At 41.9% G+C, this 71,533-nt stretch overlaps 4 protein-coding genes across 4 annotated transcripts; 3 read left to right on the forward strand and 1 right to left on the reverse strand.

Annotated features, from left to right (window-relative positions):
• Positions 1 to 31,214: 31,214 nt before the first annotated feature.
• LOC133447662 (protein Wnt-8a-like) lies at positions 31,215 to 33,072 on the forward strand. Its single transcript, XM_061726387.1, has 6 exons — positions 31,215 to 31,273; positions 31,380 to 31,413; positions 31,564 to 31,702; positions 31,902 to 32,027; positions 32,138 to 32,280; positions 32,374 to 33,072. The coding sequence occupies exons 1-6, from the start codon at positions 31,215 to 31,217 to the stop codon at positions 32,926 to 32,928; spliced, it is 1,056 nt and encodes a 351-aa protein (XP_061582371.1). The 3' UTR covers positions 32,929 to 33,072.
• Positions 33,073 to 33,626: 554 nt separating this feature from the next.
• On the forward strand, positions 33,627 to 35,183 carry LOC133447663 (protein Wnt-8-like). Its single transcript, XM_061726388.1, has 5 exons — positions 33,627 to 33,653; positions 33,737 to 33,866; positions 34,120 to 34,248; positions 34,392 to 34,534; positions 34,626 to 35,183. The coding sequence occupies exons 1-5, from the start codon at positions 33,639 to 33,641 to the stop codon at positions 35,181 to 35,183; spliced, it is 975 nt and encodes a 324-aa protein (XP_061582372.1). The 5' UTR covers positions 33,627 to 33,638.
• Positions 35,184 to 47,273: 12,090 nt separating this feature from the next.
• Positions 47,274 to 49,026, reverse strand: syce3 (synaptonemal complex central element protein 3). The gene is made up of 3 exons (XM_061726065.1): positions 48,894 to 49,026; positions 48,044 to 48,195; positions 47,274 to 47,348 (listed from the first exon to the last, which is right to left on the reverse strand). The coding sequence occupies exons 1-3, from the start codon at positions 49,000 to 49,002 to the stop codon at positions 47,274 to 47,276; spliced, it is 336 nt and encodes a 111-aa protein (XP_061582049.1). The 5' UTR covers positions 49,003 to 49,026.
• Positions 49,027 to 50,436: 1,410 nt separating this feature from the next.
• On the forward strand, positions 50,437 to 52,574 carry foxi3b (forkhead box I3b). The gene is made up of 2 exons (XM_061726389.1): positions 50,437 to 51,239; positions 51,354 to 52,574. Exons 1-2 carry the CDS (start codon positions 50,639 to 50,641, stop codon positions 51,920 to 51,922), a joined length of 1,170 nt encoding a protein of 389 aa, XP_061582373.1. The 5' UTR covers positions 50,437 to 50,638; the 3' UTR covers positions 51,923 to 52,574.
• Positions 52,575 to 71,533: the final 18,959 nt, after the last annotated feature.

Genomic DNA, 71,533 nt, shown 5'->3' on the forward strand with positions numbered 1-71,533 from the left:
CTAGAAAACTTTGTGCCTCAAGCCCCACAATACGGTTTGACGTACATGCACGAAAATCGGTACACACCTGTATCATGTTGCAACTTAAAGAAAAGTCTCTTGGCGCCATGGCCGAAACCGAACAGGAAGTCGGCCATTTTGAATTAATCGTGTAATTTTGGCACAATTTATGTCATTTCTTCAGCCGTTAATGCGGCCCGAACTGTAACGTGCACCCAGGTGTGTTATACATCAAAATGTGCATCTCCATCCTGCGACGATGCGCATTACTTTTTTCAGTTAAAAGTGTTACCGTGGCAACAATAGACGCCAAAAAGCGTGCCCCCCTTTCATCTGATTGGTCCATATTTGATAGTTCCTACTTTCTCTCATAACTTTTGAATGGTTTGACATAAAGAGTCGTGGGTGGTGTCATCGGACTCGGTTTTCAGTCCTTGAACATAATTGGTGCAAATTAGCCCTGCCCCTTCTGATTGGTTGATATTTGATGGTCCCTATTTTCTGCTATAACTTTTGAATGGTTTGACATAAAGAGTCGTGGGTGGTGTCATCGGACTTAGTTTTGAGTCCTTGACTTTATTGGTGAAAATTGCACGCACGAGGGCCCGTTCATCGCTGCTTGCAGCTTTAATGAAATGTTTAAAGTGTCACCGCTACATAACCATGTAGCGGATGCATAAACTTCTTATGTGTTTACAATGGAAAACTGTTAAATAGTGGGGGGCAAACAAGGTGTTCTATCAAAGCCACAGAAAGATTTCAGATTTTTCCTCAGCTCTCCCCTACCATAGTTAGAATCACAGATCAGGATTCAGTTTTGGTCTTTTGTTTTGTTTCTTTTGTACGAAAAAGGACCAGAAGACCATAATCCGTGCAAGTCTAAAACTGCAAAGCACAGTTCAGTAATGTCAGCCACAATAAGATTATCGTGAAGATCCTGTATGAGGGCACGTCTGTGCTGTAATTATAACACATTAACTGAAACCTGTAATTACCGTCATATGCAAATGGAGAACTAATGATGGTTATTCATATATGACTCATTTGGGTATTTCATTAATTAATTCACAATGATTCAACTATCGACTTAACATGATTCACTGATTAAGATTTATGATATTGGGACTTTATTGTTTCATAAACGTGTCTTCACTGGTGTCTCTCCTTCTCTAGCAGCATCACATCCCACTCTTTACCCTCCTGAGAATTGCTGCTAGGGGAGAAAGCTCTGGGACTCGTAATCTGTGTTCAACTGCCAGAGATTATTCACCCAGCCAGCTAAAAAATAAAACACGTGTGCATTTGTGCGCTTGTGAAGTTCACGGTATGTCAGCGCAAAAGAGGTCAAGGCCAATGTCTCCGCTCATCCAAAATATTTTCCCTTCACATGAGCACAATTGTAATTTCAAGGCTCTCAGGGATTGGTCGTCATGAGCGTTGACCGGGTCGAGATAACCGGTCGAGGCAAGCGTGCCCTTCCCCGGTTCCCTTCTATCTCCCCCCACAGCCCGCCGCTTCCCATGTGTGTGTGTGGTGCGTTTTTGTGTTGGATGACACCGAAACAGAGGCAAACATAAAAAGAGGAGCTTATGTCTGTGAATGTTTTATGCTTCGCACATAATGACGCCGTCGTATCTCTCCCCACTAGTGGATACCTGCTGTCACATCTTCAGCGAGTGTGCACACAGATATCCTCCGTACCTGCAGCAAAGCCAGCTAAGCCAGGTGCTCTTGCTCCCAAAGATAAACCCCTAAAGCTTGAATGACAGGTTGAGCACTTTGAGGTCACACACACACACACACACACACACACACACACACACACACACACACACACACACACACACACACACACACACACACACACACAAGCACACACCTTCCCTTTCTCAGTCTTCATTTCCTTACTTTTTCTTTTTATGTATCCCTATTCCATTGTTGTCTCCTTGGGCTCACACTGCTCACTTTTGCCCCCTTTAGCCACAGCAGGGGTCGGCAACCCGTGGCTCTAGAGCCGCATGCGGCTCTTTAGCGCCGCTCTAGTGGCTCCTGGAGCTTTTTCAAAAATGTTTGACCTTTTTTTTGCTTTATTCTTTTTTTTTTTTTTTTTTTTTTTCTCTTTTTTTTCTTCTTTTTTCCTTTTTTTCTTTTTTCTTCTTTTTTCCTTTTTTTCTCTCTTTTCTTCCTTTTTCTTTTCCTTTTTAATTTCTAGAATTTTTTTTCTCAAGATTGTACTTCAACATTAATCTTGACATTTCGACTTTTTTCTTGAAATTTCGACTTTTTTCTCGACATTTCAACTTTTTTCCCGAAATTTCAACTTTTTTCCCCAAATTTTGACTTTTTTCTATACATTTTGACTTTTTTCCTCAACATTTTGACTTTTTTCTCGACATTTCGACTTTTTTCTCAAGATTGTACTTCAATATTAATCTTGACATTTCGACTTCTTTCTCGACATTTCAACTTTTTTCCCGAAATTTTGACTTTTTTCCCAAAATTTTGACTTTTTTCCTCAACATTTTGACTTTTTTCCTCAACATTTTGACTTTTTTCCTCAACATTTTGACTTTTTTCTCGAGATTGTACCTCAACATTAATCTCGACATTTCTAATGTTTTTCTCGACATTTTAACTTTTTTCTCAACATTTCGACTTTTTTCTCAACCTTTTTGCCTTTTGCCATTTGTCTTCATTCTAAGGCTGATACAAGGCTTTTCATTTTTTGTGGTTCCAGACATATTTGTTTTTTGTGTTTTTGGTCCAATACAGCTCTTTCAACATTTTGGGTTGCCGACCCCTGAGCCACAGAAACACCCATGTCATTTTGTCGCATGTGGAAATGTTTTATTTTTTTTCTGATTCTCCTAACCAGGGAAGAAGAGAAAAAAATGCTAATAGGTGCATCAGACTCCTCAAACCTCTTATGCAAACCACAAAGGATTAAAGACTGATGGAAAAAGTGAAATAAGAGGAAGCAGGGCTCAGAACGGCGAAAACTCACAGCTGACAGACTGCTGGGAAAGATAGCTGGGAAATAGCAGAGAAGAGGCCGCCGGGCCTTATGTGTTATCAAGAGGGAATCCACTCGGAGCTAAAAGGATTTGAGCCGTCAGATGAATTAAAAAAACACTTACTACAACGGCCGTATTGGCCATGAAACATATGTAACTGTCCTTCTTACTTTACTGAGTTGCTTAATATAATGAAAAATGATTTTGAGTGGTATATGCAGTATTCCAGTACTGGTAATCTAATTTATTTTCTTTTACTTTTTTTTTTTTTTTTACATTCCCTTGTAATAACGCGGCACAAGGCAATCATCATTTTCTGTCTGGGAAGTCGCAGGATGAAAATGTGAAAATCTAATTACAGGTGTTTCATTTCGTATGCAGCGAGGTCGATACATTTGCTGATATTTTCAGGTCTGGCCCAGTCTCACTCCAGGACGTGCAAAAGCTCATGACTAAAAAGGAGAACCTGTGTGTAAAGCAGGTGGATGCAGTGTGATGTCGTGGGCACGCACAGGTTTGAGCAGAGCTGGGGGGAATATAGTCTGTTCAGATTCAGCCGAGCACAGCAACCTTGACTGGACGGCTCTCCTAAATACAGAGAGACAGCGTCTAGGTTTTATACCCTTACTTTGACTTATTTCTTCTTAGATGTTTTGTCTCTCTGGTCCGCCTCATCCCATTTGTTAGTATATACACCTATTTGCTTTTTATGACACTCTATGTAACCGAAAAGCATGCATCCATCCAGAGCTTTCTCTGAAAACTTGGAGCACTGCTACCTCACCCTAAAAGTACTTTTGTTCTCAAATAACTGAGGGAGCATAAGGTTTGTGTTGTGAAGAGACAGTGTGTTTCACAAAATACTGCAAGAACATCATCTCAGCTCATGTCTATACTTTTCTGCTTAAAGGAGCATGAGGCAGGATTGAGGCAGGATTTATGAAAAAAATGTGTATACGTTTTAAGTTTTCTAGTAATAATGTCAGATGAAGCGTTCCAAACCAAAAAGAATGAGCCCTCTAGTGTATCTCTCCGTTGCCTTGAACAGGCTGTGTGCTGCAAAATGTGCTGCAATTCGGGGGCCGAATTTCCCGCGCTGTCCTGCGGATGTGACGTCACATGACGCTGCATGCACGTTCTCCCCGTTCTCCCGTGCCGGCTTCGCTGTTGGCTGCAGTACCCCCGATGGCCGTCGTGACGAAGGGTGGCGCTAGAGAGTCTCATTTCTTAAAAGGAGCCTCATGCTCCTTTAAAGCAACTAAGATCAGCAGCAAATCATATAAACGGATTAGTGGTTACTCTGAATATGACCATATTTGGGTTGGTGGTAACCAGAAATGCTGTTTACATCGCTGTTCATGTAAACTTACCAAATTACAGTAATTCAAAAGCTCCCAAGGAGGTTTAAAGGTAAATAAACTGAATACAGATGCACTATAGATGAAGATGATGTTGATCCAGATTTCACTAACTGACTGTAATATAAGCTGTACCACATAAACTGTTTAAAAAATGAACATATTTCATCTATTTATTTTATTTTTGAGTCCTGGAAATTATTGCCAGCATGTTAAGCCAACTTCAGTTAATTTACTATAACTAAAAAAGCTACAAATCAAAACATTTTTGTCACTGTTCAAATATTTCTGGATGTTCTTGCAAGGCTGCGAGTGGCTAAATGTTGCTCATGCCTCGCTGGAGAAACAGAACATGTTTGATTTACTCTAATTTAGGTAGAATATTTGGAACATAGACGACTGATGCAGAGTGCAGCAGTTGGTTAATGAGATAAGGACCAAACTCCACAGGCGTCCAACAGAAGGTTTTGAGACGGAAACAAAGATCTCTTCATGTTCACAAAAAAGAAAGAAAGAACACAGCGTTCAGATCTTGACTCTGGTTACTCTATAACCCTCAGTCAGTGCATCCTGCTGTGATTGTGAGTGCACACAAACGAGCCTGAACGGTTGGAGAAGAAAAGCAATGCCCCTCTAAAACCCCCCACTCTGGTGGTTTCACTAAATCTGATACCGGCTAGCAAATCTGTTGACACAATGAACAGTTGCTAATCTGAAAATGCTATTTCTTGCGATATCATTGCAGATTGTTTAGGTCAGGGGTCGGCAACCTGTGGCTCTAGAGCCACGTGCAGCTCTTTAGTGCCACCCTAGTGGCTTCCTGGAGCTTTATTAAAAATGTGTTGCCCTTTTTTTCATTTTTTTCTTCCTTTTTCTTTCCTTTTTAATCTCTATATTTCAACTTTTTTCTCGAAATTTTGACTTTTTTCTCGACATTTTAACTTTTTTCTTGACATTTCGACTTTTTTCTGAAAATTTAGACTTTTTTCTCAACATTTCGACTTTTTTCTCAACATTTCGACTTTTTTCTCGACATTTCGACTTTTGTCTCAAGATTGTACTTCAACATTAATCTTGACATTTCAACTTTTCTCTCGAAATTTCGACTTTTTTCTCGACATTTTGACTTTTTTCTCGACATTTCGACTTTTTTCTCGAAGTGCATAATGAAAAAAAAAAATCTTCCCCCAGTTATAACTAATATAGATACAGTACATGCAGCATGTGTTGCCTTCATTCTAAGGCTTATACAAGACTTTTCGTTTTTTGCGGCTCCAGACATGTTTTTTGTATTTTTGGTCCAATATGGCTCTTTCAACATTTTGGGTTGCCGCCCCATGGTTTAGATCATTAGATCACACTCATCCAGATACCATCTTTGAGCTGGTACCGGTGCAATTATATGAACGTTAAAAGGCTTTCGGGATGCTAAATATAACCACTGGTCAAGAAGTATTCTTCTCCTGTTAAAAGAGTTGGAAGATGTTCCCTGGGATTTTTCTTCTTTTCACATCAGTGCTTGGTCAAAAACATCTGGAAAATAGAAACACGTGCTTGACAAATCAAACATATTTGTTTGAACCAATAATTGTGAGAAACACGGTTGATGTCGAGGGTGAAAACAGGAGTGGTTCATGACTACGATGCAGTCAAGATTTCTAGTAAGAGAAGAAAGCAGCCTTAGTCGCATTAACACTTTCAAGAATAAAGAAAAATTGGCATTGGCAATATCGGAAAAAAGGATTGAGCAGATGCTTTTCCAAAACCCAAACTCAAATCCAGTCACAATGGAGCTTTCAACCATGAAACACAAGTGCTAATGTTACACCAACTTAGACAGCTAATTGTGTTTTAATAACTGCCTCTAAGTAGTTCTAAATATCCTCTGTTTGTGTCGAGATGTCTAGTAAATGTATCTCTTTCAGTGCACTGGACTCTGACTGCATCTAACTACTACTGTAACTGACGAGCAAATTTTAAAAACAAAAAACATTTCCTGCGTAAAACATATATCAGATGAGTTGTTATTAGTTGGTATTCTGTTAATTCCAGCAACACAGAAAGCAAATATTAGAAATGAGTCAAAACTGTGAACTGTGAAGTGAAAGTATACACCCTGTTATCACTTATCAAAGCTTCATTAAGAAAATAGTTGTTCTGTTTTTTTTATTATCATTACTTATGTTCCTTGTTTGGAATAAACCATCTTACCTCTCCTCATGAAATGATTGTAAATATTTAAAAAAAAGTATTCCAACTTATCGCTAATGTCTAAATGTCAAAAAAGGGAGTACATGGCATGATTGCTCTCCTTACTTGCCTTTGGGCAAGAGAAAAACAAGTCAGACAATCTTTGGAAAAAGGGGAAAAATTTTAATGGAAAACAACCTCTACAAAAGTAGGCCTGATATCATAGTACGCTGTGCTCATCACTTAGTTTATATTCCTTTCTGTTCATACGATATGTTACCATGTATATTCTATTTACTGTGTTAAACCTGTATTTTTGCATGTGACCAGGATCTATGGTTGTCCTTTTATGTTTTATTGGAGTTGGTCCTATTCCTAAGGACCAAAGGGGGACTGTTGAGAAGGAAAAGATAACCATAGACAGCGGAAAATAGCTCCGCCATGTGTGAGTTTAAAATCAAATCTGTATAAAGCAGTCCGGCCATCTATGGGTGTAATCAGATAGGTTTCACATATGCTCCTGAGCTATTCAAGCATGTAACCCTATCATGGCATACAGAGAGCAGTAAATCTTATAGTAAACAAGGTGTGCTAAAAAAGGCAGATGCAAAAGGATGTAATAAAGACCATAATCAAACAATTACATGTCAATTCCAGGATATACGGTAACTTAAAAAAAGAGGAACCAAATGGACAAGACACAGTTAGATTTAGCATCAATGATCTAATGGGAGATAGAGATATGGAGGAGCCTGGTGGTGCTGGTTGAGTAATACAGGAAGCAGGATGATCCCAGTATAGTCAGTCTTCCCTGTGATGACTCACTGCTGTCTCCTCATCATCGCTCTCATGTGGACCCCGTCCTTCTTGGATTCCACTGACAACATCTGAAAAACTAGTGAAAGTACTCCTAAATGGGCATGACCTGTGGACCATTTCCATCCACCGGTCATATTTTGTCCATTGTGTAACATTTTCTTTTATGATTGTAGAAGTAAATAGGCCTGTGTTGAAAAAATCGATTTCCCAATTCTAAATCGATTCTCATATTAATTCCTAAAAATCGATTCATAAGTCAAAAGATCGATTTTTTTTTCTTTTCTTTTATTTATTTTTTTTTTCATCATTACATTACAACTTTTGGTTATTTTTTTGTTTAGAATAACTGGTGCCATGTTTTTGCCTTTAAATATGTTTAAAGGTATGAAAACATTAAAGTGTTAGGTTATAATTGCATAAATTGTCTATATTTCATTACTTTACCGTATTTTCGCGACCATTCGGCGCACCGTGTGGAAAGGCGCACCCTCATTTTTGTGTGTCATTTTTAGATTTAAAACATACATATGGCGCACCGACCCAAAAGGCGCAGTCTACAGAGCAGAGCTGCACACACGCGTGCCGCAAAACACGCCGGCCGGAAAACACACACACCCGCTGCAGAACGCACACACATGCAGAACGCACACACAAGCACACAAGCGCTTATTTAAAAAATAGAGCGGGAGCAAAACCTCTGTTTCTGCATTAAAGAGCTCCGCTAATTCAGCTGCGCCAGTCCGAATTTCCTCGGTGTCAGTCACTTTCTGCACAACAGTAAATAAACTTTTCATACCCCGTTGTGCGGATCCTCCACCGCGCAGAGCCCGTCTCTCCCCAGCGGGGTGGAGCAGCGCGCGTCACAGCGGCTTTAACCGGGAATGTGACCTGTTCGGATCGGCTGGGACCGAAGCCATCCACCTGTATGGGAGCAGGGGCTCCCGGGGAAAGACCAGCGGCATTTCGGCCGGATCTGCCCCGGGGATGGTGCGCCCTGGCCCGGCAAACCCGCGGCGGGAGCCTGGCGGCTCCTGAGCGCATCCTCTGCATCTTGGTTACCGGAGATCAAACCGACAGATTTGCCTGAAAATCTTGCAGGTTGAAGTTGATCCGACCTGGGACAGACCCCTGAAATCCCTGCTCCTAAAGCGGGTGGGAACCAGGAGAATTTGATCTGATCCAGCTTCGGGAACCTGGAAGTCGGGTTGCAGCAGCGCGCATCACAGCGGCTTTAACCGGGAATGTGACCTGTTCGGACCGGCCGACACCGAAGCCATCCACCTGTATGGGAGCAGGGGCTCCCGGGGAAAGACCAGCGGCATTTCGGCCGGATCTGCCCCGGGGATGGTGCGCCCTGGCCCGGCAAACCCGCGGCGGGAGCCTGGCGGCTCCTGAGCGCATCCTCTGCATCTTGGTTACTGGAGATCAAACCGACAGATTTGCCTGAAAATCTCGCAGGTTGAAGTTGATCCGACCTGGGACAGACCCCTGAAATCTCTGCTCGCAAAGCGGCCGGGAACCAGGTCATCGGACCCCGCTTGGGGAACCAGGAAGTCGGCTGCAGCAGCGCCGATCACCGCGCTGCTCCAGCCGCTGCTTTAACCGGGGAACGTGGACGGTTCCGACCAGCCGGGACCGGAGGAGCCCGCATGCACTGTTGTAGGGGCTCCCGGGGAAAGAGCACTGGAATTTCAGCCGGATCTGCCCCGGGGAACCGGCGATCGGACCCGCAAACCCACGGCAGGTGCTTCCTCGGTTCCCGACATGCAAAACACACGCGCGATGCAGAACAAGTGTGCTTATTTAAATAGAGCGGAAGCAAAACTTAGTTTGATTGTATTTTATTTCACTTTACACATCAAGCAAATCCTTAAACGTTTTCATCATCTGTTTCGCATTAATCAGCTCAGTGGAGTCTCATTCACGTCGCAACTCACCGGGGCTTCCCCCGCCCCCTTCTCTTTTTACCATTCACATGGTGGCCGGCCTTACATTACCGTAATTCAGGTAATAGACACGGCGCACCGTTTCTTAAGGCGCCCGGCACATTTAAAAAAAAAAAAAAAAAAAAAAAGTTGCGCCTTATGGTCGTGAAAATACGGTATATACTTTCTTGGGGTTACATTTGCAAAAAATGATAAAAATCAAATGCTCAAAAATTAAAAACCAAAATAGACAGAAAATGGAACAAATAAAAACGGAATGTGGGAAAAAATAAAACCGATTTCCTCCATCTCTGTTTGCTGCCCTGGATCTGTTTGGTAATTCTGACCCACATGATGTTTCTGAAAGCAGTTCTGTCAGCATTCTGGGAGCTGATTGGTCCTTACAGCATCATTAGCTGCCAATACTTGCTGTTTAATCTCAATATAATACTAGTAGTAATATTTTGCATAACTACAGTCATATAATTCATGCAACAGCTGAAAAAACAGTTTTAATAACACTAACCCAAATCAATATCGGAATCGAATCGAATCGAATCAAATCTTGATAATCGATTTATGAATCTTAAGAATCGGAATTGAATCGATTCTTGACATTTTAATCGATCACCAGCCCTAGAAGTAAAAGTGAAAACTCAAGAGAGAGAATGTAATGTGCTGTAACACCTTACTTCACATATCTGAGAGCCTGTGAGTGAGCTGGTGTTGCCGGGGAAACGAGGTGAGATGGAATACCTGTGAGGAAGGAGTGATGACCCACTCTGTGGGTCAAACATGGATTCACACCCCGGTAACATTTCCCTGAGAAGACACCACTAATCTGACCAGAGTAGGTCAAGTCAAATATATGCGCTCACTCCCAGGCAAGTACGACGCAAACACACAGACATGCTGCACAAGCCCACGCGCAGCTTACTCATAGCTTTGGCAAAGCTGCACAGGCTGCTCAAAGCATCGGCAAAATGGCATATTCAGTCGTGAAAGCTTGGGGGTGGGGGTTGCAAAGGGGGAGGGGAATTTGGGAATTTCTCAAAGGATCATTTAGAAACATCTGGGCCCAAAAATTAACCCAGCCCCCCACCAATTAACTTCCCCCGCATCCTCAATTTTGCCTTCCATCCTGTCCTCTCCATCTCATGTCTCCCTTTCCAAAAACAAATCTCTTCTCTGCTATCCATTTCATCACCATCCTCCTACCCTTGCTCTTTCTCCTTTAGTGCACCAAGAGGCACATTTTCCCCGGTTTGACTTTAATGGATGCAAATGCAGAAGTACTCACACACGCAAAAAAGAAACGTGATTATATATGTATGTATATATACACATTCACACACACAGATATACACACGGTTTGATGTAAGGTTAGTTTCTAATGCCATTGTCATGGTAACACTCCCTCGCTTCTTTGTTTGCACAACTGAACAGTGCACATCCTAACTGTGAAACTGTGTGGATTCTTATGTAACGACACAACCCCACGCACAAATACAGAGACGCACTGAAGGACAGACCGATAGATGGGAATGAGTCAGTGCTAGACCACATAGTGAGAGCATCTGTCGTCAGCGTTATACCTTTTTATTCTGACAAGAACAGTATTTACTGCTGTATTAGTTGCAGCTCATTACAAGACACATCGTAGCAAACACACACCAACACACACACACACACACACACACACCCATCACAGGTTTGCCCAGTGTTTCACCACAGAGTGAGGAGCGGGAATAGCTGTTCAACTAGTTACAGCAACACCACTGGTGCATGCATCAGCATGCTAATTACTACATTTCCTCCCTGAGGGTGCTTAACATGGATATGGCATTGGGTGAGAGGAGATAAATAGGAATGGGAATGGTAGCAGCATCACTATAGATATAATGAAGTGACCGATAATTGGCAATGGCAGAGCAACACGAGAGGAAGTCATGTTGGAAACGGAAGATAACGCCCGGGGCTATAGCCTATTTCTAAGCAGTGGATTCATTGAAGAGTGAAGGAGTGAGCTAAGGGCAAGTGTGAAAGTACATATGTACAAGGTATCTTGTATCTGAACAGGAAGGTGAAGATGCTGTACTCCAATAACAGGAAATATTAAATCTTTTTTTTTTACTACTGACCTACGTAGCTGCAACGATGTTTCATTTGTGTGTACTTGACCTGACACAATTTCTTTATGTCTATGACATACAGTAGGTCGGTCAAATGGCACGAAGGTACCAATGACTAAGCTTCATCTTCAACCATGTTTTTTACTGCTGCATTTCAGTCATCTCCCACAATGCATTGTAACTTGTCTATCTTGCATTTCATCTGTTTTAATCTTTTTTAAATTTAGCTCGAGCTTTTTGTATTTTATTACTCAGCCTTTAAACGCTTTTGTTTTTTATATTTTTCTGTAACGCAGATTCATTTGTCTTGTCTTTGGTATTGTTGTTGTAAATAAAGCTTGGTAGAGGAGAAAATAAAAACACAAAAAAGGTTCAATTCTACTCATTCATTCACTCACTCATCTTCTCCCACTTGTCCGTTCCCGGGTCGCGGGGGCAGCAGCCTCAGCAGGGATGCCCAGACTTCCCTCACCCCAGACACCTCCTCCAGCTCTTCCGGGGGGAGTCCGAGGCGTTCCCAGGCCAGCCGAGAGACATAGTCTCTCCAGCGTGTCCTGGGTCTTCCCCGGGGTCTCCTCCCGGTGGGAAATGCCTGGAACACCTCCCTAGGGAGGAGGGACATGCCTGGAACACCTCCCTAGGGAGGCGTCCAGGAGGATCCGGTACAGATGCCCAAGCCACCTCAGCTGACTCCTCTCAATGTGAAGGAGCAGCGGCTCGACTCCGAGCTCCTCCCGGGTGACCGAACTCCTCACCCTATCTCTAAGGGAGCGTCCAGCCACCCTGCGGAGGAAACTCATCTCGGCCGCTTGTATCCACGATCTTGTCCTTTCGGTCACTACCCAAAGTTCATGACCATAGGTGAGGGTAGGGGCGTAGACTGACCGGTAAATCGAGAGCTTTGCCTTTCGACTCAGCTCCTTCTTCACCACGACGGTCCAGTACATCGACCGCTCAATTTCAATTCAATTCTACAGCGTGCTAAATCCTAAGTAGATTTTCGGAGCCAGCCCCCAGTGGTCAGTTGATGAAACCCAATGTAGTCTCTTGGTTTCTTTGAAGATGATCCAAAGGGTCAGATTAGGTTTTATTTGTTCTGAACCGTTTTATGCATGCTGACATCTGATTACTGCAGGATTTATACTAGCTCTGGCCCCGATTGTTATTTATTTCAATTTTATTTATATAGCGGTTATTACAATACAAATTGTTTTAAAGTGCTTTCCAGAACGTGCTTCACCAGAACATGACCCCTGAGCAATAATTACATAAACAATGGGCAGGTAAAAACTCCCCTAGTGGGAGAAAAACTTTAAGCCAAACAGAGGCAAGGAAAAACTCAAGTGGCTAGAGAAACCTGGACCAGGACCTGGATCATAAGGGGGACCCTCCTGTTGGAGACCAGCTGGGCAGAGCAGGAAAAGAGGGAACAGACAGAGGGAATGAAGAACAGAGAAAGCAGATACACAGACACAATGGCTAACTGATTCAGTACAGGGATGACTACATACAGATGTAGACAGCAGACACCAATGTGGCCAGAGAATGGGGGGTCTGCAGGTCAGGATCTCATATCTACAAAGAAGCAAATCTACATTTAGATACTCTAGGAACTATTGAGTGAGTAATGAGTAAACCTGCACTTTGAGAATGGAGAACTCTACTAGGAACGTAAGGTGCTATTAGGTCTTGCAAATATCGCAGAGCTCGGCCGTTTCAGACTTGGACACGCTGCTAATGCTAACGTTGTCTAGAAGTTACAAATGCATGAATTCGTTTTTCAGCATCACTCTGGGGGACGATGCTCCTAATATTTGTGATGGAAACCTGGTTAACCTGGTTAATATGCTGTTTGAATGACAAATCCTGATCAAAAACAACACCAAGGTTTCACACAGTAGTGCCATTGCACCACCTTCTAATTTTCTGCACAGAGGAGAGTCCGGCCAGTTCTATAAAGGTAAAGACTGCCTCTCCCTTTTCAAAACAGTACGTTACATGTACTATAATTACAATTGCTAGTCAGTTCACAAACTGTGCTTTCCCCTTGAAATTTTTCATTCAGGTACGATGAATCATTGTGAGCACTACCAGTGCTTTTGAAATTGCAAACAGAGACGACACTACCTTGTTACAGAGCGAGGACCACAAATATGATAACTGCATGAGACATCCTTCACAATGAATCACAGACATTCTTACCAAAATAAATGAAAGACACATTCTCTGCAGCAGAAGGAAAAAGGTCGTAATTACGAAATAGCCCAGTGTGGTCACTTAGAAGTTCTATACTGGCGGGTCAAAACCAGCGAACCACAACTCAAAGCCCAGAGCACTCGCATAAATTCACCCCCCCCCCCCCATGTCACCTCTAAAATGTTAAAGCTTGTTGTGGTTCGTGGCTGTATTAATCTTAATTGTTATTCAGTTCCTTTTCTAAACTGTAAATAATGTCACAGTTAAATCACAGCTCGATGGGCACAGGGAGTCAACATCCTCCGCCAAGGTCACTGCCGTTTTAAAGAGAGTCATCCTCTCTCTTTCTTAGAGACTGAGAAGGTTTTTGCAATCCAGGAGGGCTGAGCAGACAATTAGGGGGTTAAAACTGTTTTCTCTCTCTCTTTTTTTTAGGTTGAAATATTAAAATTTAATTTTAAGGACTATCTTAGGAAACAAGGTTTACCCATGTAATACCTTTCCACTTGGTTTATTCGTGTTTGCCTGAATCAAACAGAGACGTTTAAAGCAGCACAAAAAACCAGGTGTGGAAGTGAAATCGCTTTTACAACAGTCTGAGATTCTCTTAATCAGTCTCTTGCCCCAAAGTAACATTATGGTAGGGATAGTAGACCTCAAGAGCTCAATGAAACATCCTGAAAGTAATCAAATATTCCTTGAAATGAAATTGAGATGGATTGGTTAAGATGAAAAATACTCTTTTGTGCCATTTTACATTATGACCGGGTCAATTCGTAAAACCGGAATTGAATTACCGTATTTTCTGGACTATACGCCTAACCTGCATACAAGCCACATCCGCTCTATTTAAAAAAAAAAGATATGCAAGCCGCAGATATTTATGTTGTTAGATTAGATATTTACTACATGTACAGAAGGATTTTGAACTGTAAATGATGTACATGTTTGTACCTAAATAGATCCTTTCCTAACAGTGTCTTTTAACACGACAGCAGCTTTGCTGATTAAAATGGGACAGAACCAAGAGAAAATAACCGCTATTTATATATCTGTTTTGAAATCTGCTTCTACCAATTTCTATCTGCTAAAGAAGAAGTAGCGTATTCTTCTTTGCATTTATTTTGTCTTAGTTTTGATTCTAATTCCAGTTAGAGCGCCTGAGCAGCGGAAGAAAAATCCACAGAATAGCTGCACCTTTGTATAAGCCGCATGGTTGAAAACCTATGAAAAAAGTAGCGGCTTATAGTCCAGAAAATACGGTAATTACTTCTAGTTCATTCAAACACTTAGTCAAATGTGTGATTTTAGACACAAACAAAAAAAGCACAATTTTCCCAGTTGACAAGATGTAAACTGACAAGCATTTCAGTGCTTGCGACCTTCTCGGCAGATCGTTTGAGGAGGAGGCGGTATGGTAACTGGTGAACAGTGGCTCCATGTTCCAGAAAGCCTCCAGTAGGAGCCGGCCAATCTCTACCACTCCGAGGTGGAGCGCTTCTGTTTGTGCCATCGCTTGTGGTGCATGAAATCTGGCTGTCAGGGTCTGCTGACACACCTGCCTGCAGACACACACCGGCATGCACATGGACAAGCGTGGGTCAGCGTTTGTAATTGGACTCATGAAGCCAAAGGACATGAGCAGCAACACTTGCCCGTTTTTTGCTCCGTGTGTCAAGTGTGTGCATGCAAGTGGATTTCTGTGGTTCACTTCAAATGCCTTGGCATACTGTTGGCTTCCTAAAACCAGGCAATTTCCTGTGAAGCCAACCAAGTGTGACAGCAGCAGGTACCTAATGGGCAAGGCTTAGCAAACAGGGCATTACCACAATCCAGCAAACTCAATTGTATTAATCCTCGGGATTAACAGCTTTAATTCTTGACACGTTTCCAGCTTGAAAAGTCTTGTTTCCTTGCAGAAAATGGGAGCAGGATGTGAGGTGAATATTTAACTACTTCAAGTGTTGCAGCTGAAGACTTTTTTCTTTTGTTTTTGCTAACAAAACTTTGGCCTGAGGCCATATTAACACATCTTGATGTCACTCCAGGAGACTCCAGGAAAAAAAAAATGTGTGTGTGTGTGTGTGTGGGGGGTCCTTGCAGAGCAAGTATTAGCACAAGTCTACAATTAAAATGAGAGAATCCTCACAGTCCGTTGTTAAATATGCACCTTGTAATCTCTGTTTTATGTGTCTGTTGCTTGATGAGCTTGGTTCTTGTTAATTAACACTGAGATCAATCCTTTGCTGATACCAAAGACCTACTGTCTCAACCTCGCCTAAAGACCAATGAATACTGTCAGTTTTAATCTCCCTTCTCTCCACCGTCCTCCCGCCTCACACACACAGAGAAAGCTTTCAAATAAGGGATTTAGATTACAGTGAACACTGCTAGCTCCATGTTGATGAAGTGTGTGTACTCCGAGGGTGAGCCTTATTGGAATTCATATGATGTTTGTTGACTCCCTTCATATGAACAGGTGGCTGTGTGGAGATAACGTTCAGCATATTGCACCCGAGATGATGCTCCTGCACGTTCACATGCACACAATAACACACGCAGTCATCCGGCGTTGTGTTGTGAGCGTGTGCATTTGAAAATAAAAAATTAAAAACCCAAAAGCAGTCACACAGGGACATTTAATAATCTCTCTGTGTCAGAAGAAGAGTGCCAAAGCCTTTCAGGTGTTGGAGCAGGGATTCCTGAAAGGCTGTCACCTCGCACCCACCCAACCCCGAGCTGCAACAACACAGCAAAACTAGCTTTGTTTTGTTGCCGATGCTGCAGAGAGGTGCATAATAAAAGGCTGAATCATCCCGGTCCCCGTCCCCTGCCTCCCGCTCTCCCCAAGATGTGCTTCCACTTTATTAACATGTCTCAATTTCTAACTCCACAGATGTCATACGAGCAGCCTGGATGTGCCTGACAGATAAGTGAATACTTTTTTTGAAGGAAGGAAGGAAGGAAGAGGTGTGCCTTTTGGGCTTCAGAGACACACGCAATCGCGCTCATACAGAAGTCCTCGTTCGGCTGCTCATTGTGAAAGTAACAAGAAGTCGCCTGTCACTGCACTGATCCTGCAGTTCCTCTCATTATGATCTGTGGACCAAAATGAAACAGAGTATACTTGTGTGGTTTTCTCTACCCTGTGTGTGTTTTCGCCAGTGACAGGCCTCTCTTTGATCCTAATAAAAAGATTTTTTTTGTTTGTTTTGTCAGCCAATGTCTTGGCTGCCTTTCCTAAAGCCACGTCTACATGCTGACCTTGTCACTTCACATCCACTTACAAGCCAACCTCTGTATTGATCTCTCCTTTCAAAGGTTCAGAAACACGAGCTGACAGAGCTGGCAGTGCCATTGCATTTCATTACAGATAAATCAAAGAGACCCCAGTCTTTGACGGAGCATTTTAAAACACTCGGGAAGGCTTCTTTATGTATGTTTTTTTACTTTCCTTTGGCACAGTAATCTTTAGTGTGTGTCAGAGGGCAGTGTGTATATAATATCTTAAAATATTTTCTCAGAAAGCATATTTCAACATAACTATTAACGAATATTACAAAAAGACAAAGATCCTAAAAACATATGTTTGCATTATCTGCTTCGGAGAAGATGAAATGAGCATTAGCAGAAGTTCAGAACTGGGTTAAATATGGCTTTAAAATACAAAGAAGAAGGAGAAAAGGTCACTAACTACAATTTCAACCTTGGAGACGGAACAAAGCTTCTTAAACTTGGCGCACTGTAATTATTCTTTCATTTCAGCTCCCACTGATCATGTTTTTACTCTGATCATACAAGTAATCTGTCTTGCGATTATAATTTGATGTTTTATAGTGAAGTGTTTGCAACATCAAAACGTATTGATCAAATAAGTTGTACCAAAACTGCGCTTTCATCTCCCATCAAACACAACTGAAGGCACCTAGAGCAAGTGACTTTTTTTCTTTTTCTTTTTTCTTGAGGAAGTCAATGTTGCTGTTTTCATCAACATTTTTTTAGTTTAGACGTGGTTGAAGTTCGGGCTCTAATTACTCTGCTTCCTTCTGCTATTCCTGATACTCAGAGAAATGTTCGATGGGGATTTAGTGACATCTAGTGGTGAAATTCCATATTACAACCAACCAACTCACCTTGAGAGAATGAGAATTAGAAAAACAAGAAAGAGAGTAAAAGGATCCACTCCAGAGTCATGTTTTTTCTATTTTTTCTTGGAACACTGGAGAAACATGGCAATGCAATGTGGACTGCAGGACCCTCTCCATCAGCGGAAAAGAAAGGAGTGATCAGCATCTGCTCCCGGCAAACTGTGTTGTTGTTTCCATAGGGCCCGATTTACTAAGATCTTAAATAAAGAGTACTAAATTGCGTGTGCACTGAAAAAGTTTGCACGTGCTGTTGTTGTGTGTTTTGCGGGTGATCAACTAAGATTGCGTGCGCAATTGATAACAGGTGCAAACAGCAGTATTTAAATGAGGTGTTGCGTGTCTTACGGTTTGCGAGCGCAAAATGAAATTTGACGAGTTGGAGTTAGAGATATTAGTGGAAGAGGCAAATTGTTGTGCCGTATTCAGCACCCCTGCCGAATGAGAATATAATTTTTGTCAGACGAGGGGGTGCTTTTACTGCACAACACCGGGGTATGACAACTGCAGAGTAGTATAGGCGCACAATAAGAAACACTTTTTTCTCCATGAAAACACGTGATTTATTTATTATCACAAATAAAAAAATGAATGCGCCTCCTGTGGCAACCTTTTGCTGAATAATACTCGATTTAACATTCAAATAAAATATTTCTCCTTTTGCATGTGGAGAATCCTCACCACAAGTTGAGCCATCCCCACCCCAGTCCTCAAATCAGGCACCAACAAGCATCCCTGCGTAATGCTGGGCAGATTAGCACCTTCCTTTCGAACGTATTAAATACAGACGCAATCACAATCCCCGCAAAAACTTTCAGGCTTGGTAAATGTCATTGCGTGTGGTAAATAGAGATATTTGCATTTTCCCCTCCCAGTATTTAGCACTTTCTGGCGGGTACGCCCCATATTGATTATTCATCAGGGCAAAAGTACTAAATGAATAGCGTGTGCTATTTTGCTCATTTGAGAGGCGCAGTCCTCTTTGCACGCTGTTAGTAGATCAGCTTGCACATTGGTTTGCGGGTGATGTCAAGTTTGCACACGTTTTTACACACGCAAACCTTTAGTAAATAATGTCTTGGAAGAAATGTGTATATTGTTGTGAATATTTCATCCATCAATGCATTTTCTATACCAGTTTAATCCTGTACAGGGTCACGGGGGTCTGCCAGAGCGAGTATTTCAATTCAATTCAATTTTACGTATGTCATCTATTACAATACAAGTTGTCTCTAGTCGCTTTCATGACATGTATGGCTAGGAGTATGGCCATTGTTGAAAATGTAAGTAATCTCTCAATGTTATGTTTCTTGTAGCAGGTTTTGGAGCTTCCTGACTGGTAGCTGGATATCGTGAGGTTCCCTGCCCCGAGATTCAACCAATCAGAAGACATTGCAGAAGCCTCAGACTTTCAACCAGTCGGAAAACTGTTTGTTAGTATGATGAGTATGAAGGTGATGTAGAAGTACCCGACGTGAGTGATTTTCAACCACAGTGCTGCAGGAGATTTTTAAATGTGCTGGGTGAAATTGTCCAATCTCACTTAATTTGCCTAAACAAATTATTATTTAGAGACCGTGATTTGCCATTGTTGATAATTTGTGGTTATAGTATAGTGACATGCAGAGTAATTCTTCTCTGTCAGTGAATAGCGATGCATTGCATGCATATTGATGCATGCAAGAGATGGCGGTGACAAAACTCGCGTTATTGGGTGGTGGTGTGCTGCAGGATATTTTTTTTATTATTAATGTTCTGAAAAGTGTGCCACTTCTCAAAAAGGTTGAAAAAACCTGCCCGAAATCAGCTGTAAACAAACATCCGATGTTTCCTCATCCTGGTCCTCGGGTACTTGGATGAGGCGATCTTGTTTATCAATACTTCATTTGAATCAGATGTGATAGAGCAAGGAAACATCTAAGGAAGTGCAGGGCAGTTAGTTAGTGTTAGGTTAGTGTTTTACAAGCAGCCAGCAGTCACAGCTCTCTCAGCTTTGTAGACTAAAGGCATAATTCTGGCAGGGAGCTAGGCCAACAGTTGCTCAGAGTGAGGACGGTAACGGAGTGCTTTTTCACCACGAAACGATTCAAACTTCCTTTAACAAAAGCAGCTCTGAGTCACTCAGCCCACACAGCATTTATTTGAATAATACAGTAAACCACTAAAAGCCCTCTTACTGTATAAGGTCACAAAGGACTGCCTCATCACCAGCTGCTGTCAGAGGACGGTTCGTTGGCTCAGCGCAGGAGCACGAAAACATCTACTGTTGGAGCTCAGAAAAAGTGGGAAAAAAAAACAATAACAAAAAAAACACATTTTTTGAACATCGTTATGAAAATTAAGTCGCTTCACAGCAAAGCATACACATCAAGTCCAATTATTGAAGGAGCTGCCGCTCCTATTAGATTTAAAATCCAAACTTTTACCCAAATCCCAACTAGCTGTGTCAGTATACTTTGTACTGGAGTATCATAACTTTTTTCTCCTGAAAAAGCAGAAACAGATTTGCATTCAGTGTCTTAAACCAGAGAGACTTCATCAATCCTTTTGCTCTGAAGAAATTCTACTTAAATACAACATATAGAATTTAATTTTAGCAATGCAGGAGCACCTATATGAATACTAAGAGCTATCGTGTCTGAATTTATTTGATATATTCCTCCAAAAATGTGTGTTTTTTTGAAATTTACAAGAGTGCCTTTACTTGATGGTAGAAAAGTATATTTTCAAAGTTAGACTGAAGTTGCATGTGATTAAGTATTAATATGATGAAGTTTTTGTTCATCAAAGAAAAATAATAAAGTTGACAGAATGAACCCACATCAAAAAGAAACCACTGGTCATATTCAAAAGGTTGCTTCATGAATAAAAAGGGGATGTTGTTGGCCAGTTCACTAAACACTACAAACCTCTGTATTATCTAATCGTGATGTTTTATCACAGATCCCTGCACACTACCAACAGTAAATGCACGTTACTGCGAAACTACCGGAGTCAAATTCCTTGTTGGACAATGTTCGAACCTGGCCAATAAAGATGATTCTGATTTTGATTCTGATTCTGAACTATGTCGCGGAAACGCATGAAAAAGGAAGACGAGGTAGTGAATCGGAAAAGAGAGATGTGAGCTTACGCAGCCCTTTCATTCATCATTTCATCTGTCGATCACTGATCTCTCATGTGATGACAAATCTCTTCCCTTTTTTGGTAAACATATTAGTCTGATTTTTGTATTCTTTTTTTAGATCTGTTCTTGTGATCATTGCTGTCACTAACATGCACAGAAGGACCACTGTTTTGTACCATAAGCTGCTGTTGCCTATCGTGTCATTTCAGCTCCCTCTTCTGTTCATTGGCATATTTTTTTGGGGGACTTTTTGTTTGTGACTAATCTGGTTGTGTGCCAGAAGTGAGGATGTGAAGCATTTACACAGACAGCGGGACTGTACCACACACCGGTAACCTGTGGAGGGTAGGACGGAATTGGGGCTCATTTAACATCAACAGCAAGCATTTCATCTCTTTGTGGCATTGTAGCTAAATGCATTTTCTCCCTGTTTGGTTCTGACTCGAGGTTTTAGCCGCTGAGCGTCACCTAGGGATCTCTGCGTTCTACTTGCTCCGTGCAGTCAGTGGATTGTGGCTTCTTATTGTGAATGCAGTCTCATTACAAATTTCTTTTCTGATTGTTGTAGTTTTGATTGGTTATTTTGATTTAGAAATGTCCTTGTATTGTCAATACTGTTCTATTTTATCATATTTTTCTAATGTTATTGATATTTGTTTATTCTGCATAGGTTTATACACAGGGGGGGTTTTCCTTTCCTCAGTCGCCTGATGCTTTCTTCAGGATGGGGGGTTGTAATAGCCAAGCAATAGTTGTTATTGGTGTTTTATCGGCTTTGTATTCATTAGACTCGTTTGGAATGAGGTGAACTGTATTTTATAAGTGCCTTGGGATGGCGTTTGCCATGATTTAAACACAGCTGAATTGAATTCAACTGAAAGTCTATGTTTTTGTCTTGCATTATGCCATTTCATGGTCTATTTATGTCACACAGGTGGATGGGTCTTTATTCCATCTGTCCTCGTCCTTGAATGTCTTTCTGACTGAGAAGTTGTTGCTTTTTTCCGTTGAGAAGATCTTTAACTCTTAACTACGCATCAGAAGCGCTATAGTGGATCAGCTCAGATAAAGAACCTGATATTTAGCGACCACTTGGACCCCGTTATTAGGCTGCATGAAAAGATGAAAACAAGACTGTGTAGTTACGGATTGAGGCTTCGGGGTTACCATATCTGCAGCTGCACAAAATGACAATTACTGGTTATCTAATAATGGGCCAGTAAAACTTCCAGCAGAGCAAATGTCGCCTGATCCATCCTTTTTAATCACTGTTGTGCTTTGATGTGCTCAGACTGTGGCAGCGAGGAGCAACTCTCTTTTTGAGGTGTTGCAGATTGTGAAGAGTTGAAATGGTCATCTTTAGTATCCTGTATATAAAATGTGCTTTACACGTGGCCCAGAGAAAGCAGAGGAACAGCTGAACCAGGATGCTGAAAGAGAGAAAGTGCACAGGGGAATGTTTGCTTTGATATGTTTGCACACACACAAACACACATCACTACAAACAGATAATTATGGGTATCAAATTTACAGACTGACATTAGTCTACTTTATCCCATAAGATGATTTAAAGCATTTTTTTCTCCTTATCTATAGCAGTGTTGTAATCTGTAGGAGATCTAATCTCTGTCTCTCTCTTCCTTCCTTATTTTTCCCTTCATCTTCTTTCCTCCCTCGCTGCCTTTTTTCCTCCTCCCCTTTTCATCTCTGTCTCCGGCCTCCAGCTGGCTAGGTGAGATAACTCCTCCACGCCGAGATGCTCCCAGCTCATTGGCCGGATGATGGAGCACAGGGCAGCAATCAAACACTGGATCATTAGTGGAGGAGATCAGGATCCGGGGAGGCCGCTTATCTGGTTCTACTGAGCCTGCCCCGTCCTGACCCTGCTCACACATCCAGCAGCAACACTGAAAAACACTCTGCTCGCCGCTGCCTGCCTGCGGAAAAACCCACAAGTTTCTTTTTCTGATTTTTCTTTGTATGTAGATGAATTAGAGCCTCAGTTCTCACTCCTAGAGAGGCTTACAGAGTGGAAAAGAATTTTCTCTGGCCTTTTCATATCTGCATTAGAGTATTAGAGTTAAATCACTATGTACAACTTCATAAATATATAGTTTCAAGTTTATAGTACAAACTTGAGATTGACGTGAAAAGAAAAAAGAGCTTCATTTATTGACTATTGTATCTAATCCATTTGAATGTTAGAATTAAAAAAAGAACAAATGCAAAAGTGCAAATTAAATGTCACGAGTCTTGGGGTTTTGGGAAAGGAAGTGTTGTCTAATTTGTTTAAAGCAGTGGAGCATGCACAGATCAGCGATGAGAGCTGGCGACATGTTGTCATACAAGCTCACACAACAGCAAGTCTTCGTCTGATGATGAATTATTGAGAGACACGATGACTTAAGTGGCTCAGGAACTGTGCCTTTGTTTTAGTTAAACTGTCTGATGTCTGCGCCGCTTTAACTACCTGAGTATGGACTTATGGGAAAAATGTCACCTCCGCTCTAACCCAAACCAATATATCACTTTTCTTCTGAGTTACAGAGAAGCATAATCAGCAAAAAAACTATAATCATCTGCTTCAGAGATCAGATCATGTGAACAGTAAAAAGATTAATTAAAAAAAGTCTCCCAAGCCGCAGCTGAATTTTAGGTATAAGTTTATTTATTTATGTATATATTTACTTACTTACTTCATCTTTCTGCAATCCTTTAGTCTAAATTTACCTGCTTTTGTGTTCTATTATTTGTCTTTGAGGAAATCAGAGCCTTCTGCAGGTTTCCTGACATCTCAGACGCTGAATCCACTCACATCACTGGCATCACAACTACTTGCTTTCCAGAAACATGTACGGGCTAAATTGTGTTTGGAAACGTGAGAGGATTCTTTTTTATTTTCTTTTTACAACCGCATGAGTGACGGCAGGATTCAGGTTGTCTTCTAGAGCTGAGGAGTGGGTGAACGTTGGTGGTGAGAGTTTAAACAGTCCTCTGCTGCCACCCCGTGTTTAGTCCACAGCAGGAAACCAGCAGGTCTTTGTGAGTGCTGCAGCAATCACTGCCTCTCTATTATTGTGTAGAAACCTGCACTGTGCTGCCATCGTCTGGATGTTTAGCCTGTGACACCACATGTGTTCATCTCCGCCAGTATTATTCATCTGGAGAGCACAAAGAGCACTGGGAAACGACTAGATCTGCAGAAGGCATTACTGATCCATCACCCCCTTCTGACACGCAGTGGGTTGTCTGATATTTCTGACAGATCCTTTGGCCCCTGAGCCTGACCTTTGTCAGTCAGCATCCCGTCTTCAGGCCTCAAACACGATGACATTTCAAACAGAAAGGTTAATAGGAAGGCTCGGATAAATTAGAGAAGGTCAAAGATCTTTACCCCCCTCCGTAGCATCACAAAGAAGCAAACAACTCAATAGAAGCAAGAAAGCCTGAATCAGTGACACACATTTGAAAACCATTGAATCTGAATGAGTGCCGAAGGGCCCCCAGGTGGGCTGGAGAACAGGTGCTCCCCGTGACGTGACGTCACAGAGCCATGGGGCAAGCTGGAGAGCTAAAGTTATTATTTCGATGAGCAAACCTCATCTGCAGCTCTTTAATGAAGCAGTTCAGGGCGTCTGCCAGCAGGTGGTGCTGCAGCATCTTTACAGAAAGACGTCTTTATGTTGACATAATCCAGTAAAACCCAAAGTCATGCAATGACGTCACACTTTCAACAGCTTTTACATTCACCCTATATGCTTTACTTTCACTGCACAGCAGGGGGGGGGGGTTAACAATAAAGGCAAATAATGTGTGTATACATATATATATATGTGTATATATAATGTGTAATAATATGTATAATAATTATATGTGAACTACATTAGCTCTCTATTCATATTTCAGCAGCTGAGATCATGTTGACTCATGCTATTCTGAGAAGAGCAGCCTTTTCTCAGACAGCTTCCCCCACAGCTGCCATCAGCAGCATGTAACTGTAACTGTACCTCCGGGAAGATTAAAGAGGGAGGGCCAGCTAGTTTAATGATGTCAGCACCCGACCCTGAGCCCCTCACATCATGGCTTTAATAGTGCATGATGTGATCAAGACGTGCTTCATCAGGTGTAAAATAAAAGGATGAGGCTGTTAAAATCCCCCACACACAAAAGCACATAGAAACTCTTATAAGATGACCTGGAGGTGATATGTTGGTGTTTACAGCTCAAGCTTTGATCAGTTCTGAATATAAAATATGGATGCAGGATAATATATAGGTACACAGTAAAACGTTGGGACGACTTTCCCAAATCGTTACTGTAATGAGAGTTTAGCTGATGATGCTCCTGAAATGAAGTTACTGAATGAATACTTTTTCTCCTCCAAACATATCTCAGATCAATGTGTAAATTATCATTATTTTTCTTTTTTCAAATCCCAACAAGGTGTTGTAGTAGTACTGTGACTTGTTCAGCCCATTGATTGAATAAGTAATTTAATCAATCCAGTTTAAGCCTGCAGATATAGTTTTTACTCTGTGTTGATGTGAAACGGTCTCAAAAACCAAATTTTTGCTCTTTAGTGTTTCTGTTCATGTGAAAATCTGTCAGCTGTCTATGAACAGGAAGCAAAATACTTAAAAAACTAAAATTAGATCTGGGAACTTTCATTCATAATCATACCTCATAACTTCAATTCTGGCCTGTTATACTGTTTGTTTTTTTGTTGTCTTTGCTTGTTTGGTTTTGCTTTTATGCCTCGTAATCTGGGTTGTGTGAGAAAAAAAAATTGTATATAAATATCTAAATATAAATATATATATAAGATAAGATAAGATAAGATAAACCTTTAATAGTCCCACAGAGGGGAAATTTGCAGTTTACAGCAGCAAAGGGGATAGTGCAAAAACAAGAGGCATCAATAGAAAAAGTAAAAGTAATAACACAGTAATAATAATAACACACTATAAACAGTAAACTGGTATACAATAATAATAATAAGAAGAAAGATAAATAATAAGAAATACTAGTCTATAAAAAAGATAACTGACGGATATTTACAGATGGATATTTACATAATTGCACATTGCAGTGAGTGAAAGATATATATATGCTGTTAGAAATTTGGATAGAGTTTAGTGGACAAGTATGGAGACCCTCCTCATAAACTATCCAGGGTAAATTGCTGTCCATGACATGTGTTTGTCCCAGTGAAACTGAAATAGCACAATTCCATATATAATCATTACTGTTCACACATTTGCAGCCTATGATCATTACAACAGCAGAGCAAGTGCAGTCACAGTATTTCTGATGTCTGCGAAAATGGTTATTAAATTGTAGCAGCTGAGGATCAGCAAATACTGTATCGGTTCATTTATAGCACATACAGTGTGTCATGTAACTCATTAATCATAATCAGCCCAGCATTATATCCACTGAACGGCTTCTCCATGGCTGCTTTCCTTCCCCGGAGAACATGATTAATTAATGACGGAGGAAAGCTGACGAAGCTCTCAGTCCCTCTCTCTCTCTCCCCCTCCCTCCCTCTTATACCCACACCCTGGTAGCAGGAGAGACACGCACACACCGGCAGACTGTCTCAGCTTCCGCGTCGCTCTCGCTTCTCCATCTCTGCATCTCTAGCCCTTCCTGCTTCCTTCACTGGTAGATTTTAGCCCACTGCTGTGAGCAACATCGGTAAGAAAGACTCACCTCTCCTCCAGTATGTTTCTTAATTTGTCCTTGTTTGGTTTGATTGTTTCTGGCTCTAATTTAGCAGGACTCAGACAAAGGGTTGGGGTGTGGCTGGATGGGTAGAGGCTGCTGTCGTTGGCAGCAGTGAAAGGATGTCAATGGTAGGACACTAAGGATGCTGATTGCAGTGACATTGACACAGGAGTAATAGATTAGTAGATAATATGGTTTGGGTAATTAGGTTTATTTGTCATATTGTTAATCCCAATTCTTGGCAGTGGTGGGTATGAGCACCATGTCTTAGTTGAGATGATTCACACTCTCTTGTAAGAGAAGAAAGGTAATAATTTAAAAGATGCACAGTTGAAAAATCTAGCCAACTGTCAGGCAGATTTATCTGCATGAGGAGGCTGATTCCATTAGGCCCCATTCAAGTTTATCCAAGTGGGAGTAATTTTGCAGCAGCTCGGTTTGCTTGTAACCAGCTTGCAGGCGTGTGGGCTCGTCAAATCCCCGCATCCCTGCCAGTGTAGCAGTTCACACAGGCATGACTGGGCTAGACTGTGAAGGGCTGATCAGTCCAACCTGAGGCTAGGTTATGAATATGACTGCAGTGGAGCCTGCAGAGGATCCTCCACGAGGCTGCAGGGGTGAATGCAGAGAACAAGGGACACAGGCAGGGATGATGCAGAGGGAGAGAACAAAGACTTGAGCCTCAGAGACAAAGGAGAGAACAGACAGCTGAGTAAAAGCAGGCACATGTTAGCTAGGCATGTGGGAGCAGCAGATATGTGGACGGAGCATGTGTGGGAGGCATGCATGCAGACGTAGCGTGAGCCGCACATGTCCTAGCCACTCCCTTTGGCTGAACTCAATTCAAAATGGCAGATATCAGACAAAGAGCTCTCATGATGACTATTCAAAAAGAAATTACGTTGTTTTTAATTGTTAATCAGTATATGCAATGTACTGATTCACAACGAAGGTCAAACCTGTGCAGTGAGGTTTCTGTCTCATCTTTTACAGTCAAAATGTCCGACAAGCCCGACATGACTGAAATCGCCCGTTTCGACAAAACGAAACTGAAGAAGACAGAGACAAAAGAGAAAAACCCTCTGCCCACCAAAGAGAGTGAGTGTCCCCCGAGTTTGCATGTGTTGCTTTTCTCTATGGTGCTCCACCAGTAAGTCCTTCCTCCCCTGCAGTAATCTTCCTGTCAGAACCTCCTCATCATCACTTTCACACACACTCAGCAAGCACAGCAGCCAAGTCAAGAAGCTGCAGAATCAGCAGTCAACTAACTGTAGAAACATTCTGACATATTCACTGCAATGCAAACCCTGCCAACTGAATCACTTTGTCTTCGTTTGCAGCTATCGAGCAGGAGAGGAAAGGCGATGCCACACCTTGACTGGAGCAGAAAAGGAGCGGGAGCTGAGATGCCACAGCAAAAAGCACTTTCTTTTGATTATCACAGTATTCATTCTCTTTCATTGTCTTCAGAACAGGGTGCTCTTGAGCTCCCTAGGGTGCTATAAGGGTATTTGGCATTCTCACATGGGGGCTCTCTTACCACTCTGAAAACGTCAGCCTGCGTGCCTGTCTTGTTCTGTTAGCCTACAGCTAACATGTCTCCAATATTGCCAAACCGGGGCGAGGTGCAGTGATAGCACCGGGTGGGAGGCAGGCATACAGGCTAGGGGGAGGTGGGGGTTGTCCAAAGACTTTGGAGCAATTAAAGTCAACACATGTGGGATGTTTTCTTAATAAACTTTTTACTTTTCTTTTTTGAATAAATGTGAAGACATGGAAACACTATGCGCGCGTTTTGCTGTGTCATTTATTTGCAAAATACACAAAATATCTTGTATGATGAGATGCAGAAGCAGAACGCAGAATCTATTTTACAGAATATAAATCTCCTAATATCATTACTTTAGGATTTAAGATATGTATGTCATATCTAAAGCAAAAATGGTTAGGCCTATTACAGTATCACAGTATATAAAATGCAATCCAAGAGGCTTATGCTCAATCATCACAACTATAAATTGCTAATATATCAGATTAAAAACCATAGAACTGATTGTCTTCCACAGTTCTGTAAATTTTGAAATTTTACTTTGTCCAATAAAAACAATATTATGTTCAGAATCACAAAACCTTTCCGGTAACAAATAAGGAACTAAAAGTTAAACTTGTTCAATTAGCAACTGATTAAAAATGCAGCAATTTTCATGTCATTTAATTATTTTTATTAATTTTTTTATCATGGATTACCACAACTTGATTAGATAAATAGTTTTAACCCCAGTGGCTTTCTAACATCAGGGTAGTCATGTCATAAGAGTCTAAATGATTACTTTGTAAGACAGGAATAATTGTATTTATTGTCCAATGTATTTATTTATTTAGTTACGTTGAATTTGAATAAACAAATGCCCTTACTTAAGTTTTAAGCTATGTGGGCAAAAAAAGCAAAGCTACTGAGGTCTGAAGTGGGAGTTTTCAACTGTTTTGTTGGACATTCCTCCAACAGAATTTACATGCATCTAATTAGCCTCATTTTCCACCTTTTAACTGATTCTACTGAATTTATACACATTTTTTTATGCATTAATAGGTGATGACACAACTTTCTTTTTAGTGGCTTATGGACTATTATCTGTTTATAGACAACTATTACATAATTCCGTTACAAACGCTGTTTAAACTTGGGTGTGAACGCGCAGCTGTCTGAATTATGGTTCTACGTTAAAACGACGGCGTAGCCCATGGCGTAGGTTACGCGGCGACGCGCACTCTACGTACACCGTACCGCGTACCCTACGCCTTAGCCTTGCGTTGGTGTAACGCAGAACCATAAATCGGCCTTAACAGCAAGGTGTGACGCGCATGTCTGGCTGCAGCTGCTGATGGCGTCTCTGCTCCTGCCAGCTTCCCTCCTCCCGTCAAATCTGTCACCTTCTCTCTCACCTCCACAAACCCTCTCTGGGCTGGCTAATGTGTCTGAAATTACGAGATTATTTAATTACCATTTTTAACAAAGGCCTATTGCAAGAATATTACAGACTAATTCAATTCCAGCCAGCGATTCAATCAGTTCTTTAAAAAAGAAAAGAAAGGATTTTTAACAACATTGTAGGCTATTTTATTATTCATAAGTACCATAAACTAAGATTAATGTTGTTAAAGTCTTGAAAATAACCCTCTAATGGACGAGCGTCTTAGTTATCCTTAACAGTTTCGGACTTTAGAAATCGCTTCACGGAGCTGGATGAACCATTGTCTGCTGTTATTAACCCAACCGGTGAAAAATGATCCTCTGGTTGAGCACCGATTCCCAAGTACTTATTTGAATGGGCTTGTATTATTCTCAGCCTGATGCTGAGGGGCTCTAAGTTTCAGTCTTGGCGGAAAATGAATGTGGGTGATATCTAATTAGTGCGGATTATCCGCACCCCCGGCTCTGCTTTGTTCACAGAACCTCGCCCAGTCGCCCGGCTTTTGTCCAGCAGGCTGAGTGAGCTGTTGTTTTACGGGATTTTGAGTAGCTTAGAGGGGATTTGACAAGTGTAAGCGATTTAATTCGAAAAAAGATAATGTTAATCATTACTGCTAACTTCTCTCACATTAAATCACAGCAAAAGTATGAAATGACAGAAACTAGAAATTGATGAGTGTCGATGATGGCATTGAGTATGTGAAAAAAACAAACTCGAGAGATAACTGCAGAAGTGAAATACAGGCTTTCTATTATACAGTTCCAATGTCAATGCTTTTTTTTTAATTCGGTCAAAAGTAAAGAGTCAAAATAAAACGCACCATCGGCTATAGCAATAAAATGAGTGCCCACTGCAATTAAATGTTTAAGACAATAGATCCTATGTGTTTATGCTCTTGTAAATTCCAGACTATTTTCACACCAGCTTGTTTCCCATGGATACGTCTATTATCCTATTATCATGACGATGCCAATTTCGCCAATGTGTGAGGCAGTATTTACATGACTATATAGGGTCACCCCTGAAAAGTTTGATGGCTTTGTAGTGGCTGCGTCCCCCTGCGACACCGGTACCACGTCTCAAACGCTTCAACACAAGCAGCCTCGGGGTAGCATTCACTATATCCAACCAATATGACTGAAATCAATGCTTTTTAACTATATTTAATGTGTTTAGGCGCGTTATTTATTATACAGGCCTTCCCACCCTCCATTAAGGAATGTGAGAAAATAGCTGAATTTAATATTTTGTCTTGATGTTAATAAACTATTTTTCCTAAAAATGTTAAAATTCGTGGGAAAGTTATACAAGAGTCCGAGCCTGGGAACGACAGGTGAATGAGTGAGGGGTGGGCTGTTTAACTGTCTGCGTCACGTCTTTGAAGTGCCCTTACGCACCGACGGCTCCTATTTGTCTATAGGACGCGCGCAATTAATGTTGTCATTGACACATTTTCACAGTGAACCGTTACCTGCACGACAAATCTGTCAATCAAGGGGGTCGAGCATATAAATATCATGTGAGGTGAAGCTGCGGAATCAGTTGCTTTCCCCTCGCCAGGAGCACACATCTGGAATAGCACACACAGGCCACTGCAGGGACATCTGCCATGGCACCGCATCTTCTCACTCTGGCCATACTATGGCATTTTCAGATGGCAACCGCTTGGTATGCTGTTTACCTTTGGATTTCCTATTTACTTTATAGCCTGAATGTGTTTGCTATTGGTATCATGAGGTGATTTTAACACGGATATCTTGTTTTCTTTTAACAGGACGGTGAATAATTTCCTGATGACGGGACCAAAGGTAAATATGAGATGCGTCGTGTGTAAAACCTTCCCAGTGGCTCTCATATTTAATATTTAAAGATATTTTGTTTTAATTCCACATTTAATCATTATAAGTTGCCCTTTTTATTCACTTGAGTTGAAAATGACTCTTTTTTTTTTCTTTAAGGCCTTCCTGACCTACACCAGCAGTGTGCAAATAGGCGCACAGAACGGAGTACGCGAGTGTAAAAACCAGTTCGCTTGGGAGAAGTGGAACTGCCCAGAGACTTCGCTACAATTATCCACCCACAGCGGCCTTAGGATGGGTAAGATTTTTATTTTATTTTATTTTTTTAAAGACCCCAGCATTTTAATTCAGTTTATCCCTGCTTATATTCCCAAAGGTGTCCGCTTTGCGCACCGGAGCTCTTTTTACGCAGCCATATATGGTGCCAAACTGAATAAAGAGTAAAATAAAAACACAAATGAATAAATAAATCAAAGTTCGCCTGTTGTGCATTACAGCCACAAGGGAAACGGCTTTTATGCACGCCATCAGCGCGGCCGGAGTGATGTACACACTCACCAAGAACTGCAGCATGGGAGACTTCGACAACTGCGGCTGCGATGACTCCAGGATTGGCCAGACAGGTACAGATATGACTTTTCCATCTGCAATTAAACCAAACCAACTAAAGTAGATTTTCATCAGTACAATTAAATAACTAATACGTTCATTTCTTGATCTGTTTTACTTTCAGGGGGCAGAGGCTGGATCTGGGGGGGCTGCAGTGATAATGCAGCGTTTGGCGATAAGATTTCCAAACTGTTTGTGGACGCGCTAGAAGATGGGCACGACTCGCGCGCGGCAGTCAATCTGCATAATAATGAAGCGGGCAGACTGGTGAGATTTGAGTTTCCAATCATTTTTTGAGGATGTTCACCCCAAAACGGTGCAGGATCTATAACTGAATGTTTCAACTCTCCCTCTTGGCAGGCAGTCAAGGCGACCCTGAGGAAAGCATGCAAGTGTCACGGAGTGTCCGGGAGTTGCAGCATCCAGACCTGCTGGATGCAGCTGGCCGACTTCAGAGAGGTGGGCGCCTACCTGAAGATGAAGCACGAGCATGCCAAGAAGCTGGGGGCCGACAAGAAGCCTGCGAGGGCAGGGAACCGGGGCGCCATCGCGCACTCTTTCCGAGGCATCCCCAAAACGGAGCTTATTTACCTGGAAGATTCGCCGAATTACTGCGACAAGAACCACAGCCTGGGAGTGCCGGGGACTTTGGGACGCGAGTGCCTGAAGGGAGACAAGAACGCGTCCCAGTGGGAGCGGAAGAGCTGCCGCAGGCTGTGCAATGAATGCGGCCTCAGAGTGGCGGAGAAGCGCACTGAGGTCGTCAGCAGCTGCAACTGCAAGTTCTACTGGTGCTGCACCGTCAAGTGTGACAAATGCACACAAGTTGTCACGAAATACTATTGCACGCGTAAAGAAGGTGGGAAGAAACAGCCAAATAAAACGAAGCGCAGGCACCGTGCGCGCCGGGAATGACTTTTGACTCGGGACTTATCAATCATTTTTTAGCTTTATGGATTTTCCTGCAAATGACTCTCGGTCTGAATTGAATCACCGGAATAATCTTATGCACTTTGATCTTACTGAATGGATTCCATACAGACTAAATCAAATGATGTTTTTGAGGACTCAAGTCCCCTCCAGGGACCCATTATTGGAGATGCTTGGCCGAACAGTTGGATTTGACTTCAATATGTTCAATATGTGAATTGTATTTAATATTTTATACTTAGTTTTTATCTGAAAGTGTTACATAATAAATATATTTATACAATTACACGACTCAGCCACGTCTGTCGATGGAAACGCTCTGATTTCATTCTGTACCCCGCTGTCATCCAGCCTGGGGAAGAAGCACCGTCCTTTGAAGTGCGCATATAGGCGTTTCCTGACCCCGCCGCCCAATCAGCGTCCTCTGGCCTCCGGAACAAAGAACAACACTTCCATTTGTTCCTCATCCAAATATAGAGGAAAGCTGACGCGCACCGGGCCAAAATACCGACCTCTGCAAAGGATCCAAAGGAAAAAAAATGGTGCATTTATTATTTGGGCTATTCTTTATATTAATCAAACAGTACCCTGGACATGCTTGGTAAGACATGCGCATATTTACATTTCATTAATGTGGAGGAGACCCATTCATATAATTATTTAATCCGTCTCACAGGGTGGCCAGCAACTTTCTGATGACGGGACCAAAGGTAAACAACATCAGGGTTATTTATTGTTGTATATTAGTCGCCCAAGAGGTCAGAGACCTTATGTCGCATGTTCCTCCCTGCAGGCCCATCTCACCTATGCGAGGAGCGTGCAGGTGGGCACGCGGAGCGGGGTGGAAGAGTGCAAACACCAGTTCGCGTGGGACAGATGGAACTGTCCCGACAGCGCAACCCAGCTGAAAGGACTGAGACTGGGTAGGTTTGGTGTTTTTTGCTGCCCAGAATCGTGTGAGTTTATAAAATCCCCCCATTCAATGAATGCGTATCCAAATGACTTAATGCTGATATTGCATTCATTTCTGACCCTTGCGCAGAATAAAAACCCCTCTTTAAATCAAGTGGGGATATTTAGTCTATTAAGGTCTCATAGCATGCATTCCTATAAGCATATTTGACATGTTCTGTAATGTCTCTCTTTCTTTCTTTGATATTCCCGGGGCTTATATAGCCACAAGAGAAACTTCGTTCGTCCACGCCATCAGTGCAGCGGGGGTCATGTACACTCTGACCAGGAACTGCAGTCTGGGAGACCTTGAAAACTGTGGCTGTGATGTTCCAAACAATAATGGAAAAATAGGTGAGGATGTTTCCCCTGTTTTCTATAAATAATTTTAAGGACTTGAAACTGTGCAGGCTACCGTGTATTTGATGTCAGGGAAGTTATTGGGTAACTTTTGAAGCATGAAGTGTATTTTTGATCAGTTAATATTCTGTGTGCAGGTGGTCGAGGTTGGTTATGGGGGGGCTGCAGTGATAACGTGGATTTCGGGGAGAGGATTTCCAAACTGTACGTTGATGCGCAGGAGACAGGACAGGACTGCAGAGCTGCTGTAAACCTGCACAACAACGCAGCTGGACGGCAGGTTGGTTATTTTTGAGACAAAAAAGTATTTATTCGTCTTATTTGTTTGCAAGAGAATTGCTGTAAACGAAATACCTTATGGTTTCCAACAGGCCGTGAGGGCGACACTGAAGCGCGTCTGCAGGTGCCACGGCATGTCGGAGAGCTGCAGCGTCCAGACCTGCTGGACGCAGCTGTCTGACTTCAGGGAAATCGGCAATTACTTAAAGCTCAAGCACGGTCAAGCTCAGAAGCTGGACGTGGACAAAAGGCGCATGAGGGCCGGGAACAGCGCGGACGCGCGCGCAGCGATCCTGGACGCGTTTGGCACCATCGCGGCCTCGGAGCTGATCTACCTGGAGGACTCCCCGGACTACTGCCGGAGGAACAGCAGCCTGGGCCTGCAGGGCACCGAGGGAAGGGACTGCCTGCAGCCCGGGGACGGCCTGGGCCCCTGGGAGAGACGCAGCTGCCGCAGGCTGTGCCACGACTGCGGCCTGCGGGTGGAGGAGAGGCGCACGGAGGTGGAGAGCAGCTGCAACTGCAAGTTCCACTGGTGCTGCAAGGTGAACTGCGAGAACTGCTCCCAGGTTATTGTGAAGCACATGTGCGCCAGGAGGGACGCCGTGGACGGCCACGGGGTCAGGCGGAAACACCGGGGACCCAAATGACAATAAAAGAGGTTTATGTATTTGTAATCTTACTAAATATTTGCACTTTTCATTTCTTTTTTTTAATGTCTCCATGTATGAACTCAAATATATATTTATGAATGTTTCTTCCCTTGTTTAATAATAATAAAGATATGCCCATGCATGAACGCTTTTTGCATTTCATTCAATACCTCGAGATCAACTAATCGCTACTTATCGGGACTACCTTTGTGACAGAACTAACAAATTAGAATGAGAAGAGTACAGGGCTGAATACACTTAACAGAGGATTACACGACTAACACGGTGCATCTCCCACCTATCCAAGGTGTTGATCCAGAGCTGCTCCAGCAGCCCCTTTGATGTGAGTGTGTATTGGCTTCATTAAAAGAGCAGCGAGCCTTTTGAAAGACAAATTAGGAAAGCATTTCCAACACAAGTGGAAGGTATTTGCCCCAGTGACATTCCTCGTCTGTGTCACATCCCACAAGTGATGCAAATGCAGCCCTTTACATCAAAGCGCAACGGGAAGTGCCTTGACGGAGCTGATTCGGGGTTTTATTAAGCATATATCGGGTCACTGCTCTGCAACTACGAGGAGACGCTTCTGATGAAGCCAAATTCCACCTAGAAAGAAAGTTGATTCCCACATCTGTAATTTGAAAGTAATTAGATCTAAGAGGACCCCCCTCCCTCCCCTCCCAATGCCTGAAGGAGTCATTCATCCACTTCCTTCTCTCCTCTCGCCCCCTGTATCTCCAAAATCTTCTTCTCAGCTGGACGTGTCATAAATCTGACATCCTCCGAGCTACATGACAGATGGTGTGGATATTTGACTTCTTCAGGGGGTCCGTGCCCGTGGGCATTATAGGGGGTGTGAGTTTAACATAAACCGCCTCTGCTGGAATGTTTCCCTCCCTTTTATAGGCCAGTTACAGTATAGGTAGTAAATACACATGAGAGGATTCAACCTCAATTATCATTGAGCAGATTCAGATTCAGAAGAACTGTGGGAAAAGTAGTTAACCAAAAAGGGATTTTATATTTTCACATGTTTCTATGAATTAGACATGACAACACCTGAGCAATTCATATATAGATAAAACATACAGGACTGTCTCAGAAAATTAGAATATTGTGATAAAGTTCTTTATTTTCTGTAATGCAATTAAAATACATACATCCATACATTCTGGATTCATTACAAATCAACTGAAATATTGCAAGCCTTTTATTATTTTAATATTGCTGATTATGGCTTACAGTTTAAGATTAAGATTCCCCAGAATATTCAAATTTTTTGAGATAGGATATTTGAGTTTTCTTAAGCTGTAAGCCATGATCAGCAATATTAAAATAATAAAAGGCTTGCAATATTTCAGTTGATTTGTAATGAATCCAGAATGTATGACATTTTGGTTTTTGTAATTGCATTACAGAAAATCACAATATTCTAATTTTCTGAGACAGTCCTGTACTTGATATGCTCACAATTCACGTTTTCAGTACAAGAAGGAACTAGCAAAGCGCTAAAATACCCCAAAAATTTAAGCAAAAGATACACACATGACTCCTTCCCATTTGTCTGTTTAGATGGGGTTGTTGTGTGTTTCCCATGATGCCCCGCTGAGCGTTAATGAAGGTTTCACCCCTCAGCTATCCGGCCCTTATCTCTGCTCTCCGCTGAGTACATCCCTACTTCCATATTGGTCCCATATGATGCTGCGGCTGGGCTTTGCTCCGCAGGTGGGATGCTCTGATGCAACCTCCTGCATATGTTGAACACTTTCTGCATGAAACAAAGCCGGTGTCTCACCTGCTTTGTAATTACACCAGCTTTCGTGCCTGATGCAGCATAGTCGTGTCTTTCATGTGGGGTAGGGGTGGTGAGGGAACTCTCACAAGGACCCCCTGAGGAAGCTCATAGAGTCTCTCAGACAGGCCTGGGGGTCTGAGAGGATCTGAGTGTGATTGATCACCTCCACTCCCAGCTGCCTTCCTCTATCACCTGGGTGTGAGATACCGGGAGGCCTGACAGGGGACGGGCTGCTGCTGGGATACAAGACCCAACACAAGCTCACTTACAAATTAGAGAGGAGAGGTGCAGAAAACCACTAAATGACACACATCTCTAAGAAGCTATACAGGTACAGTATAGGCTCATGTTCCAAATACATACAGAGCTCATTGATTTAGGTTTCATGTTGTAAGGCAGGTAAAGAGTGATGCAGAGTGGTCCAGTGAACCCCTTACTTTTGTGGATCTGTTACTGAAAAGAAGCCAGCATGTGTCTGACTAATGTTCCCTCAAAAGAAAAGGTGATAGCAATGAAACCACACCGTATAACCGCGTGTGCTCTGTGGCTGTAGGCGATCAACACCCTCTGTCTGATAAGGTGCACTGGGACAAAAAGAAAAACACACTATGCACAGCTGCATTTTAAAGTAGCGTGGCTTCAAAATATATTTGACTGAAACGGACAAAAGAAAAAAAATGTTAATAGCTAAACTGCAAAGATGGTCCTTCCATGCAATCAAACGTGTAGCTTTTAGGATATCAAGACATACAAGGTGGTGAGAAACATGGCTAATGCATCGGAAAACTGGAACATGACAATATAAACCGTCAAAACACTCTCTCAGGAAGAAGAGTAAATAAGGCTTTACTCTTTATGCAGAACAAAGCTCCAAGTTCTCCTTTGTTTGAGTCGGCCACTACAGGCCTGAAGTGAGAACCAAATAAAGACCCCATCATCTGACTTAAACCCTGCTGAGATCTTGTAAGCCCTTCTCAAACGAGAGACTTACAGTGAGAGAGAATACAAAACATGCCTTTGAGTTGCATCTGCAAGCCATTGATTGAGCAAAGCTGAACATCGACTCCATGGACAGGGGGCTCGTTGCTGGTAATGCTGAAAATAAGAATATCCTGATCACAGACTGTTGTCTGTTTGCAGACGGACCAGAAAAGTGTAAGAAATACATCATTTGTGCACACTTGTACATCAGTCTGAGAACGTTGTTTTCCTTTGCTTTTATTCTTGTATTACATGGACTAAGACAGTTAGTCATATAGAAAATGAGACACATATTGATAATTGTGATTTTCCTCATAACTGCACAATGTATTTAAATCATATATTGAATTCAATACATCTGGCTTAATCAATCTATGAGCAAACGTGTTATGTACATGGCATGCACTAAAAGATCATTTCCAGACTGAAAAAAGAGCTGACCCACTTACATGAAGTGCTTCAACTGATTACAAGTACATGGATCCAGTCGATCTGGTAAATAAAACATGGAAACTTGCAGTATGTTCACTACTTTTTATCTTATGTTTGAAGCACTTAAATCATCTGCTCACGACCAGTTGAAGTAATGAATTTAAGAGGGTCTGCAGGGGTTTGGGGTCTTCAGCCAGCTCTCCAGCTGTGACAGATGAAGGGTGGTGCATCTGGAGCAGAGTTCATGGTGCTTTAGGATAACCCTCTCGGGAACAGACCGAGAGAGACATGCTGCTCCTCCACAGTCTGTGGACACATATGCTTCTCCATTATCCACAGACTGAGGAGAAGCACATGTGAGCATGGGCCCCGCTACAGAGGTCAGTAGATGTCTGCCCCATGAATCAGTAGCCACGTTTGACTGATCTGGACCGGGCGCGTGCAGGACACAGGACAGCTTCAAGCTGGTGTTCCCCAGTTATGTGGCATTGTTTTGAGTGAGCTCTAGTGCCATCTCCAAATTGAAGGCCAAGGTCCATACAACAGGGAATGTCAGAGACAGGGGGCAACCGTTTCCTCAGCACTACTGCAGGCTGTCTTCTACAGATTTGCAGTCAAGGTTTGCAGGATGATATAGCAGAAATCTCTCTACCCAGACAACCAGGGACAGACTGCATACAGCCAACCTCAGGTCTCATATGGCTGCTAGGAGCCCATACCATGACTGCATTTCCCCATCAGGCGTGTTTGCGCTGGTGTCGTCATCACGTACACTAGAACCTGAACACAGAGGAACGTTATGTATAGGAGTCCAGGTTCCGCCTACGGCAGTTGGATTATTGGGTTAAAGTGTGCAGAAGACACGGAGAATGCTATGCTGATTGCTGCACTGACAGAGTAACATCTTTTGGTGGAGGCAGTACGATGGTGTGGGGAGGCATCTCCCTTACAGGAAAATTGAGGCTCGTGATCATTGGAGGTAATCTCCATGCAGAGATATCGAGATGAGATCCTGCAACCGGTGGCAATCCCATATCTCCACAGTCTGGGACCCAACTCTGTCCTCCAAGATGACAGCACTTTCCCCAACAGAGCAGGCTTTATCAGAGAACACCTTCATAATTTGGGAGTAGAGAGGACGGAAAGGTCTGCCAGCAGCCCTGACCTCAACCCCATTAAACACTTGTGGGGTCAGCTTGGGTGTGCTGTTCAAGCCACAACCACGTTGGCTGACTTGTGAGAAATGCTAAATGAAGAATGGGATCTCAGAGCAGTGTGAGCCCAGCATGAGGAGGCACCAGGCTGTTGTGGCTGTGTATGGTTCTTCCACACACCACGAGGCTCCTTTTTGCTGAATGGATCAATTGTTAAATTGCCAATATATATTGTCACTTCAAACTTCAATCATCTCGCCCACCAAAAGGAAAAAAGGAAAAAATTGCCATAGAGGATTTGGCAAATTTTCATCATCCCACAAATCCATAGGCTTTACAAACGTGGCACCCCTTAATAGGGAAATAAAGCAGTTTTCCACCAGTATAAGATTTATAGCAAGAAGCATTGTTACAACAAACAAATAACCTATAAGGCACAGTTTCGTACTTGTTTTGCTAAGTTTATATAATATATATATATATATATATATATATATATATATATATATATATATATATATATATATACAGTATATATATCTTTGTGTTCCCCAGCCTCTAAGTCTGCAATTCTGCTACAATTACTCGAAACCAGCAAATACTATAATACTTCTAACTGTATCATACTGCTTGTTTGCCTAAGCATATTCATGGGATTACTTCTTAATATCAAAAATGAAAGCCTTTCGTAGAAGCTTAAAATAAAGCTTTTTCTGTATGTCTGCTGAGTGTACAGCTAATTGTACAACAGTATGTTTATTTTATTTGCAGGTCAAAAACACAGTCAACAAGGTAAAATAATGTTTCAGTTCAATTATGCCCCCCAAATCCAACTCCATCTTCGCTGTGGCCTGAAAGTGATGTTTTGAAGTCTCCTCCAAGACTTTAAAATCTGGTGACGTCACATGTTTGATTTTCTCATGTCTGGTTTTGAACCTGCGGTCGTTGGATGGAGTTAGGGAGTCGAGGTGGGCTGGGTTTTTTGGTCCAGATGATTCCCCGAAAGGCAGCTGGCGGTGCCTGTACAAGCTGCCTGTTGAAAAGCGGACAGCAGATCTCCAGTGGAGGATTGTACACGGTGCTATAGCCACGAACAGATACAGAGCGCACCTTGATCCGGAGCTGGGGGAGGGCTGTCCTTTCTGTGGGCTTTCGGAGACCTTATCACTTTTATTTGTGGAGTGTGCACGGTTGTCTGCCTTGTTTGACCTTTTGAGAGGGTGGTTTCAGGGTTTTGGGCAGGTTTTTTCATTTGCCTTGTTTGTTTTTGGCCCTAAATATTCAGCTAAAAGGAAATGTGTTCATGTAATGCTGAACTTTATCTCGGGTGTTGCTAAACTGAAACCAGCTTCAAGGTGCCGGCTGCTTGGAGCCAGTGCTGGTTCTGAAGGGGCTACTGAAGGGGCTACCGTTTGAAGGTTGAACACTCCTACTATAAGATGATGGACAACATGATGGCCTTCAACAACATGTGGACTGTTGGGAGGGTGTTGTGCTCTGTGGGGGAGGATGAAGAGCTGCTTTTCTTTTTTTTTTTTTTTTTTAATTATTTTTTTTACCATTTTTTTTGAGCAGGCCGCATCTTTTCACCAGACAGGGTGGGGCTTCTCCGGCCGAACGTAGCGCGTGGAAGGATCACGTTATTCCAGCCGGATCCTCCCCACCCCATCTGGCGCCCCGGTTGGCCAGAGGGGGCATGTATAGCCCAGGACTGTGTGCATGTTTTTGTGAGGGTAGCTCACATTAGCTACCCAGGGGAACACGGGGAGAACATGCAAACTCCACACAGAAAGATCCTTTCACCAACCCCACCCAGGGTGTGGTGCTGAAGTCATGGGGGAACCTTCTTGCTGTGAGACCGCTGCACTACCAGCTGCGCCACCGTGCCCCCTAAGAGCTGCTTTTCAATTTCTGATCCAACAATAATTTTCTGTGTATATTGATTATTTTTTGTATTAGGACCTGCAATGGTGGAATAAAGGGATTTTGAAAACCAAACCAAAACCATGTCTGAATGCTAAGGATCTGACCTGGAACCAGTTTTCTAATTTGTAAACCCAGCACACAACAAATGGATAGGGGCAGGTTTCCCTGGTTCAAATATTAAGTACAGTATGCGCTCCTCATTTATCATGGGACATCTGGATGCTGGATGTTGCCAAACGTTATCAATAATGGCCACAAGGGGGCAGCACTGTTATGACCACTGACTCATCTAGTGCTCCTGAAACAGGAGCCATTCAGTCTACACGGGGAAAATTACATAGAAAAGCTGTCAAAATTTTGTAAAGGTACCACTCTCGTCTCTGGTTGTCAATTAGATTAGTAATTAATTAATTAGACAGTATTTAGTCTCATGTTTCACCACAGAGTAATCTCAGCTGCCAACACATCCTGCTTAGAAAAGAACTGAACTTCTGCCAGGACAAACACGTTTGAACAGAACAATGTGACATTAAAGTGAAGCCAGCATTTGCACTTATGCAACTGAAACAATAGACAATAAAAGCCTTAAAAAGTATTGGGAGTATTACTTACACAACACGAGCGCTATTGGCGGCGAAACAGCAGATGGCGACGTTGTAGAATAAATATACAGAACCTCGTTTCCACTACTGTCACCCAAATACTTGCTTCATTTTTAAGAAAAAAGAAAAAAAACGAATTCACTGCAATTGTTTTTGTTACATATTTCCCTAATAACAATTTAAATAATATACATTGGGTAAAAAAAGTATTGAGTCAGTCACTGATTGTGCAAGTTCTCCTACTTAGAAAAATGAGAGGTCTGTAATCGTCATCATAGATTCATTTCAACTGGACAAAATGAGAGAAAAAATATCCAGGAAATCACATTGTAGGATTTCTAAAGAATGAATTTGTAAATTGTGGTGGAAAATAAATATTTGGAAAATAAAAAAAGTTCAACTCAGTACTTTGTAACATAACCGTTATAAAGTACATAACCATAAGCCTTCTCCAGGTCTGTACATACTGTGGTGCTTTGACCCGTTCCTCCATGCAAAGCAGTGATGTTTCAGGTCTGTTTTCGGGGTGAGATCTTGGTGGAGCCCCAGATGGAGGGAGATTATCAGTGTCTTGTATGTCTTCCATTTTCTAATAATTGCTCCCACAGTTGATTTCTTCACAACAAGCTGTTTACCTATTGCAGATTCAGTCTTCCCAGCTGGTGCAGGTCTACAATTCTGTTTCTCATGTCCTTTGACAGCTCTTTGGTCTTGGCCATAGTGGAGTTTGGAGTGTGACTGTTTGAGGTTGTGGACAGGTGTCTTTTATACTGATAATGAGTTAAAACAGGTGCCATTAATACAGCTAACGAGTGGAAGACAGAAGAGCTTCTTAGAGAAGAAGTTACAAGTCTGATGGCCAGAAATCTTGCTTGTTGGTAATTGACTAAATACTTATTTTTCACTATAGCTTACAAATTAATTATTTAAAAATCCTACAATGTGATTTCCTGTGATTGATTAAATACTTTTTGCCCCACTGTATGTCATACTGCTTCCAAAAGTTGGCACATTTTCCAGTTATTAATGGCATATATCCCACACTTTGGTCAAAATATAACCAAGATCCAGCTCTGCAGCTCCCTTATCAACCACAACTTTACAGCTCTGTTCATGGCAGCCGACTGCACGGGCTGGAGACACCCGACTCCCCTCTCCTCTTCCACGGGCCGTGCTTATTTTGCAATCATTGTTACAGCTTTGGACTCTAATCCTCAAACAGAATGACACATGTACAAAACTAGGTGATTCAAAATGAAAATGCACTGAAAACAAACCAAAGTATTTATTTTCTGTTTATTATCTCACTACAAATGTTTGATGGTGAGTTCAGGGTTTAGAACCGGTGTGGAGGTGAAGGTGGCCAGCTGTCATAGAGGTGAACAAGGTCTAAGGCTGGATCCTTCTCCTTCTGTAAAAAAGACAAATAAATGGACCTGAAACTGATCATTTACAGGACAGCGGTGTGATATGTTTGTGTAAACGGTTTTGTATCTTGAAGAACGGATCTTTGATGGGGACAGTCAGCTCAAAGAGCTCTGAGCACCTTCACACTCTATTGCCATTGTAAGAATGAGATGTACCTGCTGGATTCTACTGCCCTTACTTTTTAACAACTGGTGCTTTTTATTATTTTACCTCTTTTCTTATCATTTTATTTCATTTTATTTGTTATTTACTGTTTAATTGTGTCTTGCCGCTGTTGATGTAAAGCAATTTGAAGCCTAGTGCTGCTTAATCAAGCTTTACAACATTATGAACTGTAACCAAGGCGATGGTGTCAACAATCTCAAGTTTAACCAAAAAGCAGTTGAAAACTAAAAAGTTTTCTGATAGACCAAACTGAAAAGTTCTCATCTTGCCTCAGGGAGTGTTTGAAGCTGACTCACGCTGCGCTGCATCATCAGCTCCTTGTCATCTTTCGTGTGTTTGGTTTTTGAACACATACCGGACAGATCCCTTAGATCATCAAGTAAGAGTCTCCTCATCATACCCAGAATTCACACTAGATCTGCTCATGGTGCTTTCAGTCACTACTACACTCTCTGGAGTTCCTTGCTGCAGGAACTAAGGTCTGCTCCAACAGCCCTCTTTCAAAAGCAGACTAAAAACGTACCTTTTTGCACAGGCGTTTGAGTAAATTCTACATGGTTGGCTGAGTGATCGCACTTTTGTTAAAATTGAATTATTGTTGTTATTGTTGTTTTTCTCTTGACATACTTTTGTCTGTTTCTGTAAACCTGTAATTTTGTTTGTTTATTTATGTATTTGAGCACATTGAGTCCATGCTCATCGTGTGAAATGTGCTTTATAAATAAATTTGACAATTTTCACCTGTTTCAGGTACATTTTCACTTGAAATAAGTAGGAAAAATCTGCCAGTGGGACAAGATTTATCTTCTCATTACAAGCAAAAAAATCTTGTTCCACTGGCAGATTTTTCTACTTATTTCAAGTGAAAATCTACTTGAAACAGGTGAAAATTGTTGTTTTTTCCAGTGATGAGTCTTGTTTTAAGTGTTATGAGATTTTGTTTACTAAAATGAGACATTTTAACTAGAAATAAGACAAATATTCTTGTTAAGATTTTGAGTTTTTGCAGTGATCCATTTTACTTATCCTGTGAAGGACAGAGTCATATTGATAAGTTCAGAAAACTGTTTTTTATTGTTGTGTTTTGATGTATTTGATGTAAGCCCAGTGGATATTTAAAGCTTACAGAAGGCTGCATTTAACTGCTGCTATGTCATTCCTGCAGTATTTCTGCAGGTGTTTTGGTCAGTGCTATTATTTGTAATATATTATATTATTTGTAATCAGCACAAATTATCTGTCCCCATATGATAAAATCCACCATCCCCCCTGATTTTTTTTTACAACTCGAGTACTGGTTATAGACACAGCGCTGCTGCTGCTCATGGATGCCACCGTCCACAGCTCTGAAGGGAGCTCCTTACTTGGTTTGTCTGCTGCACCCTGCGGGGCTTTGACCAGCACCAGCCCCAGCACCAGCACCAGGCTCGCTGCGGACTCTTACATTCATATTCCTATATGCTAATTTTCACATGCAAATGATCTTGCTCCTTCTAGGAGCCTCTGAACAAATGTCACAATTTTCAGAGTCTCAAAAGGTCATTTTGTTCTTATTTCTACCGTCGCTGTCTTTAATAAACACTGTTTGCATGTTTTTTCCAAACGACGTGCCTCAGATACGCGGGATTACCTCTGTTCCTCGCGTCTCAGTCGCGGGTCAGGCTGAGGGCTGCTGCTTCCCCGTCTCTGACATTTTCCTGAGAAACGCCAGCTTCTCAGGGTGGCCAACGCAAACAATCAGATCGCATTGCTTCAGATGGGTTCGCACTGCCGGCAGAAACAGAGTATCTCGTGTCACAGATGCCTCAAGTCAAACCCAAGTGTTATTACGCCTCAATCCAAACAGCCAGAGCGAGAAAAAATGTAATAGTATACCCTGTCTCTACCAATTCTCTCCTTTTATTTCAAACTGCAGCAGTATTTCATGTCAGACTTTGTAAATAAACCAACATCTTTGTGTTGACTGTTTCCCTTTCATGTGCCCATATCTTAACAGAAGAACAGAAGCTAATTAAATGCCACAAAATAGTTATTTAATGTGTAAAGTTTATACAATTATGTTAAAAAAACACATTTAAGAATGTAAACGTCGGCAGAAGCATGAAGTTGACAGCATTCCTCACAAATAAAGCCAACATTATGTATAACTGCTATGTCATGACTTGGTAGAGACTTAAGTAAGAGTATGTCAGCTATGTTTACATTATGCATCCAGAGTTTTAAACCTCGTAAGTCATCGTTATAGCTGAGTGAGACAAATTGGCATATATTATTCTGGCTGTAAACCCAGATCTGTCCCCTGTGGCAGACTAAAAGCTTTGACATCACAGCGTCGCATCAGAAGGACTTATGGACAACCATGTGTGTGAAATCCTTCAGTTACTCCTATTTACCCATCAACAAAACCCAATCTGACAGACGAGTGGCATCCTGTGAGTCTGGACTGCAGACAAGTGCACGCCAGGCTAAGCTGGTGTATCTAATATCCACGTTTCACTATCTCATTTTGAATCTGGGACAGCGGTTTAGCAATGCATATAGAAAACGGATGCTTTTTGGCAACGTAGGGGGTGAAAAGTAGATGGCTGAAGATAAACGGTCAAAAACATACAGGCCAGCTGATTCATGCTGTTAGACAGGGAGTCCAGCCCTCTCAGGATGTTTTCCAAGTCAATGCAGGCAGAGGAAACGGCTCGTTCTGCCTCCTTCTCTGTATTTTCCATCTGGAAAGTAAAAACATATTCATGCATATTACATGCAAACAGGGTTATGCCAAGTATCATTTCAAAACTGTAGACACTTTATGCCATTTTTTTACACTCCCAAGTCAATATGCACTGAATATTTGCACTAGTTTAGCAACCTCAGATAGGTTGTTTCTATCTCTGCATTATTTAATTTATAATCTGTATATACTGTATTTACTATAATACTTTCTGTTGCACTTCTGATTGGATGCCAAACTGCATTTTGTTGCTCTGTACTTACAGGACTGTCTCAGAAAATTTGAATATTGTGATAAAGTTCTTTATTTTCTGTAATGCAATTAAAAGAACAAAAATGTCATACATTCTGGATTCATTACAAATCAGCTGAAATATTGCAAGCCTTTTATTATTCTAATATTGCTGATTATGGTTTACAGTTTAAGATTAAGATTCCCAGAATATTCTAATTGTTTTCTTTCTTTTCTTTTTTTTCCTTTCTTTCTTGTTTTTGTAATTGCATTACAGAAAATAACAATATTCTAATTTTCTGAGACAGTCCTGTATGTACACGTGTAATGACAATAAAGTTGAATCTGATCTAAAATATAAGTCAAGTCTGGTGGATATTATATAAGTTTAAGTTCTGCACAAAAGAACAAAAGAAGACACAACAGTTGGAAACTGAATATGTTTATTTAATACAGCATGCTAAATGGATCACAACACTTCCAAAAAAACAAAACAAATGAAAGGCAAACTAACATCAAGTCAGTGACACCAACAGTCGCTGAATAACTTAGTTTTAAAGCAGGCAGATGAAACTTGGAACATTAAACTTGAAAAATAGTGCAACATGTCACGATTTCATCTGAAAGCAGACACTTGACGTCCTGTTTTTAGGTGTGTTGTTTTGCAGCAGTCCCGGGACAGGGGTCCGAGTCCGGCTCCTGGGGGAGCTCCAAGCAGGGCTCCTGGGGGTCATAATAACAGTAATTATAACACTATCACATGCTGTAACAATGCACCTTCCAACAATAACCATGTCTGCCTCATTCTGCTGCACCTTTCACTTCTTCAAAAATTGTATACAGGACTGTCTCAGAAAATTTGAATATTGTGATTTTCTGTAATGCAATTACAAAAACAAAAATGTCATACATTCTGGATTCATTACAAATCAACTGAAATATTGCAAGCCTTTTATTATTTTAATATTGCTGATCATGGCTTACAGCTTAAGAAAACTCAAATATCCTATCTCAAAAAATTTGAATATTCTGGGAATCTTAATCTTAAACTGTAAGCCATAATCAGCAATATTAAAATAATAAAAGGTTTGCAATATTTCAGTTGATTTGTAATGAATCCAGAATGTATGACATTTTTGTTTTTTAATTGCATTACAGAAAATAAAGAACTTTATCACAATATTGTAATTTTCTGAGACAGTCCTGTAAATGTTATTTTATTTAGAGCCGTCATTACCATGTCTACCTCATACTGCTGCACCTTTCATTTTTTTAAATTGTATATATGTTAATAAGTGCAACATTTGTTGATTTGCCGTTTGCTATTTATAAAACTGGGTACAGTGAGCGAAATAAGCGGAGTCAAATTCCTTGTCGGGCAATGTTCAAACTTGGCCAAAGCTGATTCTGATTCTGACCTGGCCGGGCTGCTGGGGGGTCACCTGGCAGGCCTCTCCGTAGACCGCATCTCTGCACCGGCGGTACGCCTCCTCCAGCTCGCGCATGCGCAACGCCAGCTCTGGCCGGGTCCGCAGCTCCACCATGTCGTACGTCATCCAGCTCAGCTGCACTGCAGGTGCACAGGCAAGGCAAGTTTATTTATATAGCACAATTCAACACAAGGTAATTCAAAGTGCTTTACATCAACATTAAAAGCGGCAAGACATAATTAGACAGTAAATAACAAATAAAATGAAATAAAATTATGAGAAAAGAAGGTAAAATAATAAAAAGCACAAGTTGTTAAAAGGTAAGGGCAGTAGAGTACAGCAGGTTTAATTTAAGAGTACACTTCAGTGAACAGTAATGTTTTTAACCCTGATTTAAAGGATCTACAGTTGGAGCAGACCTCAGGTCTACAGGAAGTTTGTTCCACCGGTGAGGAGCAGAATAACTGAACGCTGCCTCACCTTGCTTGGTTCTGGTTCTGGAACCACAACAAACCAGATCCAGATGAACCTCAGGGGTCTGGGAGCTTCATAGGAACTAACAGATCCAGAATGTATTTTGGTCCAAGACCATTCAGGTCTTTGTAGACCAGCAGTAACATTTTAAACTCTATCCTTTGACTCACTACAGGTGCACAGGGAGGGAGGGCTGCATGGATCTGATGCTTTTCACGGGTTTACAGTCCTAACTGTTGTCTGAATTATGGTTCCGCGTTACATCGACGGCGTCGCCTACGGCGTAAGGTGCGCGTCGCCGCGTGCCCTACGTCGTAGGCTCTGCGTTGATGTAACGCGGAACCATAAATCAGAGTGAACCCACCTGACATGTTCTCCACGTCCTCCGTCATCCTCTCCAGATCCGCGTCCAGCTCCAGCGTGTCGTCTCTGCGCGTCTTAGGAGGCGCCGGGGAACTAGACAAGTCCGCCATCTAACTGACTCGCGAGTGTACCGACCTGTTTAGTGGTCACACGAAAGTTTTTATCAACCAAAACCAAAACCGTCCCGGTGGCAAAGGTGAACGCTTTTAAACGGAGGCAGTCTGGCGACCGTTGGCGCGTTAGCCTGCCTACACGGAGTTATTCTGTTAAAACCCCACATTACATTATTTATGTGGGGTTAATGTGTATTATTTAAAGTTTAATACGTATTATTACTTCCAACTCACCTCTTGGACTCTGGATTAGGTCTTTTTGGAAATCCAAATTTTCTTGATAATTTGAAGCAGAACTACGCATGCGCACCGTCGACCAATTACGATCAAACATTACGTCTTTATTTATTTGACAAATTCCCCCTATTTTTGTTTTAGCTCTGTTAGGTTTGGATGGATTGAAGTATTCACATATAGAAATAAATAATCAATACATTTAAAAAGTAGCCTACATTATAAAAGGGAAAAGAAACTCATAAATTAAGCTACTTAAAAAAATAATTAAAGAATAAATATAATTGAGAAAACAAAAACTGGTGTAATTCAACATTTATTAACATTTTTCCCCAGTCAATACATTTTCCTCTAATTTCATGGCATATATTGGTGGTTCACCATTTATTAAAATTAAACTGTTGGATCTGTTTTTGGTGGAAACATTACTTTATTGTGCACCTGTAAAGCTGTGAGCTAATCCCTGACACACTTTTTGTTTCCTTCTTTTATTGTTATTGATTCATTTTTCTGGTATGGCCTTTATGAAAATTCTCCAAATTTCTAAAATAACATTTTCATATAAAAATAATAAAAAGAAAAATGTTTCCAACAATGATTTAATGGAATGCTGTTGCATGTTTTCAGCACATTTTCTCTTTTTAATGATTATTTTATTTATTTATAAATAACGGAGAATGCCAGTGTGTTTTACTATTAAATGTTCTGAAATGTAATATTAGAAATATAAAAAAGAAAATATCGATCAAAATTCTCACAAATTATGTCACTGTAACTTTCATGCTTTCATGATAAATTGTCCACAAGAGGCGTAGCGTATAGGCAGGAAAAGTTATTTAAAGAAATGGAACAAATTAATAAAACAAAATATGAATAGCCTGAATAGGTTTACGTCTAATTTCAGTTCAACTGTGCATCTAAATTATCAACCAGAAAATAAAATCAGTTTATTTTTTAATAAATTATTTCAGTTAAATTATTTCAGTTTATGCTGAACTAGCTGCATGAATGGAAAATTATTTTAATGGAAGTGAAGAAAAACCCTGGGGGGACTGAACTAGCTGACAACAGGAAAAAAACGAGAGAGAACCAGGCAGACTTCTCACCTGAGAAAACAACCAATCAAGTTCTACAGGAGGCGTTTCCAAGGGAAGAGATAAAGCAGGTGTGACAGGTGACACTTTGACATAGCGCAAGGGCAAACAGACAAGAAAGGAGTGAAAAAGAGTAGCCTCAGACTTTAAAGCTCAAAAATCGCAGGAGCTCACATTGAAACGCCTACTAAAGACTGGAAAAGAGATTTTTGCCAGGTGAGAAAATCCCCAGTTTGCGATAGAGAGGACGGACGACTAAAGGTGAAGACTTAAGAGGTGGCTGAGGTGAGAGAAGGAACCGGACAATGTCTTCGTTTGACACCCAGAGCCAGTCTCCTCCTCGGTGCGGCCCACAGTTCCCGAGCCTGGGCCAGGAGCCCCCTGAACTCAGCATGTACGGCGACTGTTACTACCCTCCTCCCTCTCTGCCGAGTCCTCAGCGGACAACTCCAACCACCTACGACCTGGGCGACTACACCAACTCACCCCCGAACCCTTACCTGTGGTTTAACAGCTCGGGGATCAACACGCCGTCGTACCTGTCGACGACCAGCCCGCCGGGCAACCCCGGACCCCCCTTCGTCCCCCAGCACTACGGCATGCAGAGGCCCTACCTGGGCCCGGCTGGACACGGAGGTCCGGGGGGAGAACTGAGCTGGTTCAGTCTCCCATCTCAAGAAGATTTGATGAAGCTGGTCAGACCTCCTTACTCCTACTCGGCACTCATCGCCATGGCGATCCACGGAGCCCCCGATAAGAGACTGACGCTCAGTCAGATTTACCAATACGTTGCCGATAACTTCCCCTTCTACAACAAGAGCAAAGCGGGCTGGCAGAACTCCATCCGGCACAACCTTTCCCTCAATGACTGCTTCAAAAAAGTACCTAGAGACGAGGATGATCCAGGTAATATTCAAATATCATTCTGTCTTTTTTTATCATATGAAACCAACAAGTTCTGACAAGTGAAAAATAGATCATTTACATGAATTCGAATCTAAACTGAATCTTCTTTCTTAGGTAAAGGCAACTACTGGACGCTTGACCCAAACTGCGAAAAGATGTTTGACAACGGAAACTTCCGCCGTAAAAGGAAGAGGAAGTCGGACACCCTCTCCGGGGGCGACGGCGGTCCGGGGGCCCCGGAGTCAGGCGACAGCGAGAGGGGCAGCCCCAAGCATCCCTCCCTCAACATGTCCCCACCACCGGAGAGAATCCCCTCCCCGTCCCTGTCGGGGCCCACGCCGTGCCTGAGCAGCTTCTTATCCGAGATGTCTACGGTTTCCACCGGAGCAACGAACGAGGTGGGGGGCGACGGCCTGAGCAGGCCGCTGCAGATCAACCACCCCTTGGACGGGCCCCACAGAACCACGCAGCCGGGAACCTTCAGCACCTACTCCCCCAACTCCAGCGGCTCCGAGTGGGGACCACAGGTGCCGGCGCCCCCCGTGTTCACTTCCTCCCCCACCCACTCCTCTCTAGGCTACTCCAGTCCCATCCTCAGCCAGTACAGCGGCTCCAGCGGGCATTTCTACCCAGCACTGGGCTCCACGGGAATCATCTATCACCGCGAGGGCACAGAGGTTTAAGAAGACTTTCGTAGGGAGAGGGGTTGCGTTTGAAAAGACAGTTGAGCCGTTCACCCTGTCTGATCTTACTTTGTTTAAGAAATGTTGTGCTGAGAAAAAACAACACACAAAGAGGGAGAGGGAGAGAAAAAAAGGGTATGTTTGCGCTGACGGAGACAGTTGAGATCAGGAAAGCGTGTGACGCCTGACTAGAACGGCTTTGATTCCCACAGGAACGGCTGAGTCAGCTGCAGCCGCCTCGGACTGTCACTCCCTGGAACTGCGGTTAGCCTCCCTATCAGATCCTCTGTCAGCTTTTATTCTCCTTAAGCTCGTCTCTATCAGATCTTACTCATTATTAACAGATCCCAGTTCTGATCTGCTGACATCATGCCATTCCACACCACTACTCTCTGATGGTATCGCCCTAACGACGCTCACACAGCACTATTAGAGGGGTGGTTAAATTACACCGATCAACATGTTAAAAGTACTTCCAAAGCTTAATAAATGTGATTAATTTACAGTCTAAGAGTGTGATACAGGTGGTAACGATGCTTTCTACTGTACATAACGCTTGTGTCTTGGTTTGTTGGTACTATTACTGCTTAAAATGGATTTGTAATGTGTGCTACATTGGTGTGTGTTGTGTTTTTGATATGAATAAATTGTTTGAGAGTAAAAGTTTCCTGCTGATTTATATACGCAAACAGTTGGTGGGACAAACACAGGGGGGTGGGAGGGGGCCAGGGGGAAAGGAAAGTGAGACCACAAACAGCAGTAACAGACAACAGTGGTGTCAGGAAGGCGGTGACCAGTAGCGGGGAGCCTGCATGTAACCTGATCTCTGTGTGATGGATTGTTAACTGATTCTCCTAAACAGTGAAAGTCCACATTCCCATGCTGTCCTCCTTTGCTACACTAAACAACAAAAAATCCCGGCCTGCACAGTCTGTTTGCAGACACTGCTGACGGGATGCAAACAGCTTTATTAAGGGACTCGTCGGGAAAAGGGAAGCGAGGATGCTGTTGAATGTTGAATGTTGTTGATGCAGCCGAATGAAGAGCAATCTAACGGTGCAGTTTACCAGCCGTTGGTTCATATTCGCTCCACGACTTTCACCACGACACAATATCCAAGAGGTTAAAAGTACTTTTTAATCCTGCACACAGACACAACTCTGCACTGTAAAAGTAAATTCAGTGTGTATTTTCTTTTCTAACTGTCACCCAAGCAGAAATAATCTAGAAAAGGGGAATTTTATAGTTTTGAAAGTGCACATAAAGACAAAATAAGGTAAAATGTGAAAACTGGAAGTAAAAATTGCAGAAAACTGCTTTAACATGTAGTTATCCACTTAACTGATTAGTGATATATTTTGTCTTGTCACATATAATCCATACAGAATATCATTTTACTGTACAGGACTGTCTCAGAAAATTAGAATATTGTGATAAAGTTCTTTATTTTCTGTAATGCAATAAAAAAAACAAACATGTCATACATTCTGGATTCATTACAAATCAACTGAAATATTGCAAGCCTTTTATTATTTTAATATTGCTGATTATGGCTTACAGTTTAAGATTAAGATTCACAGAATATTCACATTTTTTGAGATAGGATATTTGAGTTTTCTTAAGCTGTAATGCATGATCAGCAATATTAAAATAATAAAGGCTTGCAATATTTCAGTTGATTTGTAATGAATCCAGAATGTATGACATTTTTGCATTACAGAAAATAAAGGACTTTATCACAATATTCTAATTTTCTGACACAGTCCTGTATATTGTATATTATCAGTACTTATCCCGTCAACAGATCTTCATTGGAGCGAAAAGATTGTTAATAGCCATTATTTACAGTTAAATGACAAAAATGAGCTGAAAAATTGCCAGTCATTTCGTTTCATTTCACTGAGCTCATTCTTTCATCGCTTTGAGTGTTATTTAAACAAATAAAACCCCTTTTACTGATGTTACCCTTAGGCCTTTATTTACCCTGAAACACAGGCAGCATGACAGCCATTTACACTAAACACAAAAACAAAAGGAAAGAAAGGGAAAAAAAAGAAGACTGACAGTGATAATGCACTTCAAGTGGATCAAGTGGAATTTAACATCTTGGCACTCATAACAAAGTGTCTTACAGGTAGGAGGTCACTGTGGGGGAATTTGCATAACTGATTTCAAAGCCAGTGATGAGCCAGCATTTGGATGGATCATAAACTCTGGCTTTACTCGTTTCTCAGATTTGCGAGCGCGTCCGACGTGACCCCGCGAGAATCACACTGTGCCAAAGTCTCTAGAAGTCACTCAGGACTGGAGTCAGCAGCGGCAAGTTCATGAGCGAAAAGGATAAGTCCTCCAACAGGTATCATGGTTCCAGACCGGATTAGAAGATTAGGGAGCAGACAGTGAGCAGGCGAGACAAAATTAATCCATGTAGCTCAGCCTGATTGATAACTGTAGGTCAAGTAGGACAGAAAGCCTTAAAAAAGCAATGGCATAAGTAATACAGTGCATAATACATGCACAGCAAGTATGAGTTTTAAAATAGATGCAAAATCAACAGTAAAGATACTACACACATGTTAGCGTCAGACTCTAAGAACAGTGTTTTATTAAAATATTGGAGCTGAAATTGAAAAAGCACAGTTCACATTCAGGCCAGTCTGTCGGTCGGTCGGAATAGAATTAGAATGTATGTGTATGCGTATGTAGGCGTATATATGTATATATATTAAATATAGCAATAATGCACATATATATGCCTTTGGTTTTTACCTGCATGGTATCAATCATTAATATGTGTGCAGACAAGGTAAAAAAAAAAAAAAAAAGGAATAGAATTAGAAAATAGAACATGAAAGGAGGTGCCGAGCCATCAAGGGCTTTAAATGTGATGTGGAGGATTATGGAGAGAATTCAGAGTTGCACAAAAAGCACATCTAAGTGAGACACTATGAATTTAGATGCTCTCTTTGTTCTTTAAAATCTGGCGGAGTCAAATAAAGTGGGAGGTGAGGAGAACATTTTACACTGCAACATCCATGTTGAGACATTTTGCACCTCCAGCTCAGTTTTTTTGAGCTGTCGGAGAAGCTATCACAGCCGATATTAGACCCCCCCCCCTCACCTACTCCACTATATCATGTTCAGACTTTGTGCTGAAGGCCTTAATAATAAGACACACGAACAGCGCAAGACGTCCTAATCAATCCAGCATGATCCCTGCCAACAGAAACATTTCTCATCTTTGCGAACAGCAGACGCCTCGTACTCCGTAGTCTCAAGCTGATGCAAATTTGTAACTGTTTAATCACACCTTGGATGGAGATGACAAGTTTAGTGGGAGACGGTGGAGTTCCAGATGGGACTTTACAGATAAGAAACGGCAAAACCTGAGGGATTTATTCCCAGTCAGTATCTTGGGAACTCCCCCTGTCTTTTTGTCTGTTTCTCATTTGTACTGATTATGATTTTTTTTTTTTTTTTAAATGTGGACAGGTTGTGTCAGGTTTTATACCCGTTTTTCTTTCAACGTAATGTAAAATCCTCTGTCCTCCCGGCTGTTTGTCTCATCAGCTCAGCGGAGAACAGCGTAAAACTGTCAGCACCTGTTGGATTTGTCTGTTGCCCGCCCTCATTTAGCAGAAAATGACAACGATTTGAAGGGCAAAACTTGAGATGTCAGGCGGTTATAGAGAAAGTGAACCTGCGTGTGTCTTGACACACAACCGGACCGTCGTGGGCTGAGGGATACCCATCATCCATCACTCAGGTGGAGCCGTGCACGCTCTTTGCCTCGGGCACAAGAATTATTGCTCAACACAGAGTTACGATAAAAATCTATAAATCCTCATCTCCACCTGCTGCCTGGCTCGTGGCAGTCTTCCACACACCTGCCGAGCTAACGGAACACACCCGCAAACACACACGCATAACCTCAAGAGGTTGCACTGCACCACACACACACACACACACGCGCACACACACACGCACACACAGAAATATGTGCTGGTGTGTGTTCAGTGTATGCAAATGTTTACAATATAAACTCAGACAGAGAGCCATTCTTCAGGAGCTGTTATGCCTGACAGATTTGTGTGTGTAGGAACTGTCCTGATTATAGATTTGTAAAAAAAAAAGAAGGAAAAAGAGTCACACTTCAGTGTCTGACACATTTCATCTAGGAGACCACAGGTGTGCTCCCTCAGAGCGAAGGGCTTCAGCCCATCGTCTGCTGACCTGAGCACCTGAGGAGAAGGTCCAACTCTCCTGGTACCGATTCAACCGAAAACACACACACACACACATGCACACACACACACACACACACACACACACACGCACCCTCTGTATTTACTAAAACAGTGGTGTCCTCCACAGGCTGTTTAGTAAACGCCAGCAGAGAACGTGGAGCCTGGAGACGTGTCGTCATGCCCACTGCCACAGCAATGAATCACCAGTTTGCTGTTGTGTGTAAACACCCACACACTCCCGACACACGATCGCAGGGGGCGAAAGGAACCAAATGGGTTTCCACCGGTTTGGAGGTCATTCAAAAGTCTTTCAGTTTTTCCCCCCCCCTCGCAGAGGTCAACAGAAGACGCCAGACACTGACACCGAGCAGCCTCTTCCAACCCAGGGTTGACATCCATCAGGTCCTCTTTCACTTTTCCATTATAGGCAATTCAAAACTCCTGATCTTAAAGATATTGATCCCGAGCCTACGATTCTGCAACACATGAAGACACCCAGCAGAATACATTCACTAACATCCAACAGTCACAAGACCACAGAAAATGTCCCAGTTTCCTAAAAGTCCACGTGTTTTCCTTTGGACGCAGCAGCTCCTTCTCCACGAGACGCTGCATCCCAGCGTGCCAGAGTCCAGAAAGTGATCTTCCCTTCTTAAACATGGTTTATATACACGATTTGGGGTAAACTGAAGTTTGAAGACAAACACAGAAGGCACTGAGGCCTTGTGTATATATGAATCATTCCTAGTTCACCCTAAAATATTTTTCATGTCAACATGCAATAAACATGGCGATATGAAGGGTTTTTTTCTCAGTGAGGGAGGGAGTGAAAGAAGGAAGGACTCAAATGTATATGAATGAGGAATATTGCCAATTTGAAAAGTAATCTTTTTTTTAAGCTATGTTTTCACAGTTTACCTGAAAGATGGCCTCATGCCAAACATAGTGTTGTTATAAGTTGGAAGTGTTTTCTTAATCTTCTCAGTAGAGATACAGTTAGAAATAAGCATTGAATCCAAACTTAGAAATAAGTCCATGAATATTTAAGCACTGGCAGCGTTTTTATATTGATCCCTTCGTACACCACAATGGATTTGATTTATGAATCAAAACCATTTCATGGAGAATGGCGCTGTTTTCAGGGCGCTAAAAGTATTTGAACAGTTGACTGAGAAGATAAAAATCTATTTCCTCTTTACTTCACTATTAATGAAGAGGATAAAAGGTCTGATATCAGGTATTGAGTTGGCTGTTGGTTGAAGATACTAATCTAAGGAGGTCTCAGTTGGAATGAAAGAAGTATCCAAGTGAGATATAGCAAACACTGCTTACAACACTTTAAGACATTTTCAAAACAAACAAAGCACAGGTGAGTTCAACAACAGAAGCCCTGGAAGAAACCACGAAAGATAACAATAGTGGACGATCGTAGACGACAAACCCCTTTACAGCATCATCAGGAGTCAAAAACAGCCTGAATGTAAATACAAGGGGTTTACAATAATGACAACACCAAGAGTAAACACAAACATAAACATTTAAAACAGTTCCCCATGTTCTGGATAAAGATTCTTTTGAACAGATGAAACCAAGACAAATGTGTAACACAATGATGGGAAGGGAAACGTTTTGAAACTTAAAGGAACAGCTTAAAGCATCATGTTTGAAACACGGTGGAGGCAGCGTGATGGTTTGGGTCACACGGCCACGAATGGAACAGGCTCCCCGGTGTTTATCAGGGTGTGACTGCTGCTGACGGAAGAGGAAGGATAAATGATCAGGTGTTCACTGATATATTCTGCTTGCATTCTGTCAAATGCTACAAAACTGGTGGGATGTTGCTCCACAGTGCTGATGGATAATGACCCCAAACATGCTGCTAAAGCTGAGACTGTTTGAAGAAACAAAAAGTCTTTAATGGCCAGGTGTGAGCCGTTAGAACTTGCTTTTCGGTTAGTGATGACACAACTGGAGGCAAAAGGCAGAGAAACCAGCGGTAACTGGGTCTGGTGACGCATTTCCAGGGAGAAAACTCCGAACTGCAAAGTATCAAAAATGATGGTTATATTAACAATTATGTCGTGTAGACCAAATAGTTTTGAGCACTTAAGCTTCTTCAAAGTGCTGTATGGCTGCTCCTAAACAGTAAATCGTTTTTTTGAAAACTTGATTAAATGAAAAATGAAAGTATTCCCTTTGATTACACGCTGAGTGTTTTATTTCAGTGCCATTAAATATGAAAAGCAAAATGATCAAAACTTCCATTCACTTGTGGACCTAATGGTATCTCTCAATTTAATCTAATTTTAAGGGGCTCTCTAAGAAATTAGTGCTGTGTCTAGTCCATTTAGCTTCTGTGTCGTAGTAACATTCACAAAACACTCACAATCTCTTGTCCAAGATGTACAGGAAGGAAATGGACGGATGTTGGCTCTATATTCATTCTGCCTAAAGAAAAGAGGATTATCAACTGCCAATTTAAACTGTGCTTTTTGCTGACAGTTCAACTTAAAAGGCGTCGACACACGGGTCAGACGTTTAAATCGGGGCTACACTGCTAGCCAATGACCTCATACATGGTGGAGTGGCTCTATCAAAGAACCTGCTGTCTTGTTTAGCTAGTGCAAGGAAACGTCAGTGGCTGTTTATTGATATGACTGACCAACAGGGGACGCCCTAGAGCATCAGAGAGATTCAAGGGTTGCTGCAGAGCTCCCCTGTCAGTGGACAGTTAACCTCCACACCTGTTCGGGGAGGAAAAATTACAGAAACTCCTTTTGATTGATTTAAAATGACTATTGAAGACTGATCTTTCTGTTTCTGTTTCTTTCTGTTGTTATTTTTTCATTCGGTGGGACCAACATGATTGTTGTTGTTGATACAAATACTGAAGAGACCACCACAACCTTGAAAACCGACTTGCTCGCACCACACACACACATGAAAAATAGATAGATAAAAAATGAGCAATTGAACCTGTGCGAGCAACCCGGATAAGGCCCGGGAGAAATACAGTCCAACAAGGCCATTAGTGCGTTTCAGTGTGAGTTTTCCTTAATGGCGGTTCCCTCCGGAGCGAGACTCTAAATTACTTTCACACAGTCCAGCTGATTGCAGTTGAAGGTATGTCTGCTGAATCACAAAAGCTTTAGGGGGTTGCAGCTTTGCATGGAGGGCAGGGAGTGTGGCTGATTAATAGGCAGCGCGCATTAAAGCGCTCCATGAGATCGGCACAGTCTCCCAAAACCGTCATTAAAACTCAACCATGCAGCAACATAAACTCCCAAACTGGGCTCTTCTAGGAATTGCAAGAAAGAAACGAGAAAAAAAAGGTTTTAGCACAACAGAACGGTTCGGCTTCTCGTCCACGGTGATGACATTTAACCTTCAGCCACGCACTCGCCTCCATCAGTTTGGCCTCAGGCAGCGACATAATGAGCATGCCTGAGCTCACACTCATTAAGAATGTTTGAGGCTTCGGTATAGAGCTGAAAGAAAGTTGTTTTTTCCTTGAGGCTTCGGTATAGAGCTGAAAGAAAGTTGGTTTTTCCTAAGAATAAAAAAAAAAAAGATCACACTATGGATGAAAATGCAAAATTGTAATATGAACCCCCCCTGGTGTTGTTTTAATATTAGTTGTCTGCTGTTGTTTTTCTGTTAACGTTTTAGTTATACCCCCCCAAAGAAAGAAGGCACAGTTACGACTCTCTTCTACCTCCTCCCAAAGGTTGTTTACACCTAAAACTTTCAATTTCATTGAACTTTTATCCTGATTTAAGCCGTCGTCAGTCTTTTTCCTCTGAAGCCACATGGGCACGCTGCGCGTTGAATGTTTAATGCTGCCGACGCTGGCTGAGAATTCGAGGGGCTCATTAGTGCACCAAAATGATCGTGTTTATTTTAATGATGAATTAATCTAATTAAACCAAATAATGTGCACTTGTATGCTGAGACCTTTTTCCTTTCTTTTGCTAGATTTCAGCTTTACTGCCACCTTTAACGGCGCTTGGTGACCCAGTAAGGGGTCAGAGACAACACATCTCTGCACAAAGGCCGTAACTTTGGACGATAAAACCTTCAGCTTTGGGGCCATTTGGTTTTGTCAGCGCCTGAAGGTTACCTGTGATAACAGGAGAGACAAAACTGCCGGTCTTGCATGATCAACAGCATCGTACTGGTGCATCTTCCTAACCCCCATAATCCGCGTGTTGTGACACACTAGTCTGACTTTAGGGACGACAACAAGGCACCTGACTGCACTGGTCCGGTTAGAGGGGTAAAGAGGGATTTTCCAAAGAGTATTCGGAGGTTGAGTTGAATAAAAACTAGTGTCAAGTTCAGCTTTGGAAAGAAAAGACGTATATATTTATCGACGTTTGCTCTCAAGAATAACAACAGTTTGATACGATAGCTTGTTGACTGCATTTAATGTGCTTGTAGGAGAATTAAGAAGGTTAAAGTTAAATTAAATCAAGTGAAATCAAGTGAATGTTTTCTTTTTTCAAATAAAAAAAGATAAGAAAAACATATTTTTTTATTTGTATTTTATTTTATTTAATCTATGTCATACAAAATATAATGTTTGGAAAAAAACTATTATGGTTATCGGTTTTCAACTACTAAATGTTACATACACAAATAAAATAATTAATTACAAAAAAAAAACAAGCAGCAGCAGGTATGAAGGCATTTGATAAGCCTGGAAATAAAGGAATTATTTAGTTTCTGTCGTGTTTAGATTTTGATATAGTGAACTATTCATTATACATAATTTCTATGTCCTTAGTGTGATAAAGGAAAACTAAGTATACCATGTTAAAAGTTATATTATAAACACATTGATGTGATTTAAAGCTGCTAGGATCCAGGGGGTGGGTGGGTAATGTCTGGGGTTATGATTTTATTTTCATTTATTTATTTATTTATTTATGTTTGCTCTTAATTTATGTGTTAATTTTGCATTGTTATACTTAATAATATGGGCATTACTTTTTTTTTTGTTTTGTATTTGTTTTTGTTTTTTTGTTATTACATTTATCTATTCATTTTTTGTTGTTATGTATTGGTGTTTTTTTTGCACCATGTTGTTTTTTCAGAAAAAGGAAAAAAAGAAATAAAAATTTGATCACAAAAAAAAAAAGAAAAACATATTTTTTTTAATTATTATTATTATCCTTTATTTAACCAGGTAAGACTCATTGAGATTAAAAATCTCTTTTCCAAGAGCGACCTGGCCAAGAGGGCAGCATAAGTTACAACAGAAAACACAACAAAAAACAACAAACAGCAATCACACACTGTAGTCAGGAACACAAATTACATACAACATAAACGGGTCCATATAATTTGAAAACTTTTTGGCACCATTTGAATTAAAAACAAGCACATTGCCCTATTCTTGAATTATTTAAGGAAACATAACAGATTTTACTCTAAATTTCTACCAGAAGCAAGTATTTAGAACATCTGAAGACAGCTTGTATGAATATTTGTTGAAGGCATTAAACTTTCTTATTTCGGCAAAAACTTTCCAGGGAAGACGTGCTGCTTTCACAGCGCCGTTACTTCCCTCCAGTGTTTTGAGAAATCTTGTATTCCTGTATCATTTACAGATACAGCAGCTTTGGCAATAGAGCTGCAGTGTTTTCAGAGGGACGAGTGTAACTGCGTGAGTGTGTACTGACCTCCACAGGTGAACGAGCAGCTTTCAGACCAATTTTTGGTCAGTGAAGGAACTTTTCAAGTTTGCACTTTAGAAAGTTAAGGACAGTTCGAGAAGTTGGCGAGAATTCGGATGCAAAAATCTCATACGCTTTTTTATCACTCCACACATTAAAACTAAACAAACACAACAACAACAGAATTGTTGGCGAGGGTGTGATCATGTAGTAGCCAATCATTCTCATATCTTTTGGACATGTCCAAAAATACAATTATTCTGGCATAATGTTATCCAAACAATAGAGGAAATTCTAAACCTAAGAATACCTAAAGACCCATGGACTGTATATCTGGGACTTATCCCTGTTGAAGTAATTGAAAAGAGAGACATCTACCTCTTCAAAATATTGACTCTTGCTGCTAAAAAGGCCCTGACAAACTGTTTGAGAATTAGAGGAAGGGATTTTGCTCAAAAGTGGCAAAAATGGTCTACATTTAAGGCCAAATCCCAGCCATGCCCTTACGGAAGGGAAAGAAAAGAATGGCAAAATATTACATCTCCCCCAGGAAGTTATGATGTTATAAATGTTACTATCATTCTTTATTTTTATTTATTTTTATTCTTTTTTCTCTTTCCTCTCTGTGAAACTTGAAAAAGACAAAATAAAAAGTATATAAAAAAAGAAAGTTAAGGACAATGCATTTGTTTAGTTGTTTTTCAAAGGCGTGTGTGGTCCTGACTGCCATTAAATGGACTTTTCTATATCTTTTCCACCAAGTCCCAATATGCTTTCTTACTACTTTGCAGATTTGTAGAGGTTCAAAGGAAAAATCAATACAAAATGAATTGCCTGGTTTGTCTTTGTGAAATGTCCACTGAGAGGTTTTTCTTTTGTTGCACTATTTAGTGTCAATACACATATCAAGAGCTATACATGAAAGTATACATCATAATGAAATATTTCTGTTTTTACCTATTTTTGTGGATGAACTGCCTCATCTAACATAGTTTACAGCCTCAATAAGGATTACATAAAGTTGAAAAAATAATACTCTATATATCTTTTCCTTACTTATGTTGTACTGTGCACGCTGTCAAAGTTTTGTCTAAGTGGATTATTCCCTAATAATATAAGGTCTGGGTTTCTGGGGTGTCTAATTTATATTAGACACACCACAACACATTCAAATCGAGTGGGCTGTCTTTGGCTCTGGGGGGTTTGAAGGAGGGAGAGCAGGAAAATAGAGATTAAATAAAGTCAGGGGGATTTACAAGGGTAGGTGGCGGAACAAAGAAGGAAAACATCACAAGCGTCTAATAAAACGAGGCTGAGGAAGTGAAAGCGTACCTGGACACGAAGCAGAAGAGAATTCATACTGGCCGAGGCCACTGAAGTGGTAAAACACCTGGGAGCTCATGCGGCTCCTGAAGCTGGAATAAATGAACTTACTTTCAACACAACAACTGTTACAAATGTTTTATCAAGACACAAGTCGGAGGACTCCAGGGTACTCTGAAGCAGCCTCAACCAGGACGCTGACATTTAACAACCTATCTTGAAGCCACAGCATCACATTTAGGTCGATACGTTTGCCACCTCAGTTCCAAAACAACAAGAAAATGTCAATAAAAACCAAATCAATTGGTTTTCTGACCTTATGAACGTATATTTTATTAACATTAGATCACAGAGAAGAAATTAAAAATGTTGAATCTGAAGAAATGTCTTAATGCCTTGCTGGAGTTGTGGGATTGAATGTTGTCCCATCCTGGTCTCGTCATAGTTTTGTTTCATATGTCAAAACGGTGTCAGCTGGTTCAAGTCTATTCATCTACTGTGAAACCGTACTTTTGAACCTCAACTCACTTCAACATAGCACAATGTGCATTAAATGTGCAACGCTTCATTCAGAATACAGTGTGATATCATGTAAACAAAATAATTCTGGACCCAATACATGTATTTTTATTTTAACTTGAAGAAAAAAAATTAACTGAAACTGGAAAAATGGATATGATTGTTTGTATTTGCATTTATGTTTTGTGGCAATGGTTGCACAGTTGGTTTTGAGCAGCTGTCCTATGTATACTATATCCTACAGTAAATGACCAGGCGAAGAGAAAATGTGAATGCACGCTCGAAGACGTTTTATGGATTGAACAAAAGTTGGTTACATTCACTTTTACAGGCTTTTTCTGAGCAGACTCGTACAGACGCATCTTTGATGTAGTTTTATATTTTGAGGGTTGTGTTTTTCCACAAAGTCCCACAGGGAGTGGAAGCACTGTGGACTGCTTCTGTAGTGGTTTTGGTCCATCCTTACAGGTCTCAACGGGAGCATTTCAAAAGCTTTCAGGCGCCGTCTCCTTGGCTGGGTTCATGAGACAACTGGTTCGCTCAAAGATTTGGAGACTACGTAAGAATCGTGCCGTAAAAGTCCAAGCTTACAGTCTAATATCCAGGCTGCAGAGATGACGTTTCACAGTAGTCCTGGATGACATCTGTAATTCCACCACCCGTGCATGGCCGAAGCTCTAGCTTTGTTACAGCTCATCCATCTTATTCGCAGTTCCTCAAATAGCACAGCATCCAAAAAGGGAGAGATCATTAAAAAAAAAATGAAAAACTTAAAAGAGTATAAAAAGCTAATACCCAAAGAGCAACTGCAGCAGGCAGCCACCGTGACCGTTGAAAATATATCTCTGTTGTCCAGACTTTATACTGACTTAATATGATTTGAATCCATTGCATTTGTTTTTTTTTGTTTTGCTTAGTTTTTTAATGGCGAGTTGTCGTCCAGGGGGACAAATCACGCTGACACTAATTATCAGTATGACAGAAGCTAACATGAATCCCAGACTTGTCAATGCTTTGATCAATATAGCAAAGTGATAGAGATCCATAGCTTCCTTTTCAAATCATGGTTCTACACCTACATTCATGTGAAAAAACCCTTTGAAAGCCTGTGTGTTTCTTTAACATATCTAACATATTTGAACATATGGATTTGTAATATTCATTTAAGAATACTGAGGAATATCCTCAACAAACCTGTTCTTTTACCTGAAGTTAAATCAGTTTCTTTTCCAGATAGTAATAACAACAAGATATCTGAATCTGAGCATCTTTTTCACTCACAACTGAATATTTAATGGGGTGTGCTATAAACTGTATAACTAGTTTTATGGGTTGTGAGAGTAAATGTTTGCCGTATTTGAGATTGACAGTTTTGTGAAACCATACACATGTACATTTGAGCTCAGTAGCTTGTGAAGCATATTATCATCATCATTCTTCATCCCACTAGCACACCAGTAATATGAGTTCAGTCTTTGGCCACCAACAGTTGTTACTGAGTCCCTGTTGTTGTAGTCGAAGGTAGAAATCACAGATTCCAACTTGTGACTGAAGCAAACGCAGGTTCGTTTTTGCGCACATTAAAATGTAAAGTTTCACTGGATTAGAATGGAGGCAGTTAATTGTTTTACTTAAAATGTCCAGCAGGTCCTCGCTTGTGCAAACTCTCTTTAACAAGAAGAAACAAGATATAGGCCTATAACAGACTGCTACAGTAACGACCCCGACTTCCGCATGTTTGTGACTTTAGGCTAATCTGTGCTGCTGTGGTTAGTATGACAATGAACTGTTTGCATCTTTGTAGATCATAGCAGTTTTAAGATGACCCCTGCAGAGCTGAACACTTTCATTGTTGCTGTGTAAATATAATCATTTTATTAGTTCAGTAAAACCTCATGCGAGCTGTATTGTGTAATACTGTATCTTGTCCGCTGTGGCAAACTTGCATCCACAATACAGTATGTGACAGTTACTACACTATAATCAGTGTCAATGTCAGGCCTGAAGCTGTTTGTAACTCCCACTGCAATAAAGAGAAAAGCTGAATGTGTCCCAGTAAAAACTCCACTGTGTGGACTTCTAGTTTTCCCCTGGGGGAGAATGGTGATTAAAGGCTAGATTAAAATTAATGGCATGGGTTTATGGGATCTTAAGAGATCTAAAGAGAGCTGCGCATAAACAAATGTGCTCAGACCTCAATGAACTGAAAAAAGTAGTCAAGAAGCAGTAGCTAAAGTTTCTGCACAGTGCTGTGAGTGGCTGATAGTGTTTTCAGAAAATACTAGCCCATAATAATTGCTTCTTTTTGTATTTTTACACACTATTGAATCATGCTGTGTATTTAGTTTTCACTTTTCAAACAGTGCTTCTGCATTTTGACTTAGCCTTTGATAAGTACACTATGTTAAATATGTTATGCGCAGTTATTAATCCCTGGTTTATTTTAAAATCTGGTAAAGGCCAGGTTTCTTTTTCTTTTTTTCATGTCTTCAATAGTAAAAAAGGTGTAAGCTGCAAAAACAGTCCCTTGAAATATGAAGAAAATTCTTAAATCTAGTCAAATTGTCTTATTGTGAACAAAAATAAGTGAGAATGGGGTAAGAAAAGACATTTCTTTGACTAAAATTCTTGAAACAGGACACATAGTCCAATGACTAGACACATTTTTTTGTTCTCTTAGAAATGAATTTTTGCAGTGTACTTTGTTTTCCACGTGACTGGATACCAGGGCTGAGCCAGGGAAAGCCCCGGCACACTTTTACCCCCTGAATTAAAGTAGTAAAACATTTGAAGTGGATAAAACCATTTTATCAAAGTTGTCCTTCATAACATTATAGTGTTTTTTGATCGACTTCACTGCTATGGTTTGCTTGGGATTGTTTTTATTGATCAGGATGGAAGAGGACTTAACAGTTTCTGAAACGGTCTGGGAAATATTTTTCTTTTAAAGAAACTGCATCCATATTTACCGTAGTCTATTTGCAGTGCATCTCTAATGTCTGTCCAGATGAGATGCAGCACTGGCCTTGTGAACCTGTATCTCCCTTCCGGGCATCCCTGCTTATCTCCAGTGAATCAACTGGTGCATGCTAATTGGTGTGTCTTAATCCCTGTGGCAAAAGGAGAGAGAGAGCACGTGTGTGCATGCATGTATATGTGAGTAGCGTGTGTGTGTGTGTGTGTGTGTGTGTGTGTGTGTGTGTGTGTGTGTGTGTGTGTGTGTGTGTGTGTGTGTGTGTGTGTGTGTGTGTGTGTGTGTGTGTGTGTGTGTGTGTGTGTGTGTGTGTGTGTGTGTGTGTGTGTGTGTGTGTGTGTGTGTGTGTGTGTGTGTGGAGAGGAGTCATCTGGACCAGGCAGATGAGTTGGATCCTGCAGCTGCAGGGAAAATCGTTCCTTCACATCTGTTCAGACACCAACCGTCAGTGCATGCATGCTCAAATACACACATATACTCCACCAAGGTGAATACTATACTAGCACAGACCATTCACAAGGTTCTGAAATATCAAAAACGTTAATTTAATTAGCACATCATTTTTCTAATAATGTCCACACTGGATGCTTTAGAGGCCCTGAAAAAAAGCCTGGCACATTCTCAGTAATATTCACCCCAGCAGAACAATACAAACGACCTCTGAGCGAGAGGCGAATACAGGAAACCCTGAAAAATGTATAAAACACTGTTCTTAATACAGAAACTGATTCGAGTTAACATGAAGTCATAATGATATTTCGGCCAAAACATGATTATCCAGCTTGAGTTGAGGGTGGACTACCAAGGCACAGCATTCAACAGCAGCCACTTTTGCATTTCACTGTGCTTTTGGACTTTCCAACCTTTTATTTCTCTTTCTTTGTGTGCACTCAATATTAAAACGGTGAAAATGTTTTATACATTGCCTCTCAGTCCAACCTGCCGCCCGTGGAATGGAATAAGATGCCACTCAGGTCCAGATGATAACCACACCTGACATTCTCCTCCACTGAATTTAAAGTAGATTGGCAAAAGGGACAGGGTTTGCTCTGGGGAAAGAGGGTGATTCTAGAAGGTAAAACTGTGTAGAGTGATTTAATAAGTGCTGTGCTCCCAAGAACTCAGGAGGCAAACAAGTAAAACCATGCAGGAAACGTGATGGATACGTTTTTTCGCTTGTTAATGGGTTAAACAGTACTATGTGTAAAACTGATTTAATGAGACACAAAAACTGACAGGCAATTACCAATTTTAATTCATTAGTTTTTATGTGACAGATAGCAGGAAAACATTTTAAAATTGTGTTTTATGAGGTTCCTTGAAATATTACACAGATGGAAGAAAGCAGCAGAACTGAAAAGATGACTGTCATGCATTTTCCACACTTTGCTTTGCTTTTTTAGAACATTTCTCTGTCTGTGATAAGCATGCACCCATCAAGAAACTCACTGTCCGATCTGTCAAGCCATGGCTTGATTCTGACCTGAGCAGCTTGATGAAAGAAAGAGATCAACTGAAAAGAACTGCTGTATATACAGGGAGCTCAGAGGATTGGCTAGCATATCGCTCTTTAAGAAACAAAGTGACCAAAGTAAATAAACAGAAAAATAAGCTATACTACCAATCTGGATTGGAGGAAATTAAAAATGATGGTAAAAGACTTTGGATTACTCTCAATCAGATCATGGGAAGAGATAAAATGGGAAAAACACCTTCATTTATTGAATCAGGTGCTGGCTTCATCACTAGGCCCAAGGAAATTGCTGATTATTTTAATAATTATTTCATAAATAAAGTTAATACTATAAGAAATGACATGTTGCCTGTAAATGGTTATCTATCTGAATCGAATTGTAAAAAAAAAAACAAATCATGCAGGATAAAGAATGCAAATTTGAATTTTCGGTGATTAACATATTGGAAATTGATAGTCTAATCTAGACAGTAGACTCTTGAAATTGTCAGCTGGAATTGTAGGTAATCCTGTATGTTACATTTTTAACTTAAGTCTGAAGGATGGACTTTATCCTCAAGTATGGAAGGTTGCTAAGGTCACTCCTCTACCAAAAAAACAGGAAAGAAGAATTCACAGGATCAACTGCCCCCTCTGGCCAGCCGGGGCGCCAGATGAGGTGGGGAGGATCTGGCCGGAATAACGTGATCCTTCCACGCGCTACGTCCGGCCAGAGAAACCCCACCCTGTCTGGTGAAAAGAAGCGGCCTGCTCACTCCTCAGGTTAAGATTGACGCGTCAGCAAGCGGCCACAGCTGCCTTTTTTGTTCCTACAGTTGTAATGTAATCAACCGCATTCTCTACGGCTCATCCTCCAAGGTCCTCAATAAACTTCAACACATACAAAACTCTCTCACTCACTCACACCCGCTCCCGTGACCACATCACCCCAGTCCTCCAGAGACTCCACTGGCTCCCTGTCCCTCAACCCATCCATTTCAAAGTCTTCCTCCTCATACACAAAGCCTTCTACAACCAGGCCCCCTGCTACCTCACCAGCCTGCTCCACCGCCACACTCCCTCCCGCGGTCTCCCATCATCCGATGCCAACCTCCTGTCTCCACCACTCAGAACCAAGCAGCGCTGCCCCCTCTCTGGGACTCTCTCCCCGCTCACATCCGCAACTGCACACACTTACCCATCCTCAAATCGCATCTCAAAACTCACCTCTTCCGAACAGCTTTTAATGTGTGATTCGTTTCTTATCCTTTATCTAATCTTTTATCTCTTATCTTTTTTATCCTGTAGTTTTTTTATTTAAATTTTCTTGATCGATCGTTTTATCTTTGTGTCTATGAAGCGTCTTTGAGATCTTTTTAAAGCGCTCTATAAATAAAATTTATTATTATTATGGGCATGCCAAGTAGTCGCAAAAGTCGCAAAAGTCCGACTGCGCACCAGCAGGTGTACAGCATGACCCCGCTCTGATATGGAAAAGAAAAATCTCCAAAAAAATAAACACCATCCATCCGTCCATCCATCCATCCATCCATCCATTGTCCACCGCATTATCTGAGTCCGGGTCGCGGGGGCAGCAGTCGGAGCAGGGATCTCCAGACTTCCCTCTCCCCGGACACTTCCTCCATCTCTTCCAGGGGGACTCCAAGGCGTTCCTAGGCCAGTCGAGTGACGTAGTCACTCCAGCGTGTCCTGGGTCTTCCTCGGGGCCTCCTCCCGGTGGGACATGCCCGGAACACCTCACGAGGGAGGCGTCCAGGGGGCATCCTATACAGGTGCCCGAGCCACCTCAGCTGGCTCCTCTCGATGTGGAGGAGCAGCGGCTCTACTCCGAGCTCCTCCCGGGTGACAGAGCTCCTCACCCTATCTCTAAGGGAGCGCCCCGCCACCCTGCGGAGGAAACTCCTTTCGGCCGCTTGTATCCGGGATCCCGTTCTTTCGGTCATGACCCAGAGTTCATGACCATAGGTGAGGGTGGGAACGTAGATCGACCGGTAAATCGAGAGCTTTGCCTTTCGGCTCAGCTCCTTCTTCACCACGACGGACCGATACAATGACCGCATTACTGCGGCCGCCGCACCGATCCGCCTGTCGATCTCGCGCTCCGTTCTCCCCTCACTCGTGAACAAGACCCCAAGATACTTAAACTCCTCCACCTGAGGCAGGAACTCTCCCCCGACCTGGAGGGTGCAAGCCACCTTTTTCCGGTCGAGAACCATGGCCTCAGACTTAGAGGTGCTGATTCTCATCCCAGCTGCTTCACACTCGGCTGCAAACCGCCCCAGTGCATGCTGAAGGTCCTGGCTCGAGGGAGCCAACAAGACCACATCATCTGCAAAAAGCAGAGATGAAATCAAGTGGCTCCCGAACCGTACCCCCTCCGGCACTTGGCTGCGCCTAGAAATTCTGTCCATAAAAATAATGAACAGAACCGGTGACAAAGGGCAGCCCTGCCGGAGTCCAACACGCACCGGGAACAGGTCTGACTTACTGCCGGCAATGCGAACCAAGCTCCTGCTCCGGTCATACAGGGACCGTACAGCCCTCAGCAGAGGGCCTCCGACTCTCGGAGCACCCCCCACAGGATGCCACGTGGGACATGGTCGAAAGCCTTCTCCAGGTCCACAAAACACATGTGGACTGGTTGGGCAAACTCCCATGCGCCCTCGAGCACCCTGCGGAGGGTGTAGAGCTGGTCCAGCGTTCCACGACCAGGGCGAAAACCGCATTGTTCCTCTTGAATCCGAGGTTCGACTATCGGCCGAATTATCCTCTCCAGCACCCTGGAATAGACTTTCCCCGGGAGGCTGAGGAGTGTGATTCCCCGGTAGTTGGAACACACCCTCCGGTCCCCCTTTTTGAAGAGAGGGACCACCACCCCGTTCTGCCAGTCCAGAGGCACTGTCCCCGACTGCCACGCGATGCTGCAGAGGCGTGTCAGCCACGACAGCCCCGCAACATCCAGAGACTTGAGGTACTCAGGGCGGATCTCATCCACCCCCGGTGCCTTGCCACCGAGGAGCTTCCGAACTACCTCGGTGACTTCAGCTTGGGTGATGAATGAATCAACCTCTGAATCCTCAGCCTCTGCTTCCTCGACGGAAGGCGTGTCAGTGGGATTGAGGAGATCCTCGAAGTATTCCTTCCACCGCCCGACGATGTCCCCAGTCGAGGTCAACAGCTCCCCTCCTCCACTGTAAACAGTGTTGGCGGAGCACTGCTTCCCCCTCCTGAGGCGCCGGATGGTTTGCCAGAATTTCCTCGAGGCTGACCGGTAGTCCTCCTCCATGGCCTCCCCGAACTTTTCCCAGACCCGAGTTTTTGCTTCCGCGACCGCCCGGGCTGCAGTCCGCTTGGCCTGCCAGTACCCGTCAGCTGCCTCGGGAGTCCGCCGAGCTA

The sequence above is a fragment of the Cololabis saira genome, chromosome 7 (genome assembly GCF_033807715.1).
Source record: "Cololabis saira isolate AMF1-May2022 chromosome 7, fColSai1.1, whole genome shotgun sequence".
Lineage (NCBI taxonomy): Eukaryota > Metazoa > Chordata > Actinopteri > Beloniformes > Belonidae > Cololabis > Cololabis saira.

What these genes read in the sequence shown, in the direction of transcription:
- LOC133447663 (XM_061726388.1), top strand. An exon ending in GCTGAAAGGACTGAGACTGG is followed by an intron (nt 33,867 to 34,119) that starts GTAGGTTTGGTG and finishes GGGCTTATATAG; the next exon opens with CCACAAGAGAAACTTCGTTC. An exon ending in ACAACGCAGCTGGACGGCAG is followed by an intron (nt 34,535 to 34,625) that starts GTTGGTTATTTT and finishes GGTTTCCAACAG; the next exon opens with GCCGTGAGGGCGACACTGAA.
- foxi3b (XM_061726389.1), top strand. Translation starts at nt 50,639, where the DNA reads ATGTCTTCGTTTGACACCCAGAGCCAGTCTCCTCCTCGGTGCGGCCCA. An exon ending in TAGAGACGAGGATGATCCAG is followed by an intron (nt 51,240 to 51,353) that starts GTAATATTCAAA and finishes CTTCTTTCTTAG; the next exon opens with GTAAAGGCAACTACTGGACG.
- syce3 (XM_061726065.1), bottom strand. Translation starts at nt 49,002, where the DNA reads ATGGCGGACTTGTCTAGTTCCCCGGCGCCTCCTAAGACGCGCAGAGAC. An exon ending in GGACGTGGAGAACATGTCAG is followed by an intron (nt 48,196 to 48,893) that starts GTGGGTTCACTC and finishes GTGCACCTGCAG; the next exon opens with TGCAGCTGAGCTGGATGACG. An exon ending in CCCCCCAGCAGCCCGGCCAG is followed by an intron (nt 47,349 to 48,043) that starts GTCAGAATCAGA and finishes TATGACCCCCAG; the next exon opens with GAGCCCTGCTTGGAGCTCCC.
- LOC133447662 (XM_061726387.1), top strand. Translation starts at nt 31,215, where the DNA reads ATGGCACCGCATCTTCTCACTCTGGCCATACTATGGCATTTTCAGATG. An exon ending in TTTCAGATGGCAACCGCTTG is followed by an intron (nt 31,274 to 31,379) that starts GTATGCTGTTTA and finishes TTCTTTTAACAG; the next exon opens with GACGGTGAATAATTTCCTGA. An exon ending in CTCCAGGATTGGCCAGACAG is followed by an intron (nt 32,028 to 32,137) that starts GTACAGATATGA and finishes TTTTACTTTCAG; the next exon opens with GGGGCAGAGGCTGGATCTGG.